The sequence below is a fragment of the Hyperoodon ampullatus genome, assembly GCF_949752795.1.
Source record: "Hyperoodon ampullatus genome assembly, chromosome: 13".
Lineage (NCBI taxonomy): Eukaryota > Metazoa > Chordata > Mammalia > Artiodactyla > Ziphiidae > Hyperoodon > Hyperoodon ampullatus.
In genome coordinates this window covers 67210998-67283086 of record NC_136926.1, presented here as the reverse complement: position 1 = coordinate 67283086, position 72089 = coordinate 67210998, and the positions used below count along the sequence as shown (strand labels likewise).

The following is a 72089-nucleotide window of genomic DNA, read 5'->3' as shown; positions in this document are numbered from 1 at the left end:
AGCAGCCGTTTCTCCTCTAGGTTCTTCAGCAATTTTTTTTAACTCGATTGTCCCGCAGCAGCGCATCCAGAAAACACATTTTTCTGGTCTCACCCGTACACTTTTCCACTTACCATGAATTGGCTGCTATTTCAGTAAAATAATTGATGACTAACCTGGTGGGTTACTTTCCTTCAAAGGCGTTGAATTTTCAGGAAACTGAGACCCAGAGAGATTTCAGATCTCTATGCCTCACTTTCCTCATCTGTGAGACAGTGATAATATTCCCTCGGAATATGTTTGTGAGGATTAAGTGAGTAACTACAGTTAACGAGTTCAGAACGGTGCCTGGCACATGGTTAGTGCTGACTCAGCGTTAGCTGTTGCTGTTATTACTGTTGTTGTTAAGTTCGTGCCTCCGGGGCCTGGCCCTAGAACTTCCTCTTTGGCCTGTGGCTCCCCGGGCTCAGGCCGGGGACGCGGGGGTGTTCCCCCAACATTTCAGTAACGGGAGCACTTTGGGGGGGCCTGATGGGTACCAACCATCCTTCCGATGCTTTGAGCGCCAAGCCATTTGCATCAAGGGGGAGGCTTCCATTCAGGTCCAGGAAGGGAAGGGGCTCAGGACGCCGGCCTACCTTCAGCCTCAGACCCCAGATTCTGAGCAAACGAGGGCCTGGCTTATTTCCTCCGCAAGATCGAGGCTCTTTGTGGACGAAAACGACAGCCGTCCTAGGCTGTCTCCCAGAGTCCTTGCGACATCTTTAGAACCCTAATACCCGAAATCTAGGGGCAGGACCACCGGTGTTAGTCCGGCTCCCGGCTCCGCCCTCGGGCTCGGGTACCAGGCGAGTGGCTCGGGGCTGGAACGGGCGCGTCCTCTTCGCAGGTCGGCGACTCACCTGGGAGGAGCCGGGAGGAGCGGGGCTGAGGGGAGGCGGCACCGAGGAGGGCGCTGCGCGGGGCGTTGGCGACCCCTAGCGGTCGTCGCGGGAAGCGGAAAGCCCTGTTGCACCTCCCGACCCCTCGCCCTGGGCCCCCGCGGCTTCCCGCGGCTTCGCCCCGCGTCGGCCCCGCCTTCCCCAGGGACCCACGCCCCGCTCCCTCCGCCCCTCCCGGCCCGGATCCCAGCGGCCTGCAGGCCCCGACTCGCCACACCCCGGACTGCAGTCCGCTTCCCCCCCATGCCTATACCCGGCTACCGGTCGGCCTCCGGACACCCCAGAGGTGACGGGGCGTGCCTGGGGCGGGGGGGGGGCGGGAGTCCTCAGGTGCCTAATGAGGACTCCCAACAGCCCGCCTTCCCCGGGCACGTTGATAGGCCCGTACATTTCAATGGTGAGGGGGGCAGCCCCCAAACACACCAGTTTTCCATTAAGGCTCTGATGATAATGATGATGATGATGGTGATGATGGTGATGATGATGATGGTGAAGATGGTGATGATGGTGATGGTGGTGATGGTGATGATGGTGATGATGATGATGGTGATGATGATGATGGTGAAGATGATGGTGATGATGGTGATGATGATGGTGAAGATGATGGCTGCTAAGCTCTATCAACCCCTTCCTGGCAGCAGGCACATTGTTAAGTACTTCACATACATTTTTCTCAATTTATCCTTACATCAAACCTAAGACCTTAAGTGTGCCTGTCAGTGCTTTACAGATAAAGAGACTGAAGCTTAAAGAAGTTAGAGAAGTTGCCGAAAGTGCAACAATGAGTAACCGCGGGCGGGTCTGATGATGCCGAGACACTCGAACCACTACCTCCCCAGTCTCCAGGTGTCTGCCAGTCACGGGTGCACAGGGTACCGCTGCAGTAGTGTTTTCACCCTCGGTGGTAGATTTTGCACGTCACCACCCTCCTTCTGACTGCTCTTATTTGCCGATCATCAATGTACCAAGGAAAGGCGCCTCCGGAGCCCCAGGAGATGATCAGCAGGCCCCCCAGCCCTAACCCTGTCCTGGGAGAATCGCAGACATGCTCTCAGCCCACCGCTTCTGCTTCTCAGCCTTTGTCCTCCAGACTGAGGCTCTGGTTCTCAGAAGGTCCCCCTAGGGACACTGCAACATGGCCTGGGCTGGCCTCAAACTAACTTCTCCATGGAGAATCCAACCTGCCAGGGCAGGAAGGCACCACTTCCCACTCGTCCTGTGCTGCCACCATCTCACCCCTCCGAGAGCCGCCCGAGGCCTCCAGCACAGCCCAGTTCAGTGGGCATGCCTTACCTGTTTCAAGAATCAAGGAATGAATGTTGTGTTAATTTCCTAGAGCTGCGGTAACAAAGGGCCGCAAACCAGATGGCTTAAAACAGCAGAAACTGGGCTTCCCTGGTGGTGCAGTGGTTGAGAGTCTGCCTGCCGATGCAGGGGACACGGGTTCGTGCCCCCGGTCCGGGAAGATCCCACATGCCGTGGAGCGGCTGGGCCCGTGAGCCATGGCCGCTGAGCCTGTGCGTCCGGAGACTGTGCTCCGCAACGGGAGAGGCCACAACAGTGAGAGGCCCGCGTACCAAAAAAAAAAAAAAAAAAAAATCTTACAGTTCAATCAGAAGGCAAACAATCTGATTTTTTAAATGGCAAAAGATTTAAACAGACTCACAGAAAAATATATAAATGGACAATAAGCACATGAAAAAATGCTCAACATCATTAGTCATCAAGGAAATGCAAACTAAAACCACAATGAGATACCACTACATACTCACTAGCATGGGTAAAATTAAAAAGACTCACAATACCAAGTGTTGGTGAGGATGTGGAGAACTGAAATTTTCACACTTTTCTAGTAGTTAAGTAAAATGATGTAAACACTTTGAAAAAGAGTTTGGTACTTTCTTAAAATATGTGCATACAAGCAAGCAGTTTCACTCTTAGGTGTTTACTCAAGAGAAATAAAAACAGATATCCATCCAAAAACTTGTACATTAATGTTCATAGCAGCCTGAGGCATAACAGGGAAAACGTCAAACATCCTTGACGTTTTGCCAAGATATTAGGTTTCTGACATTCTGAAATGCCTCCAGGTGTGCTGGTTCAATAAAGAACCAATTAAATTGAAAACCAGAAATAGTGATAAATGCATGAACCCTCTATTACTGTGGCTCATTCCTGGGCAAGATTTTAGCCAAGTCATGCCCCAATCACAAGTTGGGAACAACCTACTGATTATGTATGATGGGTACCATTCTAGGCACTACAGAACACACAAAGCAGTGCAAGTCATGGTCCCTGCCTTAGCCTCTGAGCTCTCTAGTCTTAAGGAATGCCCGCCTGTCAGGCAGAGCTCACCTCCCGTTATAAAAGGAGAACCTGCCAAATACTTGTTCTCCCAGCCTCTCCTGCAGTCAAGATGTGGACCCGATGATCTAGGCTCTCCAATTATGTGTTCTTGACCCAGACTTCACTTGGTAGGCTACCGACAGAAGACCTGGGGACGGTGCAGAATCCGTGCTGGCAAGGGTGGCTGGAACTGCAGAGGCGGTTCCCTCCAGGATCCAGAGGCAGCAACGACATCAGGCCAGCATGGGCAGTGAAGTCAAAGCTCGCTGCTGTTTCAGGGCCCAGCAGACAAGTTCTGCAATGTGACTCAGGCAGTGCCTGGATCTGTGGATTCCAAGCCCACATCTCCTGCTCTAGTTAGGATTCTAATTACCAAGCCGGATCCTTTTAACAAATTCCCTTTCCGCTTAAATTAACCAGAGTTGGTTTCTTTGCTTACTAATAGATAAACCAGGTCCTTAAGGAATTCACACTCTAGACAGGATGCTTACACAGATTCCCTGAAACAAGAGGGAACAAAGAAGATAGTATTACACAAGTGTTAAACTGGGTAGAATAAGCTAGAGGCTCAGAGCGAGGGGGATCGCTCAGTGATTGAGGGATTTTCAGAAGAGAGGCTTAGCATGGAAGAGCCATCATAAAGGTAGGAGGTGAGGGGTGCCCCGCCCCATAGCCACAGGGCTGTGAGACCTGAAGGCCCCGGGACACCCTGTTTCCCAGGATTGCTCACGGTCTGGAGGAACATATCAGAGCATCCCTTTCTCTTCAGAGCCAGAGCCTCCGGGCAGCACCGTGATGAGCTGCGGTGGACTTGGAGGACAGCTTCTCAGGGCTCACTCCCCAAGCAGTTCTAGAGTGTCCTGAAGAACCTGCTGAGAACATCATTCAGGGAGAACAGCCCCACAGGAGCAAGTTCTAGTTCCTGGAGCTCAGCCTCGAATGAAAGCAGCACAGAACTGAGAGGGATGCAGCTTATCCCAGCTTATCCCTTATCCCTTATGATTGGCAGTCCACCAATCAACACATCTCACTGAGCACCTAAAACATACAGCCAAGGGCTAGATTTTGTGTGTGGATCATGAAGCGTAAAGTGTGAGAACCCAGTGTGGCTGGAGAGACCTCCGGCTCACCTGAGGACAGTCCCCTCTAGCAAACGGGAGGTCTGAAGGGATGCTTCACAGCCAAGGTGGGCTTCCTCAGGCTGTGTCCTATGAGAGCACCAGAGGGGACGGCAGCAGTCACAGGTGTCCCGGCCCTGCCCTCGTCCTGTTTCTGTGACCCGAGCTGCCTGAGATGGCAGCTGTGGCAGCCGGCTGTGTGCCATAGCAATCCTGCAAGTTTTGCCTCAACTAAAGTTTTCCCCAAGGTCCCAGCAGCCCTGGGCACCCAAACTCATATGAGATTTGTAAAAGGTTGTTCCCGACACAACTGTGCTAGTTCTGAATGTGGGGAGTGAGTTTGCGGGTGTTCATTTTCTCACTATACTCCATGTATCTTGTACGTTATGTTCATTCCTTTTCATTGATTGAATAGTACACAGTACTGCTTTAATTTACTTAAAAGTTTTACTGCCAAGAACTATAGCAAATGGGGATGTTTGCAAAGTTCTAAGGCATCGTGGGAAGCACACGACTAGTAAGCACTGGACAGCGTGCCGTGGACCGTGCATGGGTGGCAGTCCTGACTTCCGGTTTGAGGCTGGATTAGAGGCCATACCAGGCTGCTCTGATTCCAAGCTGATGATGCCAGCTGTCACTGCTGCCAGGACCAGTGGGATGAATTCCATTCCTACTGGAACCCTTGCATCCCGGTCCCAGCAGCTAGCTGCGTGGCTGCCTGACCTATTCTAAATCCCATCCTGCATATTCTGTTAAGCGTCTGTATGACGGGTGACCTCAGCTTTGCCCACTTCTCTAGGGTTTTCACCAGCAACTCACTACAGTGTCATATCCCCCTCCTCCTACCTTCACCTTCTGGTTCCAAGTAATCCTCAAGAATCCTATCACGAACAGTGAAAAGATATCCATGGATGACAAGTAGTAGTCAGGCCTCATCCACACACTGGAGCAGTGAAACAGGCCACCTCCGGAAAAGTGACTAATTAATGGAACTAAAAGGTTATCTGATGTGCCTGACCATAATAAAAGGAATTTCATCGTTCTTTTGCAAAGTTGGAGGCTAAAGTAAGAGACACATAGACTAAGCAAATGTGCGCATTAAAATATTGAGGCAATTAATTTCCAGGAAAAAAGCAAAAGCCAAAAAAAATTATCCAAGAAAGAAAATACACACCAAGTGGCTCAGCTATGAATACTGAATTAATCAAAGTTATGAATTCATTCTATCAGTGAATGGGAAATAATGGTGGTAGTGAGTGTGAGAGGGCCATATCCGCATTTCTCAGAGTAGGAAGTCAGTGGATGTCTAAAAAAAAATTTTTTTTAACCAAGAAATGGCAATGCACGTATGCGATTTAGAAAGATGGAGGTAAACCCAGAAAAAGAGCTAAGAACAGGAATGGGAGGAGAGAGGGGTGAGGGTTGTGGGGACAGTAAAGTGATACACAAATTTTCCACTGCTAAAGGGTCGGCACCCCTTGCCGCCCGGGTTGTCCAAGGTCAACTGTACAGTCAAGATACACATTTTCATCACTACAAGGATCCCTCTGTTACCTTTCTGCTGTATACCCACTGACCTCCAAACTTGGCCTCTAGCAACCACTAATCTGCTCTTCATTTCTGTACTTTTGTCATTTCAAGAATGTTCTATAATTGGAATAATTTGTAATTTGGAGGAATTGTCTTTTTTTACTCAGCAGCATACTCTGGAGATCCATCTAGATGTGCATGCATCGTTTTTTCCTTTTTATTGCTGAGTAGTATTCCATGGTGTAGATGTATCACAGTTTAACCATTTGTCTGTTGAAGAACATCTGGGTTGTTTCCAGTTTTCAGCTATTACAAATAAGGCTGCTATAAACATTCAGGTACAGGTTTTTTGTGTGAACATGAATTTTCAGTTCTCTGGGATAAGTGCCCAGGAGTGCAGTTGGTGGACTTTGTGATTAGTTGCATGTTCGGTTTTTTAAAAAGAAACTGCCCAAGTGTTTTCCAGAGCGGTTGTAACATTTTACATCCCCACCAGCAATGTATGTGTGGTCCACTTTCTCTGCATCCCCATTAGCATATGATGTATTTTTTATTTTACCCATTATAGGTGTATAACGATATCTCATTGTGGTTTTAATTTACATTTCTCTAATGGCTGGTGATGTTGAGTATCTTTTCATGTACTTATATGCCACCTGTATATCCTCTTCAGTGAAATGTCTCATGTCTTATGCCCATTTTCTAATGGGATTATTTGGTTTTTTTATTGTTGAGTTTTGAGAATTCTTTATATATTCTAGATATTGTCATTTCATTCTCTTAACAGGGTCTTTCACAGAGCAAATATTTTAAATTTTGACAGAATCCAATTTATCAAATTTTCCATTTATGGATCTTGATTTTGGTGTCAAGTCTAAGAACTTCTTAATCCTAGATCCTAAAGATTTTTTTTCTAGAAGTTTTATAATTTTAGGTTTTACATGTTAAGTCTGTGATTCATTTTTAGTTAATTTACATATAAAGTATAAAACTTGGGTCAAGGTCCGTTTCCTTGTCTATGTGTGTCCAGCTTCTCCATCACCATTTGGTGAAAAAACTATCATTTCTCCATTGAATTGCTTTTGTACCTTTGTCAAAAGTCAGTTGTGCATATTTCTGTGGGTCTATTTCTGGGTTCTCTATTCCATCCTATTGATTTGTGTGTCTGTCCCTCCAATACCACAGTCTCTACTACAGTAATCAATAAACAGTAATCATATATATATATATATATATACACACACACACACACATATTCAGTATACACACACACATATGCTATATTTATAATGTCTTGAATTCGAGTAAACTAACTCTTCCTACTTTATTCTTTTATCAAAATTGTCTTACCTTCTGGTTTGCCTTTCCATGTACATTTTAGAATAATCTTATCTATGAAAAAAAATCTTGCTGGGATTTTGACAGGAATTGCATTAAACCTGTGTATCAATCTAGGAAGAATTGACATATTTACTATATTGAGTGTTCCAATCCATGAACACACAGCATGTTTCTCCATTTATTTAGACGTTCTTCAATTTATTTCATCAGCATTTGTAGTTTTCAGCATACAAGTCCTATACATGTTTTGTTAGATTACACCTTTCTTTTTCAAGTGATTGTAAACAGTATTGTATTTTAATTTCAGCATCCACATGGTCATTGCTTATGATAAAACTACAGTTGACTTTTGTACATAAATCTAGTATTCAGTGACCTCAGTAGACTCACTTATTAGTTCTAGTTTTTAAATACATTCCTTGGGAAATTTCTATGTAGACAATCATGTCACCTACAAATAGGGATTGTTTTACTTCTTCCTTTCCAATCTGTATGCCTTTTCCTTTTATTACACTGGCTAAAACTTCCAGCACTGTGCTGAATAAGAGTTGTGAGAGTAGACATGCTTGATTTGTTCCCGATCCCAGGTGGAACGCATTTAGTGTCTCACCGTTTAGTATTATGTTAGCTGTAGGTTTTTTTGTAGATGTGCTTTATTAAAATGAGGAATTTCCCCTGGGCTCCTATTTTCTGAGTTTTTATCATGAATGGGTGTAGGGTGATATTTTTCTTCTTTAGCCTGATAATGTGGTAGATTGATTTTCAAATATTGAACCAGGGTGGAATTCCTAAAATAAACTCCATTTAGTCATGGTGTATAATTTTTTGTATGTTGCTGAATTCTATTTGTTAATATTTTGTTAAGGATTTTTGCATATATATTCATGAGGGATATTGGTTTTTTTTTTTTTTTTTTTTGTATCGTCTTCGTCTGGTTTTGTATCAGGGTAATACTAGCTTCATAAAATGAACGGGGAAACATTCTCTTCAATTTTCTGGATAATATTGTATAATTGGTATTAATTCTTCTTTGGTAGAATCTTCAGTGAAACCATCTGGGGACTGGAGATTTCTTTTCAGGGATTTTAAAATTATTTCCATTTCCTTAATAGCTATAAGGCTATTCAAATAATCGATTTTATGTTGGGTGAGTTCTGGTAATTTGTTTTTCAACAAATTGGTCAATTTCATCTAAGTTGTCAAACTTATGTGTGTAAAGTTATCTGTAGTATTCCCTTCTTATCCTTTTGATGTCTATAGTGGCTGTAGTGATACCCCATTTTATTCCCCATATTGGTAATTTGTGTCTTGTCTTTTTCTGTCAGTCTTTGTAGAGGTTTGTTGATATTACTGATCTTTCCAAAGAACCTGTTGTTTCATTGATTTTCTCTGTTGGTTTTGTTTCAATTGTACTGATTTCTGCTCCAACTTTATTTCCTTCCTTCTGCTTGCTTTGGGTTTTTCTAAGTGTTGGAAGTGGAAGCTTTAAAGTACTGATTTGAGATTTTTTTTTCTCTAATGTTTGCATTTAGTGCTATAAATTTCCCTTTCAACACTGCTTTAACTGAATCGCACAGACGTTGATGTTTTCATTTCTCATTCAGTTGTGTATTTTTAAAAAATTTCCCTTGAGACTTCTTCTTTAACCCATGGTTTAGAAATATACTGTTTAGTTTCTAAGTGCTTGGAGATTTTCCTGTTATCTTTTACTGATTTCTAGTTTGAGTCCACTGTGGTTGGCAAACACGTTATACGATTTCAATTCTTTTAAATTTGTTAAGTTTTGAGTCTTAGTATATGTTGCTTGCACTTGAAAAGCATAGCATTTTGCTGTTGTTGGATGACTTGTTCTATGTCAGTTAGATCATATTGGTTGATGGTGGTGTTGAGTTCTTCTATATCCTTGATGATTTTAACTATTCTATCAACTGTTTAAAAAGCTATGTTGGGGCTTCCTTGATGGTGCAGTGGTTGAGAGTCCGCCTGCCGATGCAGGGGATGCGGGTTCGTGCCCCTGTCCGGGAGGATCCCACATGCCGCAGAGCGGCTGGACCCGTGAGCCATGGCCGCTGAGCCTGCACGTCCGGAGCCTGTGCTCCGCAACGGGAGAGGCCACAGCAGTGAGAGGCCCGCGTATCGCAAAAAAAAAAAAAAAAAAAAAAAAAAAAGCTACATTGAAGTCCCCAACTATGGTTGTGGATATATTTCTCCATGCATTTCTATCACTTTTTGCTTCCCATATTTTGCTCTGTTGCTTGGTGTATACACACTTAGGATTAACTCTGTCTTGATGAATTAACTCTTTATCATTACATACTGTCCCTCTCTATCTCTGGCATTTTTCTTTGCTCTTAAATCTACTTTATCTGATATTAACATAGCCAATCCTGCTTTTCTTTGATTGTTTACCTAATATATATTTTCCTATAAACCTTTTTCTTTCAGATTGCCTATATTGTTATATTTGAAGTTTCTTGTAGAAAGTATATAGTTGGGTCATGTTTCTTAATACAGTCTACCAATATCTGTCTTTTAATTAGTATATTTAAACCATTTACATTTAATATAATCATTAATATGTTAGATAATATGTCTGACATTTTAGAAAACATTTTCTCTTTGTTGTTTCTTTGCTTGTTTTCTTTTCCCCCCTGCCTCATTGTGAGTTACCTGAACATGTTTTAGAATTCCATTTTGATTTATAACTATAGTATTTGAGTTTATCTCTTTGGTTAGCTTTTTCATAGTTTTAAATATTTACTCTGTATACATTTAGAATCACCTTACGTAGTGTTGCAATTTTTGCTTCAACTAGCAAACATAATTTAGAAAACTCAAGATGAGATTTATGTATTAACACATTTTTTGCTTACCATATATATGTATTATTTTGCTTACCATATTTTTAATTTCTTCTTGATATTACCTTTCTTCTTTTATCATTTCCTTTCTGTTTAGAGAAACTCCTTTAACCATTCTTTTAGGGTAGGTCTGCTGGTGACAAATTCCCTGAACCCATCCTCTCCATCTGTCTGGCCCAAAAGGACTACATCAAAATAAAGAAGTGGATGCCATGCCCAAAGTAGGGCCAGAACTAAAAGAATTGCTCTTTTAGAACAGAAAGGGCTGAGGGTAAAGGGCACTACAATTTATCACAGTGAGAAGACAGGGTGAGAAGGCTTTGAAGAGGAGTTGGGATGTTTCAGGTTGTCATTTGTGGGAGCTGTTATAAGGCAGGAGATGGAATAAAGCACAAAGAATCAAGGGTCAAAAGCAGAGGGCAGAGAGAGATGAAGAATACATGAAACTGCCCTTACTCCTGAAGAGTTCCACAAAGGAATGTTTTTTGTGTTTTGTTTTTTTCCCCTCAACAGAATGCCAATCGACAACCTTCTTCAAGTTCAGCTTAAAATACTGTAAATTTTAGGTCAGGCGAGAACGAGTCTCTCAGCCTGATAAATGTCTCTGGAACTCACATCAGCAAGACCAGAAAGAAAATTCTGATTTGGTAGTGATTTTTTGTTTGTTTGTTTGTTTGTTTTACAAGCCATTGCCAAAGAATCACCTTACCTGACCACCCCCTGCCCCACACTGACCCCTCATTTCATAAAGGAGGCAGCTAGGGGGGAATAGCTTTCTTTATCCTTAGATGGGCAATGATAGGGTTGGTCTCCAATTTCCAATTTCTGTCTCTCCTTTAAGCATCTTGGTTCTCATAATTCCCTAGTACCCACCTCTTCAACCACCATCATTCCACTCTCTCCTTTTAGAAATGAGAAAAGAATGGGGACTGTTCTCCCATGGTCATATTTGAAATGCTGTAGTTCCCATTTCAATGGTCACAAAGCAATGAAGGAAAATGTCCTCAAGTCTGAGAATTCGCTACGTGATTAGAAATTCTTTCTAGATCTATAACATCCACAGGCTTTAAGAAAAAGAATGAGCACATAATGATTTAATTGGCTTTCTCTTTTAATCAAAAACATACTTTGTTACAGAGTTCTCAGGAAAGGTTCAACTATTTTTTAGCCACAGACTTCAACCAGGCAAAAGTATACAAAAAGCCACAAAGGAACTACCAGCCTTAGCTAACCAGTTTTCCCAAAAGCAGAAGTTAAATGTGGCTCTTCTGTGAGTTTTGGCATAGCTGCATTCCTCTGACTTCAGAGAAGGAGACAGAGTTGGGAAATACTATCACCAAATCTGTTCCCAAATCCTAGTCACCTCCTCCAAATGGTTCTGCAGCTCACCAGGTTTTCATTATCCAGGAGCTTTCACACTCTTCCCTTAAATCACATGTCCAAGGCATCGGCCAGAACCCATATTTGGAAGAAGTTTGCTGACTCCATGTTTGGCCTTTTAACCAATCCAAGCCCATGAGTCCTTCTATCAATGACAAGCAGCCACAGCAACAGCAGCTGGTTTCATTCCTTCCTTTCCAGCTACCACAGAGGTGGCCTCTACCAGGACTCCCCAGTCCCCTACCCTTGACCCACCCCCCAAGGAAGGTTCTCAAGTTCCTTGAAAAAGCCAAGTCCATTAATTATACTCATCCAAGGATAGGCTGGAAGAGAACTCTGAAAGGAATGCTCCAGCCAAAAGTCTTCTAATCAAAATGGACCTAAAAAGAGCCAAAAATAAAGTGAATAATCATCCACTGGTATTGACTTCTTGAGTCATATAAACCATTTTAATTGACACAGTTCAAGGAAATTTCCCTGTTTTGAGAATAGAAGAGTTAAGAAACCAAAGACCCAAAGCAATGACCTCTGATAACCATTAGGCATTTACAGTAAGTTTTCAATCCATTTTAGTTTAAAAAAAAAAAATTACCAGCACATAGTACTTAAGAGGATGGTGTCACACACATACCAACCCAAAAGGTAGAATATCATGACTCCAAAAAAAGCCTTAATACACCTTGAATAGAGATGATGGGAAAATGAAATAAAGGCTTTTCTCCATTTTTTTTTTAAGTATTTATTGCAGCCCCCAAGGCGGTGCTAGGCCTTTGGTTGAATTTAAGTTTTAAGGACATATTATGTAACTTCTTGTCCACAGAGCAGTAATAAAATATCAAGCCTAGTCTCATTTGAATAATGTGGAAATAAGTAAAAAGCCCCCTCAGACAGCAGACCAAAGGTAAGGAAGAAATCAAAAACTGCTGCAAGGTAGGCAAGGTCACTTAAACTTCAGAGCTGGAAGAACTCATCTAGTCCAACTCCCTCATTTTACAGATGAGGCAACTGAGGCCCAAAGAAGGTAAATGACTTGCCCAAGGTCATACATCAAATTAGTGGCAGAGCGCAAACTAGAGAGTGCAACTGTCTGGCCCCAGCCCAGAGCCACTACTAGTTTCAGGTTGAACAAGAACACTAGTTCTGAGACCTATTGAGAAAGCATCTGAAACAAACTGAGAATTATCTGCATCAATAGAGAGAAATGATTGTCTTCACTGGAGTTTTCTCCTTAGTTCTTCCTATATTAAAAAAAAAAAAAGATGATGAAAGGAAAAGAAAAAAAGGTTCATTCACTCATTCAAGTCTGATGTTAAAATCCCTGAAAACATCAGCAATCACTTTAGCTACTCTTTGGGGCAGGATATCAGACCCTCAATTCTCATAAAGGCACCTAAAGGTCAAAAATATCTATAGAGGAGGAAGGCCAGAAGATAGGACTCAAAAAGGGGACACCGAAACAAAACAAAAATGACCCCCTCATTTTCCAAGGTTTTTGTTTTTTTGCTTTTTTTTTTTTTTTGCTGGTGTCCTCTAGGCAATGGTATTGCCTCTGGCTATTGATGCTAATAACTTAGTAACCAACCCTTGTAACCCCAGTTTTTGTTTGAGCAGCATTCAAGTGGAAGCAACAAAACCTTTCAAAGGGGAAAATTATGAATATGACTCATTTCTCTCTATCTGAACTACCTGAAACTCAGCAAGAATCAGGAAGCACACTAAGCAGTCAAACTGATATCAAATGCCAAAGCAGTGAAGTTCTTTTCAATACTTTACAGGAAACTTCCTTGGGTCCTGTCCCAGTTTGCCCTGGTGTTTTAAAGAAAGTTCTAATAAGTATGGTTATCTGGCTTCCTTGCCCAGTCGGGAAAATGAATCAGAAAGGGAAGAAGGAACTAAGGGGAGGTATACTAGTAACACACAGGAAGTGGTTGCTGTCATTAAAGGGGGGGGGAGTATAACAAAACCAAACATTCCAAACCATAGGAGTCTGCGACCATTTCGTGCAGGTAAAACTACATGTCCCGCATGTCTTAGCAGCCTCTAAAGTCTACAAGACAGGAGGCACAAAAGAAACACTGTATCTAGTATGTTCTCTAATATACATATCAAATAACTCCACCCAAAAAAATGGCCAAAGTAAAAAAAGTTTTACTGCTTAAATAAGGCAAGTTTGGATTATGCAGAAAATTCCATTCCACAGTGATACCAGATAAATAAGATAAACAACCTAGCAACACTGGGACAAGTGCTTACAGACAAGGCTGGGCCTGAGGATGCTATGAATAAGGCCACTAACTTTTTACATCCTTCCTGATATATCTTAGGAGAAAAGAAATTATCTAGTTGCAAGGAAAAAATAGAAAGGTTGCACACAAGATTCTCATACCCCATCTTCAATGATCTTGCAAAGGAGGACTTAGGTGATTATTTACAGACAGCTATCCGCAACAATGGGTTCTGCCTTTAGGGAGGAAAAAAAAAAGCATTTCTTCTATCTGCTAGTCTTGGCCAAACCCCATCCACAAAAGAGTTGTTAACTGACTTTACATACAGGTAATTGCTTTCATATACTCATTTACCCCAGTAACCTGAAATTCACCATTTTCCCAATCTGCTATTATTAAATGCCAGTAAAATGACTCAATGATGGAGGGAGCAACCTATAGAAACTATCAACAAAAAGGATTATTCTGCCTTACTGAGAATAAAACTTCTTCTTCCAAAAGGCTCTCAAAGAGGTTCTGAACTAACCTGGTTTTGCATAACAGCTAGTAACTACTAACTAGTTACCACCAAACCAGGAATCGAAATACTTCACCATATATTCTTTAACTTCCACATATACTTAAGGAGCACCATGGAACATGTAAAATTTCCCTTCTTCAGACGGGCATGGTCAAAAAGACAACTGCAATAAACTTTTGAAATAAGATATTTATCATCTGGAAGACAGGACATTTTATCTTGCCTTCAATGTTCTATTACAAATACCCCCTCTCTACACTACACCCTTCCACACGAAAGTGGATTTTTAACTTTGAAATACAACACAGCTCATGTGTGTTCATTTTATTTGGGTATTCTGAGTATGGTTATCCCTAAGCCAGGTCACTCAACCTGTAAACCTACAATGTTTACAGGAGGAATGGGACAGGCAACCAATTTTGCCTGTTAGGTCAATACAAACGAGCCATGCTTCTAGAAAAACAAGGTTATATGGCAGTGATTTATTATCATTATCTTTGTATACCAGGGGTAGTATACTATAAAAAATGACAGACTATATCCCACAAAAGAATCTACTCCCTGGAAAATAAAGGCAACACCATTTTGGATTTAAGGATTTCCCTTTGATAATGCACTGAAAGGCACTAGACAAAAGTGGAATGGGCCTCATACTGGATTGATTATAAAGGTACAAACCTGGTTCACCTCTCTCTCAGCTTCCACTGAAACTCAATATTCTGAGAGTCTCTGAGATATGAACTAGCTAGAGAAAACCCACCCAGAACCATATACTCAGAGCAATCAGATTCCAAGAACTGTGGACACTATTCTACTCTTAAAATAGCCATAAAATTTTAAACACTGTGATTCTTTTAGTCTTACTCATCAAAGATGACTACCTCTAAGAAACGTAAATACTGTTCAACAACTAAGCCCTCAGAAATAACTGATTATAATATACTAGATGTTTTCTCAAAAGCATGTGACTGAACCTAGGCACAAGTATAAAGCAATTAATAACTAGAAGTACTTCTATGTACTTGTCGTATTTTTATGGCTCTTTGCAAAAGGAAACCAAAGTGGGTGGCTTGGCCTGAAAGACAGACTACTTAGCAAATATTTTCCACAATACTTTCCCTAGATGATTAAACATGTAAACCTTCTTTAAAGTAGAATAGGGGCAACGGATTATATCATAGCATGCTTATGGTTCTAATCTAATAACCTCGATTTTTAAAATCTGTTATCCTAAAACTCTCTCCTCTTGCTCCTATTCTTCATTCACAATAAAACAGATCTAAGTAAAAAATTTCTAGAGAATGAAGATACCTTTTAAAAAATCTGCCAATAAAACGTAAAATCACCAAACTTTACAGATTAAGATTAGGTCTTTAACAGAAGTATCTGTAAGTACTCAAGAGTATAAATGAGTTGGTAGAAATGTTATTTTAAAAAACAAAATACAAGCAGCTTGGATCAAGATATGTTTAAATCACAGCAATAAGCAACCTCAGTGGTTTCTAGGATGGTCTTACTAAGAAGACCTAAGCAAAGAAGTAGAAGATGTGTTGATTTAAGTTGATATGAAGATGACTATCATGCATTAAGTGTTTCTCATGTCTCAAACTTGTAACACACCTGAAATAATCTTATTACACTTAGAAAGGCCCTCCATGAAGAAAGCAAAAACATCTGAAAGATAATCCTTGATTTATTTCACACTATTTATCCTGTAGACAACCTACTTATCTTATAGACAATCAGGCCTAGTTTTGCTACAGTAAAATAAAAGTTAAAAAAATAACCAACCCTACACTTGATACATAATGTCCATAGGGAAGTCCTGGTAGAGTGGGAGAAAAAAACCAAAGCTGCCCAATAGTACTGGCTTGTTTGCCTGTCATTTAGTAGAAGGTGTCTCGCCACTAAGGTTGGACTCAAAAGTGCAAAAGAAAAAAACTTAAAAATCAAACCTAGAATTCAACTTTGCATGTTGAGATTCAGTTTTATTTATGCTACTAGCTAAGTAAAAAGCATACATATTGTATCTGTGGTACAGTCAATACATTTGCAACTTTTCTACTTAAATCCTCTATACAAAGTCACTGCCAGTTGATATGATCATTGATGGCAAAGGGCTTAGAATAACCAAAAGGTATAAAAAAGTTTGCAGTCTTGCCCCAAGATACAAAAACTGAATTTTAAACAATGTCATAACATACATGATTTAAACAGTATACGAAAAAAAAGTCACACATCAAATCAAGTACAAAAATATCCAAACTACCTATTATGAACGGTAATGTTTCCCTTATTCTGCACTGTATTTAACACAGAATTTAGCAGTTTCCAAAATATTCATTATTTAGTTTAAGCACTGCCACCTTTGCAGAACGGTAAGATATTAGATGGAGTGACACTGCTTTTAGTGTTTTTAAAAATACAAAACCTTTCCCTATGTTAATGAAGGAAAGAAATTCCTCCTCTAGGCTTCTTAGTAACCAACCCTGTGCCTAGAAATATAGAGTACATCTACTGTTTAACAGGGCTAAAGTAGATTTCATGATAAATAGTTATCCAACAAAGATAACAAATGTAATTTTAAATGATATTCCTTTGGTAATTTTAAGGAATTCTCAATATACAGAGATTAGTGTTTTGCCTTGGCAAAAGAAAAATTGAAGTCGCAAGACAATCTGAATTGAAATCATCTTCACTAGTTTAACGTGAAAAAAACATTTGCATAAAAGGTTATAATACATTACTATCTTCTTTTTTAAACACAGAGTAAAGTTGCTCTTGGTAAAATTAACTCACCCACATGGCACAATATTTTGGAGTAAAGTATGTTCAACAATAACAACTCACACACAAGATAACACAGGTGAGTTAACTTTGAGAACTTCTCTGCCTTTAAAATCAGCAATATTGAATTTATTCTGTAGAATAACACACATATCAATGTTCTGCATATAAAAGGCTCTAAAACATTTTAAAGGGCTAAATTTTCCAGCACTGGAATGATTCCTTCATACATAACTGGTGAAGATTTAATAAGAATGTGTTTTTCCTGATCTTCAAGCTCTGAGCCATGCCTGAAAAGTTCTAAATAGGAAAAAAAAATTGTTTTAATCCAGTTTCTGTCTGCTAGGAGCAAGGCAGCAAACACATTTTTCAACCCCTTATGAAAAGATAAAGCAGAACAAAAGTGAAATATATCTTCAGATTATAAACAGGATTGCATTTTATAGTCCACCATCCTGATAATGTTAAGGGCCCCAACATTAAGTTAAAAGACCTCAGTCTAAAGGCTGTGGGTCGGCAATAGGCATGGTGTGAAGTACTTCATCTAGGAGCTGGAGGGCCCGGTGCAAGTGAATCTCAATCCAGCAAGGTGTTTCCTTGATGCTCTGTCTTGGGTAATCAGGCCCCCAGCCTTTCACAAAACTCATCCTGAGTATGCATAAACGACGAAGGTCATCAACACCGATTCCAGCAGCAGCTGACAAACCTAACAGAAAAGATTTGGATGACGTCAGAGGGACAGCTGATCTCTTCCCATCCTCCCTAAATCTTACATTAATAAGGTGATCAGCTTTCTTTACTTCATTCTCCCCAGCATATAACTTCTCTGTCAAGGTGCCAAAAAGTAAGTGTAGATCTATACTTTATCAACAGGGACTGAAAACTTTTGGTAAAGACCATCTACATTCCACAAGGGTCTTCTAGCTACCATCAATTATGAATTACCACAATCCACCAACACCCCACCTGTTTTTCTCTTTAGAAGTGGAGGTGAAGGAATAAAAAACAACTTGTTTTTAAGAGGTAGTGCATGTCTACAGGTTGGTTCTAAGAACCTTACTGTCTGTCTAAACAGTCTAGTTCAGAGTACGACATGACTAATAATGAGACAGTTAACAGTCCTGGTTCCACTAAGACTTCTTGGATGACCCAGATGATGTCTGTCTCTCAGTTTCACAATGTAACAGAGATAATATGTAATTACTCAACAGGGGGCAGTAGATGAGAATGAAAAATTTAATAATAGTTCTGGATTCTTTAGTAAAAGCATGTTTATAACATCAAAACTAGCAAATTAATGGTTTAGATGCCCAAATCTTTAAAAAAATAAAATTTTCTAAATGAGTATGCCTTATCTACCTCTAAATTGTAAACTCCTGAACATAAGTCACAACAGAGACTCTGCATCTAATTTTCCAGTCAGAACATACAGTCATATAGTCAATCTGCATTCATCAATATTACAATGAAACTAATGGGAGGAATTTGTTATGTACTGTAGAGAAACCTGCAGGGCCACTGCAGTTTTCTTAGCCAGTGTGATTTGCTTACCACACTGAAGAGGTTAAGAACAGGGGTTGAATGAATCACTAGTTATGCCTTCAGACGTGGAAGATGGGTGCCACGTGTTTCCATCATAAAAGTCTATAGTCAGGAGTTTAACTCTGCAGTAAAAAATTCCCCATCAGTGTGAAACCTGGCACACAGTTCAATTTTACCCTAAAATTAAAAAAAAGTCTACAAGTTACCAAAATACCACCCTCACTTAGTTTTCTCTCCATGCTTAGCATATTTAAGAAAAAACTGGAGAGGTGCCTAACTCTGAAACTGAAATATGCTTTCCTTCTAGAATAAAGCAAAGCATGTCAGTGATCTCAACCCACCCTGGCTGGTGAGGCAAGAATTAAAAGCATCAGCAAAAAAAAGGGGAGACTGATCAATATAATATAATAACCCCCTTTCTCCTTTATCCCATACTCCCTTTTTTGATACAAAAAGAATGAACACAGGGTCCTAGACAAAGGGCAACTATTACAGAAGAACACTTCTCTTTTTTTTGGTTTACAAATTCAAAAATGTTATCCCAGTAAAAAGAACTTTAATTTCTATTATTGCTTAAAGTAACTAATCAACTGAGTCAATCGAGATAAAACGCCAACTATTACACTTTAAAAAAAAAAAATCAAAAGTATACTTACTGATAGCTGGGGCTATTCCACCTACTGATCCCGGGCCAGGGATGTTTCCTGCCACGGCTGCTGCCTGGGCAGCTGCTGCAGCTTGTGCAGTAGCTGCCTGTTGTTGCATCTGACGATGACACTGACGCAAATCAAAGACCTTAAAAAAAAGTATAAGTCTCATGCCATGAGTCCAGCAGAAAATATTCCACACATCAAAAACCAATGCACAATTTATTTAAACCTCATAGCTTGATTTAACTCTCAGAATTAAAGAATTCAAAATTTTAATTTTTATGTATATGTAGTTCTTAGGAAAGGTGACTTGAAGCTCACCAAAAGGCACATTTCACTATGAGGACAGCTTTGGCTGCCACAGCTCTCTGTATCCTTTATCTAGAGTTTAGGGTGGGGCAGCCATTATTGTCCTTGTGAAAAACCACACCACTGTGTAAAATGAACAGTTAAGAAATCATTCCTCCCTTTCATAACCAAATTGCTGAGAGTTTTCTTTAGGCTGAATCGATGGCCTAGGTCATATGGCCAACTTCTTTTCTTTATCATTCTAACTATTTGGAGGAGTGAACAAAAGGCACTGTCACTATATAAGAAAACAACTACATTTCTCAGAGATGCACACTTTAATCCATAGGAGAAAAATAACATGATACTTAGGACTTGTTTTAAAATACTTTAGAAACAGAGGAAAAAGAATAGATCAAGTAAATGTAAAATCTTAACAACTACTGAATCTCAGTGATAGATACATGGGATTTCATTAACTAGTTTCTCATTACTTTCTGTATGCTCGTGATTAAAAAAAAAATGCTTAGCTTTGAATCCTATCACTGATACCTGCTACCTACATGGGTTAAATTTCTTAACCTCTCTGAGGCCTCAATTTTCTTATTTATAAAATGGGAATGCTAAGTGTACATGCTTTTTAATAAGGTTGTTATAAACTTGGCATAGTATACAGTAAGCTGTCAATAAATGTTACTTATTATATTTTATTTTATTTTTGGCCTCCCATGTAGCCACTGACCTTTCAGGATAAGTTAAGGAGTTCATAAGTAATTTCAATGTTCTTTATCAGCCATGCCAAGGGCTGGCATTTTTTAAAGCACTGGAAGATTACACAAGCAGAGTGATCATCTTAGAAGTTGCAAGACAAGGACGGAGTAAAAGCAAGACGGCTCAATGCACTTTTTTTATATCATTTTAATTTCTGAACCATGTGACTATATTCCTTTGTCAAGAGTAAATTACATTAAAAAAATCCTTCTAGTATGCACAAAACCCAAATATAAGCAAGCATAATTATCCTTGACAATAAAAGAAATCAAAGAATGCATAACATAGTACTTTATCAGATAAACAACAGGTTTGGAACCGAAACCATTAGTTTTCAGATGCCTGAAAAAATTCTGTCTTTAGCCATGATATTTACATGAAACATAAGAGCATACAACAACAATAAACAAGAGAACCCTCTCCAAACAGCAAACCACATTCCTATTTACTTATTTCTCTACTCAATGCCAATCTTCCGGCATCAATGATGGACAAAACTTAAGACTATCCCATTCTCTGAGGAGACAGAAATCTGTCACATATAGATGTATGTATTACCTGACCAAACTATCAGTCCTAAAAGGCTTCAGAACAGAAAGCATGACAAAGTCAGGTCTGGAAATCAGAAATCCCGCAATGCCCAGAACAAAAACCACTGTTTTTTCAAGATTCCCAAGAGTCCATTAGATTCTGAAATTTTCCACTGGGCTCTCTGACCTCTTAGAAGGCATCACGGAGCACAGTACAAAGTGGGACTCAAATATTTGAAACGCCAAATAGCTCTACAACCACTTTTTTTTAAAGAAAGAAACTAACAAACCTTATTTTTTTAGAGCAGTTTTAGGCTCACGATAAAACTGGGTAAAAAGTAAAGCGAGCTCTGCCTCCCTACTCAAGCACAGCCTCCCCCACCGTCAACGCCCCGCACGACAGTGGTGCCCCTGCCACATCGATGAACCTAGTCTGACACACCGTTATCACCCCAAATCACAGGCTACATTAGGGTTCACTCTTGGTTTTATAATTCTATGGGTTTAGACAAATGTATAATGACACGTATCCAACGCTGTAGTGCCATACAGAGTACTTTCACTGCCCTAAAAATCCTCTGTGCACTGCCAATGAGTTCTTCCCTCCTCTCTAACCCTGGAAACCACTCATCTTCTTACCGTCTCCATAGTTTCACCTTTTCTAGAATGTCACAGAGTTGGAGTCATACAACATGTATGTAGCCTTTTCAGATTGGCTTCTTTCACTCAGTAATATGCATTTTAGGTTCCTCCATGTCTTTTCATGACTTGATAGCTCATTTCTTTTTAATGCTGAATAACATTCCACTCTGTGGATGTACCACAGTTTATTTACCCATTCACCTACTGAAGGACATGTTGGTTGCTTCTAAGTTTTTGGCAGCTGTGAATAAAGCTGCTGTAAACATCCGTGTGTAGGTTTTCGTGTGGACATATGTTTTCAGATCATTTGGGTAGATATTAAGGAGTGTGACGGATGGATCATATGGCTAGAATACATTTAGCTGTGTAAGAAACTACCAAACTGTCTTCCAAAGTAGCTGTACCATTTTGCATTTCCACCAGTAATGAATGAGAGTTCCTGTTGCTCCACATCCTGGTCGGCATTTGGTTCTGTCAGTGTTTTGGATTTTAGCCATTCTACTAGTATGTAGTGGTATCTCACTGTTGTTTTAATTCACAATTCCCTAATGACATATGAACTTGAACATCTATTCATATGTTTACTTGCTATCAACGTATCCTCTTCACTGAACCATCTATTCAGGTCTTTTGCCCATTTTTTAATCAGGTTGTTTTCTTACTGTTGAGTTTTAAGTGTTTTCTATATTTTCGATAACAGTCCTTTATCAGATGTGTCTTTTGCAAATATATTCTCCCAGTCTGTGGCTAATCATCTCATTCTCTTGACACTGTCCTTCGTAGAGCAGACACTTTTAATTTTAATGACGTCCAGCCTATCAACTGTTTCTTTCATGGATCCTGCCTTTGATGTTGTATCTAAAAAGTCATTGCCATACCCAAGGTCATCTCCTATGTTATTCTCTAAGAGGTTTATTTTTTACATTTAGGTCTTTACAACCACTTAAAAAAAATTTTTTAACCATCATTAACCTAGTATGGCCCGGGAGGAGGGAATACAGCTTACTTATAAATTCCCAGGGTTCAAATATGTTCTCAACATATCCCTACCTCCACCATGAGTTATTAAAAATAACCAAGAGATATTCACACATAGGTTCTTTACAATATGTTATAAACAATCATAATTACGATTGTCTTAATCTAAATCTATGCTAACACGAGGAGCACATATTAACCACAAAGATGAAATTTTAAAACTTTTATCTGCAGATGTAGTAAAAATGATTCATTAAGCACCTCAGCAAACCTTCTTTCCACATGGGTTATTTATGTAATTACAGCACCCACACCAAAAGACATAATTATTGGCTACACTGCTAACTAAGACTCAGGCAGCCTCCTCACTGTATACTCTGTCTATACCATAATAGGTTTCACCTGTTATACTGGATAGTAAAATTAAGGCTTTCATTGAAATGCAACCATCTTCCTTTCAAAATTTGACTGAGTTGTTGATAAAAACAATTCAAAGTAACCAAAGGTTTTAAATATTCTTTTTGGCTCAGACCCAAAACATACTTCTGATCACCACCCCTGGGCTAATCAACAATTTACCTCTGATTTCATTTATTTAAACACATTTCCTGTGGTTACTCTCATATAAGTTTATTACAAACTTATTATTTAACAAAGGTGAGTGTCTTATAAAGATCACTGTCAACATCTTCAGGATATTATTCTCTTTCAACCAGGAGTCAAATTTTGGCATTCTTCTTTATAAGGCTCAATTACAGTACTCTGTTGAAATCAACACCAAGAAATAGTAATCCAGAAAGAGAAACAGATAATTGTGTTGGTGGTATACTGGGCATCTGAATATAAGACTGCTTTAAGGACTCGCTAAGTAATCTGACCTGGAGTAAGAATCATGATATATAGTAACTGGGAATAAATTTAAGTGGGATCATAATAACCTTCAAACTAGTCCAGCCGTGGTTTAGAAACACAGCCTGCCCCCTGTCCCTAACATATATGTGTTCAAAAACAAACCTGACTCATCATCATAAGAGAAATGCATATCAAAAACCACCACAACGAGATACCACTTCACACCCTCTAGAATGGCTAAAATCAAAAAGACAGATAACAACAAGTATTCGTGAGACTGTAGAGAAATCAGAAACTTCATACACTGCTGCTGTAAATATAAAATGCTACAGCCACTTTGGAAAACGGTTTGGCAGTCCCTTAAAAAGTTACACAGAGTTACTTTATGATCCAGCAATTCCACTCCTTGGTATATGCAAGAGAAATGAAGACAATGTTCGCACAAAAATCTGTACATGAATGTTCATAGCGGTATTATTCATAATATAGCCAAAAACTAGAAACTCGTATGTCCCTCAACTGATGAATGGATAAACAAAATGTGGTATATGAAATATTATTCAGCCCTAAAAGGAATGAAGTACAGATATATGTTACATGGATGAAGCTTGAAAACATTATGCTTAGTGAAAGAAGTCACAGAAGACCACATTATATGATTCCATTTATAAAAACTGTTCAGAGTAGGCAAATCTATATAGAGAAAAAGTGGTTGTCTAGAGCTGGGGGAAATGGGGTGTTGGGAGGTAACAGCTAAAGGGTGGTACAAGGTTTCTTTCTGGGGTGAAGAGAATGTTCTAAAATTGATTGTGGTGATGGTTGCACAACTCTGTGAATACACTAAAAATCACTCAATTGTACTCTTTTAATGGGTGACTTATATGGTATGTGAATTATCTCAGTATCTCAATAAAGCTCTTAAAAAACCTGAGTGTCTACTGCTTAAGCAACACAAACAAAACAGATCTTACTTTTGAAAGCAAAAGAGCAATGCCACTTAAAGAGAATTCAAACATTTGCTCCATTTAAAGCTTGTAAAATACCATTTTGTTACATCAGGTTTTCAAAAATATAAGGTGACTGCTATATCATGAGAGAAGCAGGAAAAAAAAATCAACATCTTAGGAGAAAAAAAAATACAATTTAGTCCTAGCTTCTTGGTTTATAAAATGAAAGAATGGTTCTTCAAACCTATGTTTTCCTCATTTTAACTAAAAAGAAAAAAATGTGTTTGTGTGTATGTATGTGTATTGGGGGTAGGGATGGATTCCCCCATGTGGACTCCCCAATGTAAGGGCACTCCTTCCAAGGGTTCATGTATCTGTATGCAATTCACCCCAGTAACATGATCTCTGGTGAAAATCTACCTGACAACCTAAACTTTAGTTACTGCGGCCCAAAAAATTAGTAAATGAAGAAAAGGCCAATGGTTAGATTTAGGATAAACTTGCATCTCTTTCTGGCTAATAAGAAGACTCTTCTGAAGAACAATATACTTAGTAAACAGAAATAACTATTTTAAAATCTTAGTTAATACAACAAAAATGGATGTTTTTTACTCCACTAAAATGTATCACAAGAGAGTTATTTATTGTTCAAGGCAAAACTCTGAGATTGCTATAAAAATCTATCCATGACAGTGGTTTATCAAGTGATGACACGTCTCGTACCTGGGTGGCTTTTCAAAGACCATTTGTACCAAAACAGAGGTACTACATTATTTGACAATCCTAGAAATTAATTATACAAGATTCCACATTTTTTAAACTTAAATGTTTTAAATGCTACCTCATATCTGTTAGGTTCGTAACTACTGTCTGGCACAAAGTAGATAGTCAACACTGTAGTCTCTGTCCATTCACTTCTAATTGCACAAGCAAGCCAGAGACTTGTAGTCAAGACGGATGCACAGTTATGCATAATCACCTTCTCTCTCTGCTCCAAACATATACAAAGGCTAGAAAAACTATAAAAATAGATATCTTCCAAGCCAATCATAAAATTCATGTGGAAATCCAAGGGGCTGGCAATAGCCAAAATAATCCTGAAAAATAACAAAGTTGGAGAGCTCACACTCCCCAATTTCAAAACTTCCGACAAAGCTATAGCAATCAAGAAAGGGTAGTACTGTCACAAGGACAGATATATACAGCAACGAAATAGAACTGATGGCCCAGAAAAAAAACCTTTATCACTTAAGGTCAATTGAGTTTTCAACAGGGTGTCAAGATAATTCAATAAGGGAAAGAACAGTCTTTTGAACAAATGGTTGCTGCAACAACTGGTTCTCATACAAAAGAACAAAGTGGGATCCTTTCCCTACACCATACACAAAAATTCACTCAAAATGGATCATAGACCTAAATGTAAGACCTAAAAGTATAAAACACTTAGAAGAAAACATAGGTATAAATCTTCATGACCTTGCCTTAGGCAATGGTTTCTTAGATATGACACCAAAAGCACAAGCAACCAAAGAACAGATAGACTACACTAAATTTTAAAACTTTTGTGCTGCAAATCATTATCATGCAAAAAGTGAAAGATACTAAATTTTAAAACTTTTGTGCTGCAAATCATTATCATGCAAAAAGTGAAAGATGAGCCAAAGAATGGAAGAGAATATTTGCAAATCATGTATCTGATAAAGGACTGATACCCAGAATATATAAAGAAAGCTTACAACAATAATAAAAAGACTAAAAAACCCAATTAAAAAATGGGAAAAGATCTGAACAGACATTTCTCCAAAGAAGATACACAAATGGCCAATAAACACACAAAAAGAAGTTCAACATTATTAGCCATTAAGGAAATGCAAATCAAAACCACAATGAGGCAGATACCACTTCATAGCCACTAGGATGGCTAAAATAAAAAAGGCAGATAATAACAAGTGTTGGTGAGAATATAGAGAAACAGAAACCCTCCATATACATTGCTGGTGGAAATGTAAAACAGCACTACCATTCTGGAGAACAGTCTGGCAGTCCCTCAGAAAGTCAGACATAGAGTTATCTTATGATCCAGCAACTCCACTCCTAGGCATATATCCAAGAAAATGAAAATACATCTACCTAAAAACTTATACATGACTATTCATAGCAGCATTATTCATAATAGCCAAAAAGTAGACACAACTCATGTCCATTAACTTATCATGGATAAACAAAATCCACAGTGGAGAGCAAGGACGAAAGACAGAAGGTACTTGGGGTACCAGCACCAAACAGGTGTAGAGGACAGGAATTTGACTTCTCAGAGTGATATGGAACGAGAAAACAGGCTCTCCGAGGGCTACAACTGGGCACCTGCCCATAAATCAAGTGCTGGTAAAACAGTTTGCCAATTAACTCAGAAATGCAATTAGGAATAAAATTCTTGTCCATGGCATAGGTAAGCATCAGAGAAATCTATGCAACAGGAATTAGGCCCTGAGCATACCTAGGGATTGGAACTCAATTTCCTCAAGGGACAAAAATTCCTCTACCTTCTAAATATAAAAATTGGTCCTGGGCTTCCCTGGTGGCGCAGTGGTTGAGAGTCCGCCTGCCGATGCAGGGGACACGGGTTCATGCCCTGGTCCGGGAGGATCCCACATGCCGCGGAGCGGCTGGGCCCGTAAGCCATGGCCGCTGAGCCTGCATGTCCGGAGCCTGTGCTCCACAACGGGAGAGGCCACAACAGTGAGAGGCCCGCGTACAGAAAAAAAAAAAAAAAAAACAGAAAAAAGAATTGGTCCTGAGATGTGGATCCCAGGGTGCCAGACTAAGGCAAAACTGCCCTACAGGGAGAAGCAATAACAGGAAGGAAAAAATAAAGAATAAAATCTCTGAGACAAACTTGCCAACAAATATTAAATAGACTACAAAGCATACGAGGAAACACAGCACCACTTAAAAATAATAACAAAGCACAAATAAGCAAAATTCCCTGTGGAAAAATTAGAAAACACAAATAAAGATAATTCTGTGCGCTAATAAGCAATTTCCTAGGACTAAGTGATGAGGCAGAGTTAATTCCACTAACTTACAATAGCTAATCTTAAACATACTGAGGATGACGGTGAAAAATCTGAAATTAGAACTATATTTAGGGTATCTAATTACCATCTTCCGATTTCAAAAACAGTGTATGTTATAAATTAAAATTAAAATAGGTTGAACATGTAATAATTAATGAAAAATACCTCAGGCTTAATTTGCAAAATAATATAGTAAATAAAACTATTTAATGCACAAAAAAACTAACCTTAAAAAAAGTGGTACTGAAGAATTTTTCATTTCTCAGTTCTTAATCTGAAAAGCTATACTTTTAGAATTCCCTTCCATAAAATCCTAAAGCTTGGCTAAGATGCAATTTCAGAGTCTGAGTTTTACATATTTTATATCAAAGGAAATTTGGAGGTTTCACTCAGTATTTTCAAGAGCCTGTGTATTACCCTAAAACATTTAACAAATTTGCTAATAAAACAACAGGGCATGAATGCATCCACAAAACTAGATAACCAATCATATCAATGAAAGTCCCCAGGAAATGTGTTTTATATACAAACATAATTTCTGATTATTTAATACATAAAGAGACATTTTTACACTCCTCCCACCTCCATCTCAATTCTTTAAACAACAGAGCTTTCCAAGTCTAAAATATTTGAGTAAAATTGCAACTAACCTTTATATATGCACTTGGGTAGATCTTATGAACAGCGTCTCCAGGTGCACGCCCAGCTTCTCTGTCTAAGTAGTAGCTCTGTACAAAGACTGCGTGGTCACTAAGGCACCTGACCCAAACATCACCTTCACCTTTACATTCCAACTGCACACCTTTGCCTATGTGCAACCTTAGGAAGAAAAAGTGAATCACATTTCATTTTGATAAATATTTAAAAATAAATTTTAGTTCAGATTATATAGCATACCCAATACTGAAAAATTTTAAAGAATAAAGGACATTATATAACACCATAACCAAAAGATAGCCACTGTTAACATTTCTGTATGTTTCTTTGTTTTTTTTTAGTATCCTATTCATATGTAATAATGATGAACATTCACATAATGTTTATTATGTGTCAGGAACATTCAATATAAATTCTCACTTAACCTTCACAATTCAATTAAAATTAATTTAAAAATTCAGTTAATCACATGAGCCAAATTTTAACTGCTCAACAGCTACATGTGGCTAGAAGTTACTATACTGGACAGCACAGATATAAACCATTTCCTTCATTACAGAAAATTCTATTAGATAGCACTGGCTTAGAGAGTAGATAATTTGCCAAAATCACACAGCTAAGGGATAGAGCCAAGATTATGTGCTTATGCACACACACATTTCCTTAAAGAGTTGAGATCACACAGTACCTAAAATTGTGTATGTTTTCCTGTAATATTTCATCTTAAGTATTTACATTTGATTATGTAAACTTGTTATATTTTAATGACTGCATAAAAATGAAAGTGTATTAAAATTTACTTAACCATTTACCTTTTATTATCAGTCTTCCATTATAAATAACACTTGTGGAAACATGTCTTCATTTTATGTTATTTCCTCTCAATAAATTTGTATAAATATCATACAATCAGAGGAAATAAAAACTAGTTTTCAAACCGGGTTCCAAAAGGTCTAGTTACTATTCAAAACACAGAAACCTCACTAACTTTTAAAAAAAGACTGTATTTTATCATCTTTTAAATAACAAACATCTACAATTAAAATGAAATGCTTACAAATTCTGAATTTTCAAGGCGATCTTTATTCTTTTATCTATATTCGAAAACATAATTTACATGGAAAGATATCTCTGAATAAAAGACAATGTACTATGTTCAATTTTTAAAATTAACTATCTAACTATACAATCAATATACCTTGCTCTCTCAATGGCTTCTGTCCTGTGGACATTGGAGAGTTGACCCAAGCAAAAGCGATCTCCTCCAGAAGGGTCTACATAACCATCAACAGTAACAACAGGACAGCTTGAAGGAACCTTAAACGTCTCTCCTACTTGAACATCCATTTCAAAGTAAGCAATGGAACACCAATACTCAGGAGCTATAGGAGATAAATGGGAGAGAAGAGCCAATCATGTGAGAAAGATTTAAGGCTTTCACTTTCACTCCATATGACAAAGCTTTTCTTAAAGGGTGAAGGAAGGGGAGAGCACCCAAAATAATTTATAATGCATTATAAAGTAGGCACTGCCATGTCTTCTACTTCTCAGCTTAGTATCTAACATTCTTGAAAATTAAAAAAAGTCATTTTTAAAATCTGGAATTTGGTTCTTACCTGAAAGTACCCAGTCAACAGGGAATTTAAAGACCGGAAATAATTAGAATCATAAATTTTTTTACCATGATGTTTCATCTAACTGCACATAATATTTTCTATGTAGTCTGAACTTTATTTTTTTTAAAAAAAACACTGATTCTAATACGTATTTCAGAGAAGTGTTCTTGAATAACATCCATCTATGGTATATATTTATAGATCCCTAAATGAGAGAGAGGGCATAACCAAGTCAGACATCACAGACGAGAGTCAAGGTTAATTACGCTCCAACTACACAGTTTCTATGAGCAGGATTTTTCAATTGTCTCTTGGATGAAAGGTCATTTGTCCCATATGTATTTTTAGTGAAGTCCATTCATATTAACTACTACAATTTTTTTATTATTTTTTTGCAGAGCAGGTTCTTATTAATCATCCATTTTATATACATCAGTGTCTACATGTCAATTCCAATCTCCCAATTCATCACACCACTTTCCGCCCCCCTGCCGCTTTCCCCCCTTGGTGTCCATACGTCTGTTCTCTACATCTGTGTCTCAATTTCTGCCCTGCTAACTGGTTCATCTGTACCATTTTTCTAGGTTCCACATATATGCGTTAAATATACGATATCTGTTCTTCTCTTTCTGACATGCTTCACTCTGTATGAGAGTCTCTAGATCCATCCACGTTTCGACAAATGACCCAATTCGTTCCTTTTCATGGCTGAGCAATATTCCATTGTATATATGTACCACATTTTATTTATCCATTCGTCTGTCGATGGGCATTTAGGTTGCTTCCATGTCCTGGCTATTGTAAATAGTGCTGCAATGAACATTGGGGTGCATGTGTCTTTTTGAATTATGGTTTTCTCTGGGTATATGCCCAGTAGTGGGATTGCTAGGTCATACGGTAGTTCTATTTTTAGTTTTTTAAGGAACCTTCATACTGTTCTCCATAGTGGCTGTATCAATTTACATTCCCACCAACAGTGCAAGAGGGTTTCCTTTTCTCCAAATCCCCTCCAGCATTTATTGTTTGTAGATTTTCTGATGATGCCCATTCTAACTGGTGGGAGGTGATACTTCAATGTAGCTTTGATTTGCATTTCTCTAATAATTAGTGATGTTGAGCAGCTTTTCATGTGCTTCTTGGCCATCTGTATGTCTTCTTTGGAGAAATGTCTATTTACGTCTTCTGTCCATTTTTGGATTGGGTTTTTTTTTTTAATATTGAGCTGCAGGAGCTGTTTATATATTTTGGAGATTAATCCTTTGTCCGTTGATTCATTTGCAAATATTTTCTCCCATTCTGAGGGCTGTCTTTTTGTCTTCTTTGTAGTCTCCTTTGCTGTGCAAAAAGTTTTAAGTTACATTAGGTCCCAATTGTTTATTTTTGTTTTTATTGCCATTACTCTAGGAGGTGGATCAAAAAAGATCTTGCTGTAACGTATGTCAAAGAGTGTGCTTCCTATGTTTTCCTCTAAGAGTTTTATAGTGTCTGGTCTTACATTTACGTCTCTAATGCATTTTGAGTTTATTTTTGTGTATGGTGTTAGGGAGTGTTCTAATTTCATTCTTTTACATGTAGCTGTCCAGTTTTCCCAGCACCACTTATTGAAGAGACTCTCTTTTCTCCATTGTATATACTTGCCTCCTTTGTCATAGATCAGTTGAGCATAGGTGCATGGGTTTATCTCTGGGCTTTCTATCTTGTTCCATTGATCTATGTTTCTGTTTTTGTGCCAGTACCATATTGTCTTGATTACTGTAACTTTGTAGTACAGCCCGAAGTCAGGGAGTCTGATTTCTCCAGCTCCGTTTTTTTCCCTCAAGACTCCTTTGGCTATTTGGGGTCTTTTGTGTCTCCATACAAATTTTAAGATTTTTTGTTCTAGTTCTGCAAAAAGTGCCATTGGTAATTTGATAGGGATTGCACTGAATCTGTAGATTGCTTTGGGTAGTAGAGTCATTTTCACAATATTGATTCTTCCAATCCAAGAACATGGTATATCTCTCCATCTGTTGGTATCATCTTTCATTGTTTTCATCAGTGTCTTACAGTTTTCTGTATACAGGTCTTTTGTCTCCCTAGGTAGGTTTATTCCTAGGTATTTTATTCTTTTTGTTGCAATGGTAAATGGGAGTGTTTCCTTAATTTCTCTTTCAGATTTTTCATCATTAGTGTATAGGAATGCAAGAGATTTCTGTATATTAATTTTGTATCCTGCACTTTACCAAATTCATTGATTAGCTCCACGAGTTTTCTGGTAGCATCTTTAGGATTCTCTATGTATAGTATCATGTCATCTGCAAACAGTGACAGCTCTACTTCTTCTTTTCCAATTTGTATTCCTTTTATTTCTTTTTCTTCTCTGATTGCTGTGGCTACAACTTCCAAAACTATGTTGAATAATAGTGGTGAGAGTGGACATCCTTGTCTTGTTCCTGATCTTAGAGGAAATGCATTCACTTTTTCACCACTGAGAATGTTTGTTGTGGGTTTGTCATATATGGCCTTTATTTTGTTGAGGTAGGTTCCCTCTATGCCCACTTTCTGGAGAGTTTTTATCAGAAATAGGTGTTGAATTTTGTCAAAAGCTTTTTCTGCATCTACTGAGATGATCATATGGTTTTTATTCTTCAATTTGTTAATATGGTGTTATCACATTGATTGATTTGCATATATTGAAGAATCCTTGAATCCCTGGGATACATCCCACTTGATCATGGTGTACGATGCTTTTAATGTGTTGTTGGATTCTGTTTGCTAGTATTTTCTTTAGGATTTTTTAATCTATATTCATCAGTGATATTGGTCTGTAATTTTCTTTTTTTGTATTATCTTTGTCTGGTTTTGGTATCAGGGTGATGGTGGCCTCATAGAATGAGTTTGGGAGTGTTCCTTCCTCAGCAATTTTTTGGAAGAGTTTTGAGAAGGATGTGTGTTAGCTCTTCTCTAAATGTTTGATAGAATTCACTTGTGAAGCCATCTGGTCCTGGACTTTTGTTTGTTGGGAGATTTTTAATCACAGCTTCAATTTCATTGCTTGCGAATGGTCTGTTCGTATTTTCTATTTCTTCCTGTTTCAGTCTTGGAAGGTTATACCTTTCTAAGAATTTGTCCATTTCTTCCAGGTCGTCATTTTATTAGCATAGAGTTGCATGTAGTAGTCTCTTAGGATGCTTTGTATTTCTACGGTGTCTGTTGTAACTTCTCCTTTTTCATTTCTGATTTTATTGATGTGAGTCCTCTCCCTCTTCTTCTTGATGAGTCTGGCTAATGGTTTATCAATTTTGTTATCTTCTCAAAGAACCAGCTTTTAGCTTTATTGATTTTTGCTACTGTTTTGTTTCTATTTCATTTATTTCTGCTCTCATCTTTATGATTTCTTTCCTTCTACTAACTTTGGGTTTTGTTTGTTCTTCTTTCTCTAGTTCCTTTAGGTGTAAGGTTAGATTGTTTATTTGAGACGTTTGTTGTTTCTTGAGGTAGGATTGTATTGCTATAAACTTCCCTCTTAGAACTGCTTTTGCTGCATCCCATAGGTTTTGGATCGTCGTGTTTTCATTGTCATTTGTCTCTAGGTATTTTCTGATTTTCTCTTTGATTTCTTCAGTGATCTCTTGGTTATTTAGTAACGTATTGTTTAGCCTCCATGTGTTTGTGTTTTTTACGTTTTTTTCCCTGTAACTGATTTCTAATCTCATAGCGTTGTGGTCAGAAAAGATGCTTGATATGATTTCAATTTTCTTAAATTTACTGAGGCTTGATTTGTGACCCAAGATGTGATCTATCCTGGAGAACATTCTGTGTGCACTTGAGAAAAAACCGTAATCTGCTGTTTTGGGATGGAATGTTCTATAAATATCAATTAAATCTATCTAGTCTGTTGTGTCATTTAAAGCTTGTGTTTCCTTATTAATTTGCTGTTTGGATGATCTGTCCATTGGTGTAAGTGACGTGTTAAAGTCCCCCACTATTATTGTGTTACTGTCGATTTCCTCTTTTAGAGCTGTTAGCAGTTGCCTTATGTATTGAGGTGCTCCTATGTTGGGTGCATATATAACTGTTATATCTTCTTCTTGGATTGACCCCTTGATCATTCTGCAGTGTCCTTCCTTGTCTCTTGTAACCTTCTGTACTTTAAAGTCCATTTTATCTGATATGAGTATTGCTACTCCAGCTTTCTTTTCATTTCCATTTTCATGGAATAACTTTTTCCATCCCCTCACTTTCAGTCTGTATGTGTCCCTAGGTCTGAAGTGGGTCTCTTGTAGACAGCATATAGGTGGGTCTTGTTTTTGTATCCATTCAGCGAGCCTGTGTCTTTTGATTTGAGCATTTAATCCATTCACGTTTAAGGTAATTATAGATATGTATGTTCCTAATACCATTTTCTTAATTGTTTTGGGTTTGTTTTTGTAGGTCGTTTTCCTCTCTTGTGTTTCCCACTTAGAGAAGTTCCTTTAGCATTTGTTGTAGAGCTCGTTTGGTGGTGCTGAATTCTCTTAGCTTTTGCTTGTCTGTAAAGCTTTTGATTTCTCCATAGCTTTTGCTTGTCTGTAAAGCTTCTGATTTCTCCATCAAATCTGAATGAGATCTTTGCTGGGTAGTGTAATCTTGGTTGTAGGTTCTTCCCTTTCATCACTTTAAATATGTCATGCCACTCCCTTCTGGCTTGTAGAGTTTCTGCTGAGAAATCAGCTGTTAACCTTATGGGAGTTCCCTTGTATGTTATTTGTCATTTTTCCCTCGCTGCTTTCAATAATTTTTCTTTGTCTTTAATTTTTGCCAATTTGATTACTATGTGTTTTGGTGTGTTTCTCCCTGGGTTTATCCTGTATGGGACTCTCTGCGGTTCCTGGACGTGGGTGGCTATTTCCTTTCCCATGTTAGGGAAGTTTTCAAATACAATCTCTTCAAATATTTTCTCAGGTCCTTTCTCTCTCTCTTTTCCTTCTGGGACCCCTATAATACAAATGTTGTTGCGTTTAATGTTGTCACAGAGGTCTCTTAGGCTGCCTTCATTTCTTTTCATTCTTTTTAATTCTGTTCTGCAGCTGTAAATTCCACCATTCTGTTTTCCAGGTCACTTATCCGTTTTTCTGCCTCAGTTATTCTGCTGTTGATTCCTTCTACTGTATTTTTCACTTCAGTTACTGTATTGTTCATCTCTGCTTGTTTGTTCTTTAATTCTTCTAGGTCTTTGTTAAACATTTCTTACATCTTCTCAATCTTTGCCTCCATTCTTTTTTTTTTCTTTTTTTTTTGTGGTACGCGGGCCTCTCACTGCTGTGGCCTCTCCCGTTGCGGAGCACAGGCTCCAGACACGCAGGCTTAGCAGCCATGGCTCACGGGCCCAGCCGCTCCACGGCATGTGGGATCTTCCCGGACCGGGGCACGAACCTGTGTCCCCTGCATCGGCAGGTTGACTCTCAACCACTGCGCCACCAGGAAAGCCCTTTGCCTCCATTCTTTTTCCGAGGTCCTGGATCATCTTCACTATCATTATTCTGAACTCCTTTTCTGGAAGGTTGCCTAACTCCACTTCATTTAGTTGTTTTTCTGGGGTTTTATCTTGTGCCTTCATCTGGTACATAGACTAGATGAAAAGGCAGAGGGCTGTCTTTCTGTGAATGTGGTTTTAGTTCCACAGGCTGCAGGACTGTAGTTCTTCTTGCTTCTGCTGTCTGCCCTCTCTACAATTGGTTTTTAAAACTCTTTATTGGAGTACAATTGCTTTACAATGGTGTGTTAGTTTCTGCTGTATAACAAAGTGAATCAGCTATACATATACATACATCCCCATATCTCCTCTCTCTTGTGTCTCCCTCCTACCCTCCCTATCCCACCCCTCTAGGTGGTCACAAAGCACCGAGCTGATCTCCCTGTGCTATGCAGCTGCTTCCCACTAGCTATCTATTTTATGTTTGGTAGTGTATATATGTCCATGCCACTCTCTCACTTCGTCCCAACTTACCCTTCCCCCTCCCCGTGTCCTCAAGTCCATTCTCTATGTCTGTGTCTTTATTCCTGTCCTGCCCCTATCTTCTTCAGAACCTTTTTTTTTAAGATTCCATATATATATGTGTTAGCATACGGTATTTGTTTTTCCCTTTCTGACTTACTTCGCTCTGTATGATAGTCTCTAGGTCCATCCACCTCACTACAAATAACTCAAACTACTACAATTTTAACTCTGAAAATGTGTTTAATGTATTCACTTGAACTACAATAAATGATTTTAAATTATTGGGGAAGAGAGAGCCACTACTAGGTTTGGTTTGCAAATATCGTTGATCAAGATATTTCTAATTTTTGTTTGAATACAGTTATTACATAGAGCCCACATACATGCAAATTATTTGATTTTCCTTTTGTAAATAACAGGTATTTATGGGGTACATAAGAATCACTGTAGGCACACACAGCAGTAAACAAGGCAGCTATTGTCCTATTTTCATGGAGGTGCAGAGGCAGACAAGTAATCAAATAAATGAATAAGATAACTCAGGTAATGATAAACACTGTGAAGAAAATAAAACAGGGTATGGGACAGAAGATGAGTGGAAAGGTACTTCAGACTAGACAGTAGGGGCACATCCTATCTGAAAAAGTCAGACCTGAAAGACCATGTATCTATGTGGAGACTGTGAATGAACAGCTCAAGAGGAAAGCAAATGCAAAAGCCCTAGAGCAGAAAGGGGTCTGACATAAGGGGGGAAAAAAGGCCAGTGCCATTTATTAGAGATTGAAAGTTTTCTATGATAAACCAATTATTTATCTGCATCTCACTGCGCCATTTATGAACTCTGGCTCACCTAGAATTTTCAACAGTATAAAAAGATACTCAGAATGACAAAAGAAATACATTTCTTCAAACCTCCCAAAAGATGTTAAAATGAAGTATGATTAATGCTTAAAATATATTAAAAACAAAAATCCTGTAAAGTCTATGTATCTAATTGCTTTTCAAAATGTTGTCAAGGAAAAAAGTACTTTCCAATGAAGTATTAATAAAAGAGACCACATGAAAACTGGGTGATTCAAAAACTTAATAATTCAAATGTTTTGCCATACAGAACGACCAACTAATCACAAACACTCCTTTAAATATTATTATCATGAGAACATGAAAACTAGCGATATACTGAAGTGCCTTCTTAAAAAGCTAGTTTTGAAATATTTATGAAGCTGTTCCTTATAGTAAAATTCTTTATTAAAGGCATCACATTATGCTATGGACAAGAAGCTTCAGTCGACATAACAGGCAGGTATACTGGTTGAAGCTAAAACTAAAGAGGTTGTTTAAGACAAGATAAGAATTACCCAATGTTTTGCCAGCAATAAACAGTAACAGCACTTTAATAAGGTCTTTAACAATCAGCCCAAACAGTAAATTTTGTTACAAATAATATCCTGAAGTCACGAATGATTTCAACGCTGGTTAAAAAAATGAGATCCAAGTACATGCATTTCCTAGTTCATACTGAAGAATACTATTTACAAGTAAAGTTGCATGGCAAGCAATCTTTTTTCCAAGAGTCAATTGAGGGGGAAACGGGGAGCTGTATAATCTCCATGTTTAAATAAGAAAAATAACTTTTATCATCATAAATTGCAACATCTGCAACTACACTTAAACATTATGTTATTATTTCCCAGTCACCAAAGGGGTTTCTGTTTGCCTAATATTTCAGACACCGTACAACAATGATGGTTACATAAAGCTGCATTTGGCAAGCTCTGAGTGTAAAAAGAAAGTGACATCAGAGTTGCACCACGGACCAGGGACGAAAAATGACCATCTAATTAAAAGGATTATTAAGGCCCAGGAAAGCAGGAGGAAGGGGGTTACTATCTGTGAGGAGAGACAGGGCTAGAGGTAACCTAATAGGTAATCCAGAGAAGTTAGTGGTGTTGGGATACAAAATACCATGTGAAAACCTTTTCTAAGGGTTTAGAAATGGTTCTAAAGGTTTAGAGTCCACTCTAAATTTGTTATACAACCAGGAGGGAACATTCTTATTTTTAAAACAGGAGAAGGTAACAGGAAACCCTCATTAAGCCTTTCTAGATCTCTCTGTGCTCTTTTGCTCCAAGGACCAAATGTCACATAACTGACAAGTCTGCAGCCTCTCAAAACTAGTATCAACAGCAAGACAGAATTTACTCATTTCCAAGAGAGCTTTCTTAACGTCCCAACTCACTTGAAAGGGAGTGGGATTGTTATGTGCTTGCTGACGGTGCTATTTTTAGTTTCTTGTTCCTTAAGTTAGTGAGGTTGAACTGGTCCCATGAAGTCTATGGGCTGCTTGCTCATCACTGACCAGAGGAAAGGTTTTGAAAGACGAGGTAAGAACATGAATTTGGGGGCTTCCCTGGTGGCGCAGTGGTTGAGAATCTGCCTGCTAATGCAGGGGACACGGTTCGAGCCCTGGTCTGGGAGGATCCCACATGCCGCGGAGCGGCTGGGCCCATGAGCCACAACTACTGAGCCTGCGCGTCTGGAGCCTGTGCTCCACAACAAGAGAGGCCACGATAGTGAGAGGCCCGCGCACTGCGATGAAGAGTCGCCCCCTCTTGCCACAATTAGAGAAAGCCCTTGCACAGAAACAAAGACCCACCACAGCAAAAATAAATAAATTAATAAACTCCTACCCCCAACATCTTCCTTAAAAAAAAAAAAAAAGGAACATGAATTATTTTAATATAAAAACTCAGCTAAATATTTTTTGTAATGAGAAAATGTATTACAAAGCGCAGCTTTATCAAAAAATTGTTATTCAATTATAATAGAAAATGTAAGTCTCCAAGGCATTATCTTTAATTTCTGAAACAAGAGTCATTCATGAAAAAGTTAGAAATCTAGTTGAAGCACCTAAATGACTCATTATGAATTATTCCTTTTATTATTTATATCTGAATGAGATGTCCTATGAGAATCTTTCACGAACACATAAAGGTACTCTCTTAAATGGTAGTTAGTTCCAAAGTACTAGAACACAACCTGAATTTGAAAATCTGTGAATTCCGTATTCATTTCTCAGTGAGCAAAACAACCTCAAAGATGCTGAGGAAACTCTTCGCTTTAATTTGCAATCAATATTTAATTTAATGAATATATCTCAGCTTTACAAAAAAGCAAAAGAGTGTTAGTCCATAAAAAGAAATGATTAAAAATGAAATGATTAATTTTTCCAAAAATATTTTTCAACTTAGTTATCAAAGCCTAGAAATCACCAAGTATATGTCCTGTCTGAAATCTTTTATACCAAGGTAAAGACCAATACTAATTTTTTTTCACTTTCAACAATTTATTACTTATATTTCCTAAGACATACATGTAATTATATTCAAAAACACTTTCTCAAAACAGATATACTATATATTATTGATGATTTTTAATTATTAAAAATATTTTATGTATTCAGAGATATGCATATTTCCCATCTATACAGTCCTAAGTCAGTGGTAGAATATTTTAGCATTTCTTAATCAAACCTTAAAGGGCTGCATTAACCATACACCTAATACAAAATATTTTTACTTTGGTTTCCTTTTCTATTTGTTCATGAAACAAGGATAGCAGATCTTGTAAACTACTAGCTAGGATTTACAAAGTACTAGATAGCAGGGGACACGAGGGATTAGGGAGTGCTTCTTCACAACAGTGGTGTGACTTTAAAAGAGGTCACCACACTTAAGAGGGTAGGGGTGTGAGGTATGGGCATCAAGATGGCCCCAATGATTCTCACCTCCTGATATTCACATTCTTGTATAGTTCCCTCTCCACAAAATAGGATCTTACAAAAATGAAGATGTGATTTATGAGGTTAAGTCTTAAAAGACCCTGAGGTTCTGTCTTGCTTTCTCTTGATCACTCAACTTTGGAGGAAGCAAGCTGCCATGTGAAGACACTCAAGAAACTCTACAGAGAGGTCCATGCAGAAAGAAACTGGAGCTTCCTGCCCACAATACCACTAACTTGCCAGATATGTGGTAAGCCACCCTGAAAGTGAATTCTCCAACCCCAGAAAAGCTTTCACATGGTGGCAGCCTGAGCCAACAACTTGACTGCAAGCTCAAGAGAATATCAGCCAGAGCAAACAACAGACAACTAATACAGAGTATATAACATATCTGGCAAAGAACACCATGCACAAAAAAAGTACAGAGGGATGATATAGTCAAGCAAGCTTGGGTAAGCAGTTCAGGATGGTTAAAGTATGAAGAGATGAAGCTAGAGAAGTATGCAGGGTCCCGGATCAGAGATTCTTTTCTGCCCAGCTAAGGAATTTGGACTTTATCCTGTAGGCTAAGCAATAAGTAGGGAAGTCAGTGCAAGTTCTTCAACAGAGAAATAACATAACTAGACTCAAATTTTAAAAGAAATACTGAGTAGCAGTAGAGATTAAATGGTAGGGAGGAGGGCACTATGACTGGAAGCTGTCCCATTAGGGAGACCAGTCAGCATATTCTCTTACCAGTGCAAGAGGAGAAATGAAGAACAGCTGTGAGGTAGAACTCTTCTGGGGCCCATCCGTATTCACAGTCAGAGAGTTCACAGCCAGCTGGGTTCCAACATGCTGACTCCATTAATGGTACAGGCGCAGAGCTGACCCCTCCCGCAACCACGTGGACAAAGACCTTTCAGTATAATCCTTGCCATTAAGTCACTTCCTGTTCTACTCAAAAACAGAGGCTTTAATGCCAGTGCAGAGTCCTACAGATGCATATCCTCAAAACTAGTGAATGCTATTCCCTAACCGCCAGGAGCTGTTAGGCCTCAACATGAGTTCCACCATGAGAATGAAGTAAATCCATCAAGAGGCCAAAGCGGGGTGCCCTGGTGGCGCAGTGGTTGAGAGTCCGCCTGCCGATGCAGGGGACACAGGTTCGTGCCCCGGTCCGGGAAGATCCCACGTGCCGTGGAGCGGCTGGGCCTGTGAGCCATGGCCGCTGAGCCTGCGCGTTCGGAGCCTGTGCTCCGCAACGGGAGAGGCCACAACAGTGAGAGGCCCGCGTACAGAAAAAAAAAAGAGGCCAAAGCAATTGCTTAATCCAAAATGGAGTCCAAATAACTAGCTAAATGCCACCATTCCCAACCCCACTCCACTATTCATCCACAGTAGATCTTTCTTCAGAGCCCTGATTATCCCTACTCCTGTGGACCACCTTCTGCCAAGCCATATGAACATTGAGGACCACACCCCCCAATATGCCAGGGGTCACTACAGATTCTCAATGATGCTGCCTTGAAGCCAGCAAAATTCTCATTCTTAAGACTCTAGATTTCCCCCTTTTATCACAATATATTTATTAACATGAATTAAGATTCTGAAACAATGATTTCATTTATATAATTTCAAAAAGCAGTAAAACCAAACTACTGGATTGTTTAGGGATGCATTCGTTTTCAAAGAGCAAAAAAATAAAATCCATAAAAAGCAGGATAGTGGTTATCTCTGCAGGAGGAGATGAAAAGTTTTTGACTGAGACAAAATGCATGGGGAGGGAACATTTCTGGGGGAGCTGCAATGTTTTAATTTTCAGTCTAGGTGTTGGTTACACACGTGTTGGCTTTAATGTTATTCATCAGACCGTATGTATACTGGTTTTATGTACGTTCTGTTTATTACATTTCTTAATAAAAACGTTTACAGAAAGACCCCTTGACCCACAAAAAATGTTTAAAACCACAAAATATGCAAATAACATACGGAAAATCCACTTAAAAGGATAATTTAACTAGTAATATGTATGATTAAAAAATATGTTAAAGGGGCTTCCCTGGTGGCGCAGTGGTTGAGAGTCCGCCTGCCGATGCAGGGGACACGGGTTTGTGCCCCGGTCCGGGAGGATCCCACATGCCGCGGAGCGGCTGGGTCCGTGAGCCATGGCCGCTGGGCCTGCGCTCCGCAACGGGAGAGGCCACAGTGGTGAGAGGCCCGCGTACCGCAAAAAAAAAAAAAAAAAAATGTTAAAAATATAAACATGTAACTAGTAAATATGTATTGTTAAAAAATATTTCTGTCCCACCAGCAGCATTTTTCTCCCTATCAAAACAAATATTTGCCTCCCAAATCAGTAAAAGTTAATTGAAGTATCACATCTACTGCTGGTGAGCATGATAAAACTGGTTCTCATACTCTGATGTGATCACTAAAGCAATGTGGCCTTTTGATCCAGAAATTCTTCAAATTCCCGAAACTGAAATATGAGAAGAATTATAAGCATAAAGATCTTACCCTCAATGTTTCTTTTTTTCTTTAACAACTAGAAGAAAAGTTAGAACCAACATAATAGCAGAACACTGTTTAAGAAAATTATGTATCTATTTGAGGAACTATAAGTTACTTTTTAAATTGACCATTATGGTTACTGTAGTTATATTTTTAAAAAATCTTCAATGGAAATATATACTGAAATATTTATGTATCTAATAATTATATAGTATTTCCATCAAAATAATAGGTAAGGATATGAAAAGTAGGTGAGGGTATAAATGAAACAAGATTGGCCATTAGTTGATAATAGCTGAAACTGAGGAATGAGTACAATGAGGAGGATTTTCTATACTTGTATTTGATATATGTTGAAATTCTCCATAATAAAATTTTTGTAAAACTAGGGGGAAAATTAAGATGATGAACTGAAATTATATAGCTGCATCTTTCTAAGCTAAGAAAAACAGATAGGATAGAATGGAGGGAAGAAAAGCAAATCAAAATCCACTGTTTATGTTAAGAAGCCTTCAATATTTTCTTTTACTTCCAAACTTTCTGTTTTATTACTTCTATAGTTTACTTAGCTATTTCATCTACTCTTTTGAACATAATTTAGTGCAAATAGTTTCTAAATTCCAGTTAACCAGAGATTCCTGAATCTACCTTCTAAGACAGATACAGTGAATTATTTTTCTGTTCAGCATCTACTTCAGATTCTTCCTGGCTTTTTAAGCTAGTTTTACAGCTGTTCTATTTTGAAACCTAGTTTCTTCTACTGCATATTTATGTATTACATGCATCTTAAAACCGGTATTTTGGTACTTTATATTTTAGCCAAAAATGCAGTTCTTGTCTTTTCTTTCAGAGACAGTTAAAAAGAATCAAATATGGACAGTTTATGTGTGCTTATATTGGTTACTCATAAACTGTTGATTAACTAATGCCATGAGTATTGTACTTATCTGAAAAGTTAAGTTACTCTGCAGTTATATTAAAATCTCTCTGTGTTTCAATTGTCATAAAGAAAAGCTAAATGTAGGGAATTAATTTTGAAATACACTTACCAGGATGGTTAGAAATGGGAGGCTGGAATGCAAGCTCATTGTGAACTGGTGGCCCTAAAGAAAAGACAATAAAAATCCCATTTTCATTTATTAAAAGTTTTCCAATGCTGAAACTTTTAATAAACCTTAAATATAACTATCATACCTTAGCAATTGTTTAGATCAAGCTTATGCAATGTCTAAGAACGTAAAAGCTTAGTTTACTTTATAATTATAATAAGCAAATACTCTTGAATTACTTTTGTAGCTATTTAATAGCCAACATTTTAGAGCTTGCATGCCAACTGTTAAACAATTTATGATAGTTGTACATGCAAAATTTAATGTAATTATAAATTATCCATGCAATACAGTACAATTCATAATGTAATATATAATAATAATTCAAATTGTTAGGTCCATTTTAAAACAAGTGTTTATTATTTATTAAATTAAGCATATTTACAAAATGGCACAGTAGCTAACATAACTGAGATTATTATGTGTTAAGACATTGTGCTAAACACCTCACATGAATTATTACATTTACTTCTTACAACATCCCTTGAGACAGATACTACTATTACTACCCTTAAGGCTTAGGGAGGTTAAATAACTTGCCAGTGGTCACACAGCCAGTTAAGGGTCCAAACTCAGCACCCTTAACAACTATGCTGGCCCAGGCAGCCATTAAAAACTACATTCTCTTAAGACATGGAAAAATAGTAACATAATTGTAAAAAAGCAGGGTACAACAACATAGTCACAGTCCGATATCCTCCTCCCCCCAAATTTATATATATACCCGACTATATGACTGGAAGGAAAAATGTGACAAAATATTAGAAGTAGATATCTCTGGGTAGCAGGATTCTGGATAATTTTTATTTTCTTACTTACTCCTCTGTGTATTTTCCAAGTTTTCTTTGGTATTATTAATCTTATAATGGAGGAAAAGGGATTTAATATATATGAAAGATTTATACTCTTGATTTTACTAGGCCAAATGAACAATGTTCCTATTCTGCCTGAAACTACAAGCTATGGTTATCAGTAGGGTAGCCCTCCCGATCAAGCCTGCACAGAGTAGAGGAATGACAGATTCAACATCTGAGTGTCTATGGTATGCTGAACTCTGTGGTGAGAGAAACCTTGAGATCTTGACACTCAAGGAGCTTCAATCCACTTAGGGTGGATATACAGGTACACATGAGATCTAAGACCATACACAAAACAAACAAACAAATGAATGGCAATCAATGTGGTGTTAATGAAATATCAGCAACAAAGAAATAAAAGTATTTTGTAAATATCAATCCTCTAAAACAAAGGTATGATAACATAACTATGAAAAATAAAACTGTTCACAAAAAATACTGAAAAGCACTAATCATTTAATGAAACTAAACTGTAAGATGAATAAAAGATGTAAAAACATTTTTTAAAAAATAGAAAGAAAACAAAGTTCTCAAAAAGAAAAGGCCCTTACAACAAAAACAAGAGCTTACAGTAATGTCCGGGATGGGGCGGCATAGGCGGGTGGTGCTGAAGATGGCCGTTTTGATGGTGAGGCAAATTAGGTGTGTATGGTGCAGTTCTACTTCCAGTCCAGGTGGTAGTGCTGTCTAAAAATTAAGGCCCACATGGATTAATTTGCTTTTATAAACTCTGCCTATTTTTTCTCAACTACTTAGAAGATTTTAAAAAGCATATACATACTATGATGGTAAGTAGCTGGCTGACCAGTAAATCCATTCTGCTGCTGTCCTGGCTGAGGCCCTGAAGCTATCTGCAACAATCCTTCACTATGGCTGCCTGCCAGTATACTGGCAGGCTGACCTAGAGGAACAAGAAGACATTAATATGGTACATTTATAGAGGCAATCCTATGGTTTTATACAGTAAATGAAGGATCAATGATATCTGATGGTCACAATTATAAAGATGAGCAAAAAGTGGAACTCACCCATGGCCTATATAATAAAAAAAACCCTACAGTCATCTATAAAGGCAAACCTTAACTTGAAGAAGTTCGAAATTATTCTATCTTTAAGTAATATCTAGCTAATTTTATTGGCCCATTTCTTCACAAATATTCTTCAAATGCCAGCAAAACCCCACTACAGGTCTAGCCTATCATAATAACTTCTTCAGAAGCACATCAGCTCACTCCCAGCCACTCCATCTAGCTCTGGACCTTTCTGACTAGGACTCCAAAAGTCCAGGCTCAAGAAAATGTTGAAAACTGGAAAGTTCATTATTATCAGCACTGGTACTGGTAATGGCAGAATGCTATAGGGTGATCAAAGAAAAGGAGAGCAGGCAAATATTTTTAATGGAATGTGATGGGTAAGGTGAGAAGGTTAAAAAAAAAAAAAAAGGTAAGCTCCACTGTCCAATCAACACAGCATCTGCTAGTTAAAACAAAACAAAAAATCAGTCTATTTTGAATTTTTTTCATGTGCTTTTAAAAATCAAGAATTGCCTCTAAGAACACTATCATACTCCTGGATTCACAAGAAATTAGTTGCTCTCTCTGTATGTAATATACCAGGAGAACTACTGTATTCAAAACCATTCTAAGAAATTGCTTACATTTTTAAGGCTTTATTTTTTGTACAGAAAAAGCTTAATTTCTTCAAGCAAGTATTAATTAAGTCAATACTTAATTGACTGTGCATCTCACTTGGAAAGCAATGAAATTCCATAATTGTTATTTGTTACTGGCATTACCTCAATCTTTTCTCATCTATATGGGAGTATAATCAGATAGAAGAGAGTAAATGACACCATTGCTCGAATATGCAATGAACAGCTCAAAGTATCAAGAAAAAGGAACATCTTTCTCCTCTCTACAACTCACATTTCCTTAAGGCTAAGATTATAAAATTAAAAGCTAAAGAGACTACTTCAATACTCTCTATTTTTTTTTAAGAGGATGTTTTCAGCTACCTCCCATCCTATTCATCCCCCTCAAATTTTTGCATCTTTAAAGGTTAATTACATTTTTACTCTTGCTTTTTAACGACTGTACATGTTGCATACTCTTAGTTATCTTATAAAAACTGTCACTATGCAGAAGAAATTAAATTATTTTAATTTACTACAGATATTTAGAAAGAAACCCTGAAGATATTCAGGTACCAAATGAACATAAAGCCCACTTTACACAATTCCAAGTACATAAAATGAAATTAAACAACTAAATCAGCTCATGTAGTCTTCCAATTCCCCTATTTTAGTCCAATTTCTTTTCTTTCTTCTAATTTTATCAATACACTTTTTGAGATCTAAGGAAACATTCTGCAACAAATTCTAAAACTTATGGTAATCATTACTCATTGCGAAAATATATCCAAAAAACACCAAGACAAAATTATCCACATTTCATTCATATCACTTTATTTGGTCTTGAATAGGACTCGGCCCCAGGGAACGTCACAGTTAAAATGAAGTCACTTTAGCAAGCATCAGCAAAGGCATGCAAATTCAACCTCCAGGTAGTATCAACAGAGGTAAGCGGCACTAATCTACGCTCAAGTGGCTGTAATGTACCTTCTTTTATTCTCCTTCCCTACCCACTGTTTGTCAACTATATTCCCAAATTGGTGAATAAAGAGTAGACAGATAACAGAAGCACCAAGTGGTTAAAGATTCACGTTCTCAAGTGTGTGTTTAACCTATATGGCCCACTTGGAATATGCTGTCTATAGTGAAACTGTCATCTCATGTAGCAAATCCAAAAGATATTGTTTGAAGAGGTAAAATGAATTAAAGAGGGGGAAATTTGGTATACTTTATTTGAAACTCAACTGTAGAAATCAGTCCTCCATTTATTCCAAAGATCAACTTTCTATGTTGAACCTGATCTGATATTAAAGTAAACAGAATAATGCTTCCTTTGATATCAACTAACAAAGTATCAGTCCAGATCTATCAACAATTCACTGCTGATGTGGGCTTAGATACAATCTCCTTAGCAAGCAGGTACAAATAACACAATACAAATGCCAAGACCCTGTTCTGTGATTAATTTAAAAACAAAAAAAGGGCCACTCAACTTGTCAAGTTGAAAACTGTCCAACCTTTGGTGGCTATGAAAATAAGGTCATTATTTCCTTGACCAGGCCCCAAGAAAATTTGAACCTAATAGCACTCTGCCTCCATGACATGGCAGAGAAGGTGAGTACCTCTTTAACGGGAAGAATCTTTTGAAAATAGACTTGTTAGAAAAAAAATAAAATAAAGTTAGATACACAGAATTTAGCTTTATTTCAAAGTTGACTAAAATACTTAACATCTATCTTGAGGGTTATATGTTTGTTACAAACGAAATTTGTCAAGATTCCTTTTTCTAAGTTTGCACAACTGGAGACTGAGATGACTATTATAAAGTAATATTCTGCCAGATAAAGCAAAATAAAAATACTGATTAGAGGAAAGCTTGCAATTCCATTAACAAAGATTTTTATAAACCTCTTGGTTCAAAACTACTTGTTGGTAATTTAAATATTTCTCTAAAATAGATCTGAAAGCTTAAGAGACTTCTTACTTCTGCATGTAATAAAATACAAATTACACCATTAATTTAAATTATTACTTAAATTCCAATGACTACACATCAACATAAGAACATTTAAATAGATTACAAACACCTTTTTTTTCCAGGACAACTCAAAAACCTATTTAATGCTTGTTTACCTATGAAAGATACCATAGTACTTTTAATTTTCACTTACTTGGAGGTTTCCTCCAAGTGGCTACCTATAAATATTTAATGGTTAGGAAAATTCATCTTGCTGACTACATCTGACTCTACAACTCACTTGTGGAAGCCACAGGAATGTTGGGAAAGTTGGTGGTGCTGGTAGCGTTAGACTCAGATGGGGCTAAGAGAGCTGGGGTGCTGTAGGTCTCCGTCGATGCACGATTACTTGGTGGATGCTGGATGGTTTGAATTGAATGCCCTTCAGTGGATAATGATGGCTGTCCCTCAAAGTCATGAACATATTCATCCTTCACCAACATACTAGGTGGAGCTATACAGAAAAGCAAACATATTTTAAAATCTTATAAGTTTCTATTCCCAGAAAAAAAAATCTTATAACAACACCTAAAATCAACTATAGTGTGTTTCAGTCTAACTCAGAATTTTCTCGTACTATTTTTAAAGCATACTATTCTATCAGCAAAAGCTATTTATTTAGAGGTAGTGGCATCAGATCAATCGGACTGACTCCTTGAAATGTGAAGGTAGACTATATTCCAACAACCTCCAGCAATGGTCCTAAAGAGGTATTTTTAGTTTCTTGATTAATAATCTAAAAGTAATAATCACCTTAAATACATAGAATAAAGTAGACAAAAAATCAAGTGGCTGGGGAAAATATTTACCTAGTTAAGACGACCAAATTGAGATCAAGTAATTACTTTTTTAAATCTTTTTGCTAATTTCACGGTGTAAAAATATGAGTGGGATCTGACAGCTATCCAATTCCAGATCTAGAATTACTGTTAAGTAACATATTCTTTGAAAGTGAAGTATACTGAATGTCCCCTGAAAGATTAGAATGAGCAGAAAAATCCCAAATGGTAAGTCAAACTGAAATTTCCTTCTAGATACCTAATCCAAATAATGATGTTTGATAAATATGTAGTGTGAAAAAACTCGATAAACAACATCTTTTACCTACGTGGTTACACCTTAATAAGCAAAGCTAGGCTCTAGCTGATATAACACCTTTTCTTGAACAAACCAGGGAATAATTAGTTGGCTTTGTTGTGAGGAAAAAAAGGAAAATTGAAACTGCATTTATAATAATCAATGGTTCTCTGCCCAGAACCTCCCCATTTCTTTTTAGGCTATAGTTTTGGGATTTGCTTTTTATCTTTAGCAAACAACGCTTTACTGCACCTGAACTAACACTACCCTAGAATTTTATAATCCGTTGAACTCTAACACTAGGTTCTTTTCTTAGAGCAGTTAACAGTCTACAAGAAGACATTCTCTTTTCCATTGAGAATCAGCATATAATGCTCCTTATCTTTCTCTATGTTAATCTTTGAGAAAAACCATTACACATAAATACTAACTAGTTACACAGCTACTTTTTTATTAAACTGAGAATATTTCAACGAGGTCAGAATAATCTGTTGTTCAGACTTCCACATACAATCTCTTAAAGGGCTTTTTCATCCATCAAAAGTAATGAAGATGCTGATATTTTTAAGACCCATAAATTCCACTACAAAGAGTTTCTCTTTAGAAAATTCTATGGAAACAAAGAGATAACCAAAAGGAGCTTAACATATCATTATATGTCAGTAAAAAAAGTGGATCTAACCACTCACCACTAATGTTGGCCAAATTATAAAAATGCAAAGAAAAAATCATTTGAGACATAAAGTGGGTATGACCGTATTTATTCAATTTCTTAAAAATTATACTCTTCAACAAAGTCCTATGATTTTCTGCATATAGAGCCTGACATCTCTATTAAATTCTTGGAAATTTTAGGGTTCTTTGCTGTTTATAGTGACTGGGATCTTTTTACCAAGATATTGGTATTGCTAGTACATAAGGAGAAAGTTATTGATTTGAGGATATAGCTGGTCAACTTGATACTCATTATTTCTGCTTTTCAGTTGACGCTTTGGCTTAATGGGCAATCATAACAACTGAATTCTGGGCATTCCCTGGTGGTCCAGTGGTTAGGACTCGGTGCTTTCACTGCTGTGGCCCGGGTTCAATCAATCCCTGGTCAGGAACTAAGATCCCACAAGCCGCATGACGCAGCACCCCCCCTCAAAAAAAAAAAAAAAGAAAGATTTGAAAATAACAACTGAATTCTGCTTTTAAACAGTTATGCCTCATAACTTTTTCTTGCCTAATACGTTGGTTAAACCTTCCCAAGTGTAAGTTTGGGACGTATACCAGTCTACAGGTCTCTTTAATCAAATAACTTAAAACATAAGTTTCTTAGGTAAACTGGGTATCAACAAGGATAGATGTCTGCAATATACTTTTGCCAAGAGAAAAAAGGTAGGTTATAAAACACTACTGTACACTATGATCATACTCATGTTTAAAAAATCACATAAGTGAAAAAGCAAGGTCCAGTACAGTGCACAATATGCTTTTTGTGTAAGAAAGAAGGGAAATAATACATGTATTTTTGCACAAAGAAACCCTGGAAGGAAACACCAGAAACTAATAAAAGTGATTACCTGAGGTAGGGGGGAATGGGGACAGGGGTGGGAGCACTTCTTTTCACTGTATACCTTTTTATAGTATTTTGATTTATGGACCATGTATTGCCTATTCAAAAAAATAAGATTAAAAAAAACATATAGTATATATTTTTAAAGTCCAGGAAACAGACATCAAACTATTAAGTATTTCTCTTTATGGACTAGCATTCAACAAATTAATTCACTGAAAAAATACTTATTGAGCACCTATGTTCCAGGTACTGTTTTAGCACTTGGGATACAACAGTAAACAAAAGAAAGATCACTGCCCTCACAGAGCTTACAGTCTTTTATGATATTTTTCTATTGTTTAAATATCTAATAGTGAGCACACATTACTCCAGCCCCTCCTAGCTGTCTAATCTTGGGCAAGTTCCTTGACCTCTCCAGGCACCAGTCTCTACATCTGATAAAATGTAAATAATGCCACCTACCATGTAGGAGTATTATGAATGATGACACAATATTTTTAAATTATTTTGACACAAAATAAATACTTACAAAGTGTTAGCTATTATGATTTAACCATACCCTTAGAGCGGTCATACATGTATACAGAGATTGCAAAATGTTCTGTGAGGAGTAAAGAACACATAGCAGACAGAAAGCTGAAGACACTGAGCTCATCCTAGGTCTCTGCTCTTTATTACCACCAGCAAGCAGGTCACAGCTTGTCTGATGGTACTGTCACTGTCTTATTTACCTTTTCTTTCCTCCACTAGACTATGAGCTCCCTCAAGTGGAAAAAACATACCTTATTTATCTTATCATCCCTGGAACCTAACACAGTACCAGGCAATACATGCTCATTAAATATTTGTTAAAATCAACACACAAGTCAATGTGGTCATGGAAAGTTTCACGAGAGAGATGAGACAGGCTGGAAATGATTACCACCAAGATCCCAACTCAAAAGTGAAGGAATTATCCCATTTGCTTAACTTTTAACTACCTGGCCTTATATTATTTCTTTGTCCAAATCTAAAAGGCCCTGTGAGAAACACCTGTTGTTTTCTGAGGAAAGAAGCCACTGAAGCCAGCCTTTACATAGCCACCACTAGGGGGATCCATAAGGCTGACTATAGGGATAGAGCAACTAAAAGGGGCTATCAACCCACACAAGCCCATCAATAACAGGTACTCCTAACAGCAGCATTTTAGGACAGGAAGCAGTGTAATGAGTCTTCAGAATCAGATCTCCTCACAACCACGCCCCTAGGAAGATTCTGATATAGTTATCACTACAGCTGCCCAACCCCTAACACCCACTGAGCTAAAAGCTTTCATTCTCCAAAAACATAGATGAAGAATGGTGAAGATCTGAAGGGTGTTTACTTTCAAAAAGAGGTGATATGATATCAACATCTGTGTGGTGAAGAGACTGGGCTTTACCCAATCAATCTTAAAGCTACCCTTCTCAGACCACCACAACAGCTTCCCTTATCAGCCCACTGTTCTCAGAAACCAACTAACCCTTAACAAGTATGAAACGGCACTAGAGTCTTCCTTTATTATTACTGACATGGAAGAGAAGTGGAGAATAAAAACAAGTAGACTTCTATGCTCTTCCTAAGTTTTAGTATCAGATGATATTTCTGACCCATCTCTTAAGATTCTGCAACAAAAGAGGTGCTGAGCCACTAATTTGCCTTCAAACAATGGCACACCTTACTAAGATGACAGTGGCTCTTTTATCAGAATTTCTCTGCAAATTAATTAGTTCTTACAGAAACTTCAGTTCATTAACATGTTCCAAGAAACAGAGCTAAAGTTTTAACAGACCTCTGGTTCTCAAATATTACACACAAAAAACACCTCCCATATGTTACATTTCCCTGCCTCAAAACACTCTCTCCTTTTAAAAATAGGATTAGAACATCTGTGATTGGCAGATACTTTAAAGTAGTCTTGTTTTATTTACTCAAAATGTAACAAGACTGAAAAGAATTAATATAGTACACAGTTTTAAGTCCTTCATAAAATTACCATTCATAAAAATAAGTTAGGCTGAAATGAAGAAAAATGAGAATTTTGGTGTTTTTAAACTATATTATACATATTCTAAATTATCAGAGGTTATTTATACCCATTTAAATTAAAATAAATACTTTGAGGATTTTCAAAAAAATAAAAATAAAAAAATAAACTGGCTCTGTGAGATTTTATTCCAAAATAGCCAGTTTTTACCAATTCAAAAACTATTCTTCTTTTGTAGGTTTTATGTTCCCCTATCATATTTTTTAGACTACTTTCGGTCATAAACAGCAGTTCAAAGCCAAAGAGCCAACAGCCTATTTAAATCCAGTTTTAAATGCTGATGCATGCCCCTCCCCAAATCTACATTTCCAAAGCAGTAAGTTTTTTTTCTTGTCAACGTTACCAGCACCCATGAAAACTAGTTCTGGGTCAATAAAGAATAAAGGGGATGGGGTAAAAGAAAAGAGAAAGTTACAAGAAACGAATTACCTACCATTACTCTGCAGTGTTAATCCTGAGAGATCTTAAATTTTTAAAGGGGAAAAGAAATATAAAAGAAAAGAAAATAAAACATTAATCATTAGCATGAAAATAATTTCCATTATATTTAAAATAACATAATGTAAATTTAAGCCAGGGATTCAAAACTTCCATGAACCATTTCAATTCAAAAATAGTAGTATAAATGCTATCTAACAATGCATAAATGCTTTCCATCTTATTTTTCAAAAACAATGTTCTAAATGGGCAAAATACCAACTATGCATACTTAGTTTTAGCAGTCAAAATACAAGTTTGCTCTGAATTCAAATTTAAATATTTGTATTTCATTAAAAACGTCTGATTCTTTAACCTTAGTTGACGTCCTGGGCTATCTCCAAATTTGTAATTTAACTTAGAAAAATTAAAACACTATTGAGATCTTCTCCCTTTGTGCTTCTAAGCATAAAAGCAAAGTCTACTTACCAATTCCAGGTGATACAACTCGTTCATAGTGATATGGATTCACACAGACACTATCACATTTTAAGTCAAATGCATACTGACAATATTTAACATGTTTTAATTCGTTTTTGTGAAGATCAGGCCACCTCCAGAGACGGGCATAGATCACATGAGGAAATCCTTTCCGACCAGCCACCTAAGAAAAATAAATGACCATTTATTGAGCATCAGTTATACAGCACATGTTATACAAGGCACTTTATATGTTCTCATCCTTACAGTCCTATAGAGTCAGTATTAAATCCCCATTTCCTTAATGAGAAAAACTAAAGCTCAAAATAACTTACTTGGCCACACAGCAATAAACTTAGGTATGATTTCAAAGCTTATGCTCAGGTTTTAAAAATGCAAAAAAAAGTACGAGTTTGAAAAAGAAACCATGCCTAAAATCTAGAAATAAACATTTTAAATCTAACAATATAAACTTTCTATATGTTTCTTTAAAAGTATTAAATACAGGAGATGTATTATGTAGTTCTATATGAAAAATCTGATCAGTGAAAATAAAAGGTAAAGAAAATTTGTAAATGTAAGTTTTTACCTCCACAAGTGTTAAAAGTATGCTTGAATTCTTCTGGATTGTTTTTCACATGAAAAGTACCAAACATACAATATCAGATTTCTAAATTATGAAAGAACTGAGTATAACTCAGTTTTCAAAATGTGCATATAATACCAAAAAAAAAAAAAAAAAAAAGGATACAAGGATGAATACCAAGTTACTAAAGATGTGGCTTTTCTTCTGAGTTTTATTTTCCAAATTTTCTACACAGAACATTTTTTTTTAGTCAAAACATTTTAAAACTTTTAAGCTATATCTCTGTTGTATGGAAGACACATTCTTCCATATATTCCCATAATATGTACTGGTACAGGATGTACTATGATATCCAAAGAGACGGAGCAAGCATTAGATTTCCCATAGTAACTTAAGAGAAAACAAGAATTTGTAAAAATCTGCCACTACCGAAGATACAGAAAAACCTCTAGAACAAGACTAACCTGAAGCCTTCCATCCAATGTTCTCTGTATGGTAACACATTTGCTAGGATGAGCTCCATTTGTAGTTATAGCTGTTATTAAAGAATCCAATTCATCTTTTTTCTCCTTCAGTTTCTTTACCAAACTTTCAATTGCTCTTTTTGCAAATGTTTCACTCTCTCCACCTTGCCTATGGCACATCAAACTATGTACAATGCTCAGACAGGCATCATTACTTGTTGGTGTATTCGTAATAGACATATTGTCCATTTGTTAGTTATTTCTTTTAAATCAAATATGTTTCCAATTTCCGGAGCAATTTTGATCTTTTGGAGGCAGTGAAAAACAACGGTTAGCGTTGCAATGAAAATTATTAGACATGTGGTATTCAGGATAACCTAAAAAAAAAAAAAAAAAAAAGAAAAGGAGACAGATATTAGAACACATTTCACAAACTAGATTCAATTTCTTGGGAAAAGATGGAATTGTTCCAGTTAAGTCAAAGACTGAATGGACGTAATTAAAATGTGGTGCTTAGCATTTTAAATGACTTAATTAAAATGTTGCTTTTTTTTTTTTTTTTTTTTTTTTGCGGTACACGGGCCTCTCACTGTTGTGGCCTCTCCCGCTGCGGAGCACAGGCCCCTGACGCGCAGGCCCAGTGGCCGTGGCCCACAGGCCGAGCCGCTCCGCCGCACACCACCAGGGAAGCCCTAAATGTTGCTGTTTTTGACATTCCCAAAATGTTAAAGTTAGGCCTTCTCATTATTATAGAGATATGTTCAATCAAGTCTTGTCGACTGTACTACACCCTAAAGTAAAAACTTAACACAACTTAAAAAGATTACTTATGAAGACCAGCACTTTAAAATATTCTTGATCAACAACTAGCTAAACCTAAAAGTCTATCACTACACATGAAAAATTCACCATCACCTGGTACCAAATGCTGTTTATCAGTTAACACACAACTTTGTTATAAGAGACCACTGACAACAATAAAAAGATGAATAATTTTTAAATGGGCAAAGGATTCTAATACTCATTTCTCCAAAGAAAAATGGCCAATAAGCACATGAAAGGTACTCAGTATCATTAGTCATTACGGAACTTCGAAACTACAAAGAGATACCACTTCACATCCACTAGGTTGGATAAATCAAAAGAATAGACAAAGAGTATTGGCGAGGGACTTCCCTGGTGGTCCAGTGGTTAAGAATCCGTCTTGCAATGCAGGGGACACAGGTTTGATCCCTGGTCGGGGAACTAAGATCCCACATGCTGCAGGGCAACTAAGCATGTACACCACAACTAGAGAGCTCAAGTGCCACAACTACAGAGACCACACGCTCTGGAGCCCGCGTCACAGCTAGAGAGAAGCCTGCACGCCACAACAAAAAGCCCACTCACTGCAACGAAAGATCCCGCGTGCCGCAACTAAGGCCCAATGCAGCCAATAAATAAATAAATAAATAAATATATTTTTTTTTAAATGTATTGGCCGGAAAGTGGAGAAAATGGAACCCTCATATGTTGTTGGTGGGACTGCAAAATGGTACAGCCACCTTGGAAAGTAGTCTGACAATTCCTCGAAATGTTAAACACGGAGTTACCATACAACCCAGCATCCCACCCTTAGTAATTCCATCCAAAATTACCAGAAACCTATGTTCACAGCAGTATCTTAGAATAGCCAAAAAGTAAATATAACCCAATTGCCCCTCAAGTGACAGATGTATAAATGAGTATGTCTATATAATGCAATATTATCCAGTCATAAAAAGGAATGAAGTACTGATATTTGCTTCAACGTGGATGAACCTGGAAAACATGTTAGGTGAAAGAAGCCAGTCACAAAAGGTCATGTGTTGTATAATCCCATTTATATAAAATATTCAGAACAGGCAAATGACCAAAACAAAAAGTAGATTAGTGGTTGCCAATGGCTGGGGCAGGGAGAGGAGGAGTGACTGCTAATGGGCATGGAGTTTCTTTTGGGAGTGATGAAAATGTTCTAAAATTGATGGTTGTACAACTCTGTCACAATAGTGAAAACCATCAAATCATACACTTTAAAAGACTGAATTTTATAGTATGTGAATTATATATCAATAAAGTTATTATTTTTAAAAAAGAGAGACCACTAAATTCCCCAAAAGATTTTACCCATAAAAGCAACAGGGTAAATTATTTTCAAAAAATTAAAATATAGAAAATGAATATTAATTAAAAATCCATTCAACATTCATAACACAAACTAACTTATCTAACCTCAAAATCTCACATGGAATAAGAAAAGGCCATCAGCCTAAGAATAAATGAGATAAAGCAGGAGTGGAGGCTGTACTTATGCCAGGTTGTTTTTCATTTGTTTGTTGATGGTGTTGCATTCCATGCTTATTTTGCTTTTATTTTCTTCGGCTATTTACCTGAATTTTAAAAGCCTACCCTCCACGACCAAATTAATAAAACTAACTCATCAGTCCCTACCAAAACCTGTTCCTTTTCTGACGACCTTTACTTGTACAGCTTAAACTCCACTCAATTACCCAGCGTTGGAAAGCTTGGTAAATCATCTTTGACCTACCTCTTTCTTTGACTACCCCCTACATTCTCTCACAAAGTCACATGATTCTTTATCTTAGTCATTTCTATCAACTTCTATTGTACCAGACACTGCTGTAGTTTGGGGCTTCCTTTAAATTTATATCACTTGCTATTTAACACGTGTTCCCGTCTATTGTTATCTGTTTTACATAAACCCCTGCCCTAGGCAGAGAAAAAGCAGTTTTTCTTACACCTTTGAATACGTAACCACTTGCCCACATGCTGAGGGTACACTTTCCAGATAACCAAAGATTACCTGCCTGGTAGGTTTTGGAGTTAGAGCTCTGGATTAGAATCTCAGCTCTCACACTAAGTAGTGGGACAAATTAAGTTACTTAAATTCTCTCTGAACATGGATTAAAAGGAGAGCATACAAAGTGAAAAATCTATATTAATGTTTAGTAAAAAGCAGCTACTCTCTGAATACTAAAATGTTTATTTTAATTGTTTTAAAAAGAGATTTTCCTAAAACACATTATGTATTTTTCTGCATTTTCTCCTATTAAAATTTGTCAAAGAAAATTTAGAAGGGCAGGAACAGTAGTAAACCACCCCTCCAGGACTCACAACACAAAGGCATACAGGAGCCAGGCAAATTATACAAACGAATAAAATGTGCCAGGTGTAAAGAAAAGTACTGAGGAGGACATCTAAAGTGAGTAGCCGTGGGACTTCCCTGGTGGTCCAGTGGTTAAGACTCCATGCGCTCAATGCAGGGGGCCCGGGTTCGATCCCTGGTCAGGGGAACTAGATCCCACATGCCACAACTAAAAAAGATCCCGAATGCCACAACTAAGACCCGGCACAGCCAAATAAATAAATAAAGTGAATAGCTGCTACTCACTTCCGGCAGAAGTGGCATTTGAGCTGCCACATCTTCAATGCCTATTTATATGTCAAAAATAAGTATTGGCAACACACCTGCAGGGAAAGGGAAGGAAGGAAGGAGAAAGAGCAACCACTGCGTATGCCAAACCAAACACACCTTCAACTCACATCTGGCCCAAGAGAATCACCAGTTTGAAATCTCAGAATGCCAACCTCAAAATTATAATTTCTAGACTTCCAAAGCTTTCAGGGACAGGGACTGTACTCGTCTTAGTCATCATTATAGGCCCAATTCCTAGAACATATAACCGTTTCTTATTGTTAAATGAATGCATTTCTGCATGTGCTTTTAGATTCATGCTCAGGCTATTTCTTTTGCCTAAAATATCCAGTCCTATTTTATCTACTTGGTGAAGTCCTAGCCATTCTTCAAAGTACAGCTTAAATGTCTCAATTTCTCCAAGAGTTTCCCCTAACACACAGTCTCCTCTCCCCACAATCCTGAAGGAGAATTACTTCCGTGGTGGGTTTACTGTGTGCCTTAGTATATTACCTGATGCCTCCATCAAATTAAAAATACACCCCAATTACAGCACATTATATTATAGTTATTTGATTATGTATTTGTTTCACACCCTGTTGCCGTAAGTTTAGAAGAAAACATCAACACCTTCCCATCTTAAAAATCCCTAGTACAGTGCACAGTTCCTTTCATACACCAGGCAAATGCTTGCAAGTTGACTACAGCTTTTTTATTTGGTGCCATTTCCTTGCAACAAATTTTGAAGAATGCAAATACTTATGTCGCTGAAATCATTTTCTGATATTATATTCCAAAAGATTTGTTCCAATTTATAATGTAATTAAAGTGTAACTATATCATCATAATCTCCCTGTTGGATGTTATCATCTCTAAAATTTAAGCTATTTTTGGCCCTAACAGTTTCTCAGAAACTGTTTTTTTTTTTTTTTTTTTTTTTTTTTTTTTTTTTTTTTTTTTTTTTTTTGCGGTATGCGGGCCTCTCACTGTTGTGGCCTCTCCCGTTGCGGAGCACAGGCTCCGGACGCGCAGGCTCAGCGGCCATGGCTCACGGGCCCAGCCACTCCGCGGCATGTGGGATCTTCCCAGACCGGGGCACGAACCCGTGTCCCCTGCATCGGCAGGCGGACTCTCAACCACTGCGCCACCAGGGAAGCCCTCAGAAACTGTTTTAATTGCACATTTCTTTGAACACTAGTGGAAATATTCCTATGACCACAAGTGCCTGAAACACAATTTAAAAGTTCCTTGTATAAAAAATGATACCAGCAGGGGTATATAGGTGTTGTTCTACATTAAGTAGCTCTAGATTATAATTTTGTAAAGAGTGGTATGGAATGACAGTAGACAAGGGCACTGGACTGGTATAAACAAAATTATATACTTTAATCAAAGCTCTAGCAGCATGATTGGGCAAGTTAACATCTCTTTCAATTCTCTTATCTATAAAATGGAAACAATATCTGCCTTGCCAAGTTTATAGACTGGCTATGGTAATCAAATGCAACAGGATATAAAAGCAATCTGGGGACCATAAATTGGCCAATTCAGCAAACACTGTATCCGCTAGGAGCAAAGCACTACAGATAAAAAAACAAGTAGCACATAATCAGAAAGTGGTTCTCAACTCTACCCAGCAGCCGTCCCCAACCTTTTTGGCACCAGGGGCCGGTTTCGTGGAAGACAATTTTTCCATGCACGGGGGAGGGGAGGGAATGGTTCAGGCTGTAATGCGAGCGATGGAGAGCGGCAGATGAAGCTACCCTCCCTCACCTGACACTTACCTCCTGCTGTGCGGCCCAGGGGGTTGGGGACACCTGCTTCTGCGAACACCCCCTTTTTGTAACAAATAATTTATATCACCCCATTAGCTCTCCTGAAACAAAGTTCTAACCTACTTCCTACTTACGCTTTTTAAAAATTTTAACAATGCCCTAATTATAATATAAAGGGGAAAAAGATTAATATATAATGAAGTGTGTATTTCAATAAAAATGCTCAGGCATATCAACAAAATCAGAAAGTATAATAAAGAGGTTAGATGCCTGAACTGATATAGCAAATCACCATAAACATGACAACTACAAATTCAGACCTTCCAAGACAGGTGTGTTGTTTTGGCACAATGGCATTGCAGTTGGTGAGGTGGATTTTCCAAAATAGTTAACTGTCAATAAAGTTCCAAACAAAACAACTTCAATTAAACTGAATTAATGGGATTGACATGTACACACTACTATACATATATAAAATAGATACCTAATAAGAACCTACTGTATAGCACAGGGAACTCTATTCAGTACTCTGTAATGACCTATATGGGAAAAGAATCTAAAAAAGAGTGGATATATGTATATGTATAACTGATTCACTTTGCTGTACAGCAGAAACTAATACAACATTGTAAATCACCTATACTCCAATAAAAATTAATTAAAAAACAAATAAAAAAAGAAATGAATTAAGAGAAACTTAATTCCCCAAAACTGAATATATATTAACATGGAGTTAGGTTCTAGGCTAATTATACATTTTCCTCCTACATGAATATTCTGGGCATTTAAAAGTGTTGTGGGATGCAAAAAATTCTTCACAGTCTCTCACTTGCAGGATGGCATCCCTAGCCCCACCCCCACCCCGTGCACCAAAGCCCCTCCCAGTAACTTCCACAACATCTCTTAAAGAGGCAGTACTTACTCTACTGAGAACCAGTGATCCAGATGATCCAACATATCATTACACTAAGTAACAGATGCCTAAAAGAGGTAGGAATTAAAGTGATCTGGAAATAGGAATGCATGGAAAATCCACAGGTAAGCTAAGTCTCAGCATGATGTATCAGTCAGGCTAAGCTAGTCTATGTCACAGTGACAACCAACTCCCAAATATCAGTAGCTTAAAACAAAGGTTTGTTTTCTGCATAAACTATACGTCAATCACAGATACATGCCCATAACAGCAGTGTCCATCACTGCTCATTCACATCTCTCATGGATTAGGCTAACAAGGTCTCCATTTCTACATATGTCCTTAAATGGCAGGGGAAAAGATAGGTAACTCATGCACTGGCTTTTAAACGTTGACTATCACTTCTGCTCACACTGGATGGACCAAGTCATATGGCCATGCCAGTGGTTTTCAACCAGGGCAACTCTGTCCCTCCAGGGACATTTGGCAATGTCTAGAGACAATGCTGACTGCCACAACTGGAAGGGGGAGGTGGAAGGCAGAGCAGTAGACTGGCATCTAGTGGGTGGAGGCCAGGACTGCTGCTAAACATCCTACAACACACAGGACAGCCCCTCCAACAAAGGATGATCTGGCCCCAAATGTCACTAGTACCCAAGCTGAGAACCCAGGACCATGCCTAATTTCAAGGTGGGGGAGGGAGACAGAGAAGTAAATATTAACCATGTGCCAGAAGAGAGCCATCAGAATATGGACGGGAGAGTACTTACAACTACCACATGTGAATAAGAATTTGCCAGGCTGAAGGAAAATCATAGGAAAAAGCAGAGGGACAAGAGTGCAGATGTTTTGTCTAGAGCAGGTTTCTGGTAGAGAGGGGGAGGAATAACAGCATTAGATCTGTATTAGAAAGAAAACTATAGTGAGAGCACGGAGAAGAGCTTTGCAAAGAGGAACAGAAAACCAGTCAAGAGACAGTGATCAGAAGAGTGACAGGGCCTAGATTAGGGGCACGGGCAATGGAAACAAAAGGGGAACCAGTAAGACGTTTCTAGGTAGAACCGACTAGATTTTTTAGTCAACTAAGTATAAGGAGTAAAAAGGAGACAGTCAAAAGATGGCCTATTTCCTAGATAGGTTAACTGAACGATAAAGAAAGAAGAAAAGATTTAAAAGAGATTAAGTAACAAATTCAGCTTTAAATATGCTGAGTTTGAAGAGCTCATTAGAGAAGTTAAGGCTACTTGAAAGTCTCCAACACACAGGTATTAGATAAAATCGCTATAGTAGAACAAGCCATCCCACAGCGATGGGGTAACGGGAGGCAGGAAGTCAGCAAAAGGGACAGAGGTTTGTTCTTCTAACTACCTATGTTGTGTTTTGTCTCTAGCCTTGCTGTTAAACATAAGCTGTCACCTGAAGTTGACCATAGGTCTAAAAGCAACTCCATGGATTACAAAAAGCCAAAATAATTAAAATACTCTCTAAAATTAAAAAGGCTGAGTACTGACCTGAGAGGCTCTCACGGAAATTCATAAACTTTAATGAATGTTGACATTTTTTTATTTCTTGGATGTCGGATGTCTGTTTACTTTTGGATTATTGACTACACTATGTGAAACAAACAGGTATATTTTCTAGAAGTTATAGATACTTTGGTCAAGGATCAAATATGGGAATATTTGAGAAAGTGCTTAACAAGGAAAAAAAAAAAGCCTGGCCTGGTGAAGAGTATCACTAGAAAGAAAGTTTAAGCATAGGCTTACAAGCTGGGGCAGGGGGCGGGGGTCGGTGCACAGGATTAGTTCAACTGCCTGCAGTACAAGTTACAGCCTAGACTGAGCTTTGCCAAAATAAGTGCAATTGGAGGAGAACCTCCAAGAGCATAAAGAATTACATGTGCAGGTATTAATGATTATAAAGATCTGAGATGGGAATAACACAAAGAAAAAAAAAGAACTTTTTTTTGGTGGTAACTTTTAAGATGAACTACAGGGACAAATTTAGAGATGTGCTTCTTGTTTACCTATTGGGATTAGATTTAAATGTCATACTGGTACACCAATTTCACCTTAAATAATCTTATTTAAAAATTAACATTTTTCTGAATGAATAAATTAAAGGTTGTTAAAAGAAGAATGAACAAAGTCCTCTAGTTGACATCTGTTTTTTGTCTGCCAGCATATAATTCCCCTTCTATGACAGTACTCTGATTTCCCAAGGAGAATCTCCCCATCTGGACAGGTGGGACAATTCCAATCCTGACTAACCAGAGCTACCTCTTAGGTACATTAGCTGTTTCAAAGATGGGAGAGGACCCAAGTCATGCTAATAACACAGCTCCAGGACTTTTGTTGGAACTACAGAGCAGGGGGAAAAAAAAGCTCTTTGCTGGGTTGAACTTGAAGCTGAGAGAAGTTAGTCTGGAACCTACCTGAGACTTTAACAGAAAGGAAAGCAAAGCCAAGAGGTAGAATCCTGATGATACTGGCTTCTTGTGACGCTGGATCCAGCACTCTGAGGCCAGCTCTGATTCCAGATGAAGCCAATGAATTCCCTTTTTACTTAACTTGACTGCTACATATTTCCCAGTACATAACTGAACAAAAATTGAGCTAATCAAGGACCTACAGTATAGCACAAGGAACTACACGCAACATTTTGTAATAACCTGTAAGGGGAAAAAAATCTGAAAAAGAATATATATATTATCTATATATCTACATCCATATATACATATCTGAATCACTGTGCTGCACACCTGAAACTAATACATTGTAAATCAACCATATACTTCAATTTTTTAAAAATTGAGTTAATATTGTCAGAAACAGCAGCAATATAATACAAACCACATATATAAACAATGGAACCAACCCATAATCTTGTCAATAATACAGATAACGAGTTACTTTAAAATAGCAGTTGCCAAACTCTCTGGTCTCCAGTCCACTTACCTACATTCTTAATTATTGAGAATTCCAAATAGCCTTTGTTTATATGTGTTACATCTATTAATATTTATCATATCACAAATTAAAACAAATGTTTATTTACTCTATTAATTTAAAATAATAAACCCATTTACATATTAATAAATTTTATGAAAAATAACTGTTTTCGAAAACAAACAAAAAGGTCCGTATTCAGGGGCTTCCCTGGTGGCACAGTGGTTAAGAATCCACCTGCCAATGCGGGGGACATGGGTTCGAGCCCTGGTCCGGGAAGATCCCACATGCCGCAAAGCAACTAAGCCTGTGCACCACAACTACTCAGCCTGCGCTCTAGAGCCTGTGAGCCACAACTACTGAGCCCACGTGAGTCACAACTACCGAGCCCACGTGCCACAACTACTGAAGCCCGCGCGCCTAGAGCCCGTGCTCTGCAACAGGAGAGGCCACCGCAACGAGAAGCCCGCGTACCACAACGAAGAGTAGCTCCCGCTCACCGCAACTAGAGAAAGCCCGCGCGCAGCAGCAAAGACCCAACACAGCCAAAAATAAAATAAATAAAAAAAATTTTAAAAGTCAGTATTCAGAGTGACACTGTTTTCCATTTTTGCAAATTTCTTTAATGTCCAGCTTAAGAGAAGCCAGCTAAATTCTCATATCTGCTTCTGTATTCAATCTATTGTGATATGTTGTTTTGGTTAACGCTTATGAAGAAAATATGCCTCACACAGATAACTGGAAAAGAGAAGACTATTTTAATGGCCCTTTTAGATAATGATGGATATTCTTCTTTCAACACCAAAATGCAACAAATGGCAATTCCTAAAGGTTAGTTGCAATGTGGAATCTGAAACTGTTATCAGTGAACTTCTTGGCTCTGCTATATAAAAATTCATTGGTCCATACTGTGCTTTGAATGGATCTCCTACCCATGCATGATTTGTAACATCATGCATTGGTCATCTGGAAAAACACTGGTTCAATGATTTATACGGACCTTCCCAATGTTGATACACTTCCTTACACAATGTATTTTTAAAAATCACATTGCTAAATCTCATCACCAGTCTCATCAGAAAAATCTTTAAGTACTGGGAACCTGGCAAGCCCATGGTGGCAGATACAAGTTTTCCAAAAATCTAATTTTCACTTGAAAGATCGTATTTTTATCATTGGCAACAAATAGTTATTTTCCTTGAGTGACAGGCTCACTTCACTTATTTTCAAGGAAATGCCTGCCAAATATCCAAGTCTAAGTAACTACAGTTTACCTATCAGTCATTCTTTTAAGTAAAAATAAAAAAGCAGATAGTTTAGCGTGCAGCTCAATCACACAAGTGCTTTTCCTAGAGATGAACCTTGTACGCTGATGTGCAGAAGAACTTCATGCATACTTCCATTTAATCACACCGAATACTGAAAAGACATGCACTCCAGGGTAGATATTTTAAAAATTAAAACTTTTTACTGCTTCACCAAGGATATTCTTAAGTGAAACTGGCTTTTTTTTTTTTTTTTTTTTGCGGTACACGGGCCTCTCACCGTCGCGGCCTCTCCCGCCGCGGAGCGCAGGCTCCGACGCGCAGGCTCAGCGGCCATGGCTCACGGGCCCAGCCGCTCCGCGGCATGCGGGATCCCCCCAGACCGGGGCACAAACCCACGTCCCCCGCGTTGGCAGGCGGACCCTCAACCACTGCGCCACCAGGGAAGCCCCTGAAACTGGCATTTTTTCAAATGCTTAATGTGTGTTTGGTGCCACTGCCTTGACTCAAGCTAAGGTGCCAGCAGTTTACCCACCACTGCTTCCCTACCATCAGTGCAAATGTCAACACAGTAAAAGGGCACATAATGTCTCAATTTTATTATGAGAATAATTTTGATTTCATGAACCCCTAGAAGATAAGGGTCATGGGGACCCCCAAGAGTCTGTGGACCACACTTTGGAAAATACCGTTTTAAAAGGTTGTGAAGTAGGATGAATTTTAATAACTGATAACTGAAAAATACATTTCATAAAACCTTCTAAATGAAGGAGACTATCAAGTCATCTAGCTTATTCTTTCAAAAGGGGCTGTATAAGACTTCCCCCTGCAGTAGGCTCAGGCCTACTAAATATAGATTGAGTGGGGCCCTACCTTTAAAAAGCACCCTGGGAGTCTGAGTTGTTGTCAGTTTTACAAAGCACTGACGTAGTCTATGCTATTCCACATGCTTCATTTTACGAATTACCAAAAAGATAGTGAAACAAATTGCAATGTCAAGAATATATGAAACTAATTTAAAAAATTAATTACACAGAAGTTATGCCATTTTTCTTACTATTAGCCAGCTGCTTAATTTCAACATCTATACACATAAAATTCTTCATTCAACTAGTTTTGGTAGGAGACCTCTATGACACAGATGCACCTAGTGTGCTTATGTACAGTAATCCTTTCACCAGCTGATTCAATGACTGGCCACATACTGATATCAAATGCTCCAGAATTCACTAGTGAATACCGCTGATAAATAACCTTAATCCAGTCTTAACGTTTAGAAACACATTTTGACTTGAAAAAGACCTGAATTACATACATTCATCTACATTAAGATACAAAAATCATACCTTACTACATACCAAAGACAAAATATTCAGTAGAAGTCTTTTTTTTGACATCATAAATAAGATTTGCATTCTAAACATGCAGATTGGGGTTTGATGAACCCCAATGAATTTTAAGTAAATTACTCCAGTGCACCAATGACTGCAAAGTAAAGCTTGTACTGTATCAAAACAAATGAAGCAATAAAGATAAGCACACTAAAATATCCAAAGGTTTTAAAATCAAGAGGTCTTTTTTTTAACAATACAGATTCCCATGCCTCCTGCACTCCATTCTCATCCTGAATCTGTGTGTTTTGGGAAGGGACAAAGAATATTTTGTTCTATTTTTTTTAAATAGCTCTTCCAGAGATGCAGATGCAACTACTTGTAGACCAGCACTTATGAACTACTTCAAGTAATATATTGATAAATGGAGAACTGAACATGCCCCCCTAGATGATCTCTAAAGAACTGCTAACTAGTTGGGCTTGTTGAGCAACTGTCTCACAGTGTGTAAGTTAACCTCTGATAGTAAAACCTAAATCAATGCAACTTGCTTCTCAGGAACCAGCAAAGTGACCAGTTATTTGATGCCTAGAAAATGTGATGGTTTCCAAGCAGATTAACCTCTAGGAAGATCAAATTCCCACTGGGAGTTTAGATGCAAAGTTTGGCACCTAAACAAAGTCATTAGTCTCTAAAAAGAACCCAAGTAAGCATTTTAGAATATGTCAAAATATCAACTTCCTATTTAGGATAGCAGTGATAAACCAACTTCTCATCAGGGGAAATATAGCTTCCTATAACTTGCCACCAGACAATTCAAAATAATTGAAAAATGAAGAAAGAGATTCAAAGAGGAGAGAGACAGAGGGACAGATTTGGAAGCAAAACAAATGTGGCAATACCTTCAAGGAACCCGTTAAGCTAGAAGTGAGATAACTATATCACGCATGTGTATATCACTGTATTAAAGAATGTAAAGCTAACACAAAGGAAACAGTTTAAAAAAAAAAAGAAGTTAGAGGACCCTAATAGCTCAACAATTTCGGAACTCTGATCTGGCTGCACCCCAAGCCATTTGAGTCACAATTTCTGGAGGTGGGTTCCAGCCATCGGTATTTTGTAAAGCTCCCCAAGAGATTTCAAAATGTAGCCGAGGTTGAGAACCACTGCCCTAAACCTTGGGAGTGAAAAAGCAATAAAAAGAGGAACCCCATACAGTTACAAGTTTTCCAAACGGCAAACAATTCTCATTTAAAATGTAAATAATGAAGTACAGTCTTTAAGCTTAAAGGTATTTACAATTATCACCAACTTTAAATTAAGATGTAAAAATAGGCACTCTTGGGGCTTCCCTGGTGGCGCAGTGGTTGAGAATCTGCCTGCTAATGCAGGGGACACGGGTTCGAGCTCTGGTCTGGGAGGATCCCACATGCCGCTACTGAGCCTGCGCGTCTGGAGCCTGTGCTCGGCAACAAGAGAGGCCGCGATAGTGAGAGGCCCACGCATCGCGATGAAGAGTGGCCCCCGCTTGCCACAACTAGAGATAGCTCTCGCACAGAAACAAAGACCCAACACAGCAAAAATAAATTTAAAAAAAACAGGCACTCTTTACAATCTCTAGTAGCTATCTGACCTATAATCTGCAGTAGTAAATAATCAAGACTTAAATTATAAGATTCTGATGACCTATCATCTTAGTTTTACATAAATAAGTACTACCCTAGTTTTTATCCACTGTCATGGTTAAAACAAATTTTCCTGGATGCCAAGTACACCATGTAATAGTGTCAAGGTGACACAACCTAAAATATCTTGTTCCTGAGAAACTGGAATTTAGCCACATTTCCTATCACCAAAATTACACATATTAGGATGAGAAAAAAAATTCTAAATCTGACTCATTATTAAGCGTATGTTTTGGCATATTATGATGCTAATAGTACCATACTAAAAGTTGCTCAAATGAATAATATCTAGACATATTTGTCAACTGTTTGAATTTCTCTTTTTAAAACAATTGAATCTTCATCAATTGTGGAACAAAAAACCCAAAATTTGATAATTTAACAAAGTGGTATTAAATCCTGTGTTATGCTGATCTAACTCCTTTAACTTTAGTGTAGAAAATAATGAAATCAATCAAACTCATTTCAGTCAATTAGTTTTATACATGATTGTCACCTCACCTTTAATCATCACTGAAACAAAACAAAAATTTCTGCCTAACTACACTATCTTCTAGGAGAAAAAAAGGAAATCCAAACATATACAACGAGCAGGGAAACGGCTAACATGTTTAAAGAACCATTCACTCTAAAATCACTGAATAAAAAAATGAAAAAAAAGTTAGGCATAAGCTAGAAGGCGACACAACAGAACTGAAATAAGTAAAGCTTAAACATAAGAAAAATAATGTATGTTCTCACCAAAATAGACAAAATTTTAGATGAGACTAAATATGCATTTTAAATGTAATGAGTGAGGCAGATCCTGTAGGGTTAACTGCCCTAGTAGAGGCCTCAGCAATTCACAGCTCAATTAGAATAGTGTCTAATGATGTTACTATAACACCGGCTCAATCAGAAAAAACAGCTTCAAAGCCAGAGAGCTGGAGTGTGACTGGACAGCATAAATTAGTTTAATACTTGCTCCTTAATTTGGGGGGGAAAATCTGAAGGGGAATGCAGAAAAATTAATTCACATACAAATGGTGAAACAGCTCAACTAAAATGTAGCTTAAGAAAGTGAAGTATAGGTTTTTAGAAATAAGATTTGCTGCTTCCTAGCATAAGTAGAAGTGCTTCGAGCAGCAAAGACTTCGGAAAAGGTCAATGATGCCTACAAAACTTACTCCGAAAAATTTCAAAGTGACTTTCTCAGCACAAGTTTTCATTAAATCTGAAACGGGTTTGCAGTTTTTTTCTACGCTCAAGATATACAAGGAAGAAACTCAGCTAAACATAGAAGTTTCTACTTAGGCGCTCTCACTTCAAAAATAAGAAAATTAAGATGCAATACCTCCTTAAAGCAACCTCACCCAAAAACCTGGAAAGCAAAGAAAAAGTCACTTCTATTAACAGACTCACAAAATGTTATATAAGTTTTCTCTAGAACTCTTAGTTTTAATTCCAACAACTTATACCTACATAATTCATCACCACCCTTAGACCTAAAGATACTCCAAATTTTAAACGCTTGGCCTACCTGTATTACACTTGTACTGTAACAAACTCAAAATCATAACATTATGGGAGAAACACTGTAACTAAAAAATCGTATTTTAAGATGTTAATTATATCAATCATTTACAACTTGAAATGTCACGTACTAACCATATCAGAACTTTGCAAAAGAGAAAATAAATCTTTAGCAGAAAAAGAAAAATTGCACATTAGAACTCCCCAGGCTATATTTCAGCTGAAATATAGTCTGTAAGTACAACTTAGCAAAGACAATTTATGGAAACTACAATAAAAACTATTCAAGTGCAACGTTCTGAATCTAATTAACACCCGAATAGTCAAACTGCTACTGGGACTAAAAGGATGCTAATTCTTGCAAAACTCAAATGTTGTTAAAAATCAGCCAAGACAACATGCTTTTACAAAGTCAACTGAGACTAATTAAAATGATTCTCCATTATCTTATATTTATTATTCCTAAATAACTGGCAGTTTCACCTTAAACTACAGTCCAAAAACTAAAGGCGTTAAGAAACTAAATTCAAAATAAACTATTGGAAAATAGGCAAATATATTTTTAAAATTTTACTAGGGTTTTCGGGGCGGGGGAATAACTATCAATTTTCAATAGGTTTTTTTTAAACCTCTCTATTCCCCCCCCCCCCAAAAAAAACCCGTTCAAGTTAACAAAACACACCAATTTCTTCGAAAATCTTTTAAAATCTAGCTTAAGAAATCTTAACAGCAGTTTGGGGCATGTGATGGAGCCACCGCCCTACACACCCCACACCAATTTCACGCTCAGTACTTGTAGTCCTAGCAATAAGATAAACTATGTCTTTTATTTTTCATTAGGAGTGCGGGGGGCGGGTATCAGTTAGCTGCTAAGAATGTTTCCTGCATACCGCCATCACCCACAATACTCAAAAAATAAGTAAACAAACCAAAGCCAGAAACAACTGGAATGACTCAACCAGGAAGAGAAAATAAGGGACAAAGAGAAAACAAAAATTTGCTTGAGAAAAGAAATTAAGACAAACCATTTACAACTTTCATTTAGACCTAAGGCAGTACACTCCGACCCGACTCGCTCGGCCAGGAGGGACACTGAAACTACTCAGAACAACAAAGAGCAGCGGCGGCCGCTGCAGGAGTCCCAGCCCGAGTTCAACTTGATTCCGCAACAAACTGCGAAGGGAGTTCGGGGCCGGAGGACCGACCCCGGAGACCGACGGACGCGAGGCACCATGGCTCGGTACGACCCGCGCCGGGGCCGCCGGCCCGTCAGGCGGCCGCGCTGGTTCTCCGGGCCGGCCCGCCGGCCTCCCGCGCGCTCCACGCCGTCGCCACCGCGGGGAGCCCGCCCCGGGGCGGGGAAGCCGCGGGCGGGGTGCGCGGGCCCGGTCGGGAGAAGGGGAGGGGACATAGCGCGTTACCTGGGCTCAGGCGACGGCGAGGGGCGTCCGCTCTCACGCGGCGGCTCGTCCGCGGGGGCGCCAGGCCCGTCCCTCCCCCGGCGGCCCGGAGCGCTCCTCGGCCCCCGCGCTGAGGCGTCCGGGCCAGGCCGCCCTTACTCGGCGCCGCGCCGCTGCACGCGCGGGCCGGGCCGCCTCGAGCTCCCGGGCCGCCCCGCGGCAGGGGGCCCCTCTCGCGGGGCGCCCGGCTCCCCTCACCCGCTCCCGCCCCCTGGGCGGCCGTGGAGCCGAGGGGAGGGCGGGAAGGGCCTCCGGAGGAGAGCGGGCAGCCGCGAACGCGGGCTCCGCCACCCGAGCCGCTCCGTTACCGCAGCGGCGACGACGACCAGGGCCGTGTTGTTGCTGCCAACTTGTCGAGAGGACACTGAGCATGCGCGCGCAGAGACCACATCCGGGTAATTTCAGGGTTTGGCCCTTTTCCCCCGCAGCTTTCCTTTCTCTTGGCTGCCCCCGCCTCCAGCTGGAGTGACGAGGGTCGTTCTGCGCAGGCGCCTGCGGGGCAGCACGTTCGGCGGGGAGCCCCGAGTCCCAACCTGGGATCTCCCTGGCCGAGGGCGCTTCCCGCAAAGGTCGGGGGAAAGGCTGCTTGGAGGGAGTGGTCATCAGACAAATGGGCGTCCCTTTGCCAAAAAGTACCCAAGCAGCGCGGGAGAACTCGGCGTGTGGTGGGTGTCCAGTAAGTTTATAAATAGCGATCAAGCGGGCCTCGTTTATGAGGACCAGCGTGGGCACAAAAATTAGACTTTAATACCTTGCTCTGGGGAGAAGGTAGTTGTAGCGGTTTAGTACTTTGGAAAGAGACTAGGATGACTGCAGCCCTGGGTCACTAGATCCAAAGGTGTTTAAACTCTTGAGATGCCTTCTTAGGTTGAAAAGGTGCGCAGGCCAATCATGGAACCATAGATTTGAAAGCCTGGACAGGTGTTATGGAAAGTCAGTGGTTCCTGTTGGAAGAGATTTAGTCAGACCTCGGAGTTGGAAGGGACTTTCAAGGTCCTACAAGACACCTGTTAACTAGGTTACCTGCTGGGTAGGGAAAGGTGTAAACCCTGCTCTTGACTTTATACTTCTTTTATTTGAAAATTTTACAGGATGAATGCATTTATTTGATATTTTTAAAGTTTCAGAAAACGCAAACTAATTACATATATAGTTTTTCACCAACCAGGAAATATTTCTGTTGGGGTCCCACCAAGACTAATTACTGTCGGAAGGCTCTAAAGTCATGTCTTAAATCTTGTCGCCCAGAAACTTTCTATTCCCCCACCTATGTTTTACACCCAGTTCCCTAATCCCATGCTGTCCTCTCTTTCACAGCTTGGGCTCTTTCCTCTTTTGCACGACAGTCTCTAAAACTGTCGTCTTCAAACTGGTGTTCCCTGGGGTTTATGAAGACTTTCCAAGACTAGTTTTAAGGGAATTCATTTCCAGATGCCTCACTGCAATGCGTACTATAGTCTAAAATTGCTCAGCTTGGGACTTCCCTGGCGGTCCAGTTATTAACACTCCATGCTCCCAATGCAGGGGGCACGGGTTCGATCCCTGGTGGGGGAACTGAGATCCCGCCTGCCGCATGCGGGCAAAGATTTAGAAAAAAAAAAAAAAAATTTGCTCAGCTTGAGAAAGCACCTGAAGACACAGCATCCCCTTTCAAAACTGTTCTACTCCCGGC

At 38.3% G+C, this 72089-nt stretch overlaps 1 protein-coding gene across 2 annotated transcripts; it reads right to left on the bottom strand.

Annotated features, from left to right (window-relative positions):
- Positions 1-17522: 17522 nt before the first annotated feature.
- Positions 17523-54323, bottom strand: SMAD4 (SMAD family member 4; the record flags this gene model as incomplete). 2 transcript variants are annotated; one of them, XM_079718039.1, is made up of 11 exons in its annotated part: positions 17523-17734; positions 19227-19365; positions 27956-28124; positions 29161-29344; positions 42861-42914; positions 44348-44464; positions 44559-44678; positions 47666-47878; positions 52561-52590; positions 53034-53208; positions 54075-54323. In XM_079718039.1, the coding sequence occupies 11 exons, from the start codon at positions 54321-54323 to the stop codon at positions 17523-17525; spliced, it is 1662 nt and encodes a 553-aa protein (XP_079574165.1). The 2 variants fall into 2 exon arrangements, with proteins under 2 accessions (XP_079574165.1, XP_079574166.1); XM_079718040.1 differs by lacking the exons at positions 42861-42914; positions 44348-44464; positions 44559-44678.
- Between the last annotated feature and the right edge of the window lie 17766 nt (positions 54324-72089).